Source organism: Cydia amplana, chromosome 3 (assembly GCF_948474715.1).
Source record: "Cydia amplana chromosome 3, ilCydAmpl1.1, whole genome shotgun sequence".
NCBI lineage: Eukaryota > Metazoa > Arthropoda > Insecta > Lepidoptera > Tortricidae > Cydia > Cydia amplana.
In genome coordinates this window covers 117,067-178,014 of record NC_086071.1, presented here as the reverse complement: position 1 = coordinate 178,014, position 60,948 = coordinate 117,067, and the positions used below count along the sequence as shown (strand labels likewise).

General features: G+C 37.8%; 5 protein-coding genes across 6 annotated transcripts; 2 read left to right on the top strand and 3 right to left on the bottom strand.

Annotated features, from left to right (window-relative positions):
* Positions 1 to 290: 290 nt before the first annotated feature.
* On the bottom strand, positions 291 to 18,715 carry LOC134662626 (uncharacterized). The gene is made up of 11 exons (XM_063518898.1): positions 18,476 to 18,715; positions 18,329 to 18,361; positions 18,135 to 18,200; positions 17,544 to 17,941; positions 16,270 to 16,449; positions 15,248 to 15,374; positions 14,500 to 14,586; positions 9,747 to 9,810; positions 2,253 to 2,303; positions 959 to 1,111; positions 291 to 559 (listed from the first exon to the last, which is right to left on the bottom strand). Exons 1-11 carry the CDS (start codon positions 18,551 to 18,553, stop codon positions 291 to 293), a joined length of 1,506 nt encoding a protein of 501 aa, XP_063374968.1. The 5' UTR covers positions 18,554 to 18,715.
* Positions 18,716 to 19,638: 923 nt separating this feature from the next.
* LOC134662332 (nuclear pore complex protein Nup50) lies at positions 19,639 to 22,002 on the top strand. 2 transcript variants are annotated; one of them, XM_063518520.1, is made up of 3 exons: positions 19,639 to 19,908; positions 20,451 to 20,667; positions 20,911 to 22,002. In XM_063518520.1, the coding sequence occupies exons 1-3, from the start codon at positions 19,741 to 19,743 to the stop codon at positions 21,954 to 21,956; spliced, it is 1,431 nt and encodes a 476-aa protein (XP_063374590.1). In that variant the 5' UTR covers positions 19,639 to 19,740; the 3' UTR covers positions 21,957 to 22,002. The 2 variants fall into 2 exon arrangements, with proteins under 2 accessions (XP_063374590.1, XP_063374589.1); XM_063518519.1 differs by having other exon boundaries at positions 19,641 to 19,908; positions 20,451 to 22,002.
* A 3,630-nt stretch (positions 22,003 to 25,632) lies between these two features.
* LOC134662321 (protein lin-9 homolog) lies at positions 25,633 to 27,821 on the bottom strand. The gene is made up of 2 exons (XM_063518507.1): positions 27,693 to 27,821; positions 25,633 to 27,345 (listed from the first exon to the last, which is right to left on the bottom strand). Exons 1-2 carry the CDS (start codon positions 27,709 to 27,711, stop codon positions 25,652 to 25,654), a joined length of 1,713 nt encoding a protein of 570 aa, XP_063374577.1. The 5' UTR covers positions 27,712 to 27,821; the 3' UTR covers positions 25,633 to 25,651.
* A 3,227-nt stretch (positions 27,822 to 31,048) lies between these two features.
* Positions 31,049 to 32,155, top strand: LOC134662867 (uncharacterized). The gene is made up of 3 exons (XM_063519175.1): positions 31,049 to 31,210; positions 31,635 to 31,811; positions 31,893 to 32,155. The coding sequence occupies exons 1-3, from the start codon at positions 31,147 to 31,149 to the stop codon at positions 32,090 to 32,092; spliced, it is 441 nt and encodes a 146-aa protein (XP_063375245.1). The 5' UTR covers positions 31,049 to 31,146; the 3' UTR covers positions 32,093 to 32,155.
* Positions 32,156 to 44,958: 12,803 nt separating this feature from the next.
* Positions 44,959 to 48,827, bottom strand: LOC134662320 (uncharacterized). The gene is made up of 5 exons (XM_063518506.1): positions 48,798 to 48,827; positions 46,996 to 47,176; positions 46,515 to 46,664; positions 45,960 to 46,094; positions 44,959 to 45,164 (listed from the first exon to the last, which is right to left on the bottom strand). The coding sequence occupies exons 1-5, from the start codon at positions 48,825 to 48,827 to the stop codon at positions 44,959 to 44,961; spliced, it is 702 nt and encodes a 233-aa protein (XP_063374576.1).
* Positions 48,828 to 60,948: the final 12,121 nt, after the last annotated feature.

The window sequence follows — 60,948 nt, the reverse complement described above, 5'->3', positions numbered from 1 at the left end:
ACATTGTCTACATCTAGCATCGAGTAGCGGAACTATCAGTACTGCTACTTGACAATAAATGTAGCACCGGCCGGAAAGTCTTATCTCAACAGCGCGTAAGACTTTCCGGTCGGTGCTACATCTATTGTCAAGTAGCAGTACTGATAATTCCGCTACTCGATGCTAGATGCTAATAGCCTTTTTGGTACTAAAATTGATGTATGGAGTGAGCACTCTATGTATTTTTTTCTCTATGACCCGGTTTAATTTATTGCCCGTATCGGACTCACACACTGTATAATCTCACCGGTTCATTCCTCGTTGCTTTTGCCGACCTCGCTGCCCGAGTCGCTGACGGAGGCGGAGCGGACGACGGAGGTGTCCTTGAAGTGGCCGATGAAGTCGAGCAGCTTGTGCAGGTGCCTCTGCGTGTTGATCTGGTCGGCGAGCAGCTGCCGCTTGTCCGCGTGGTGGTGGTCGAGGCTCCGCTTGAGCGCGGCGGCGCGGGCCTCCAGCTTGCGCAGCTGCACGCACAGCTGGATGTTTCTCTCTTGCAGACGCTTGCGTTCGGCCAGTTTGTCTGGAATGTGTAATGATATGTTACTAATACACCCTAATACTATAAGAAGAAGAAGAAATACATTTATTTAGCATCAGGTACAAGTAACGCAGACAACTTAGATGCTAAACGGGATCCCCACTCGGCATAATGCCACGGCGAGCCATTACGCTGATTTTCAGTGGGTACCTGACTTAAAACTAATCTACGTCTAAACTGAGACTAAACGAGTGGCAACACACAATTCAGACACAGATTACAAAATACATACCATAAAAGAGGGAAACTACAACCAAGAATAAACTTAACTTAAACAGTAGTTCAGCATTTTAGCATGCTTAACGTTGCAGACCGTTGTTGGCTTGCGGTGGTACTCACCTCACCTCGGTACAGCAGGTGGTGGCGGTGGGGGGTACTCACCTCGGTACAGCAGGTGGGGGGGGTGGGGGTGGGGGGCGGCGGCGGGGTCGGGCAGGGCGGCGCCGCACGCGCAGCGCCCCGCCGCGCCGCAGCCCGTGTGCCGCCACGCGCCGCACGCCGGCGCCGCGCACCGCACCAGCAGCGACGGCACGTCTGCGCCAAACAAATCACGTGAACCGACGTTTGCAAACTGTCATTTCATTTCATTACATTTTTTTAACCGACTTCCAAATCTCAAAGAAGGAGGTTATCAATTCGATTGTACATTTTTTTTTATATTCAGTCACAATTTACATTGTATATGAATATAAATTATAATTAAAATGAAAAATTTAAATTAAAAATAAATAAAAAATAAAAATAAAAATGTCGAAACATAGCATAAAAGTTCAACGGGACGCCGAGCTGCAAAATAGCATCGCCGAGTGCTAGTATATTGGCTATGTGACGCGCCGACGCCCGACGTGATGAAAATATGAAGTAATATGAACTTTTATGGGATCGGGGTGACTTTTTCACACTATAATTTGCTAGCTCCTGCGGCCTGACCAGCTATCATGGTCGCATTTTTATCACCTGTCATGCTATGTGTCACTTTCGCACTTACATATTTGTTAGAACGTGACAGCCATGGTGACAAATGATAAAGAGCCGGCCATCTTAGACCTCCTGGACGCGCAATCGTTTGAGCGCAATGTAGGAATTAATTGATTTGCCGCGCGACGCTTGCATCCAATCTGCAGCCTAGGGGCTATTCATAAATTACGTCATTTCAAATGGGGGGGAGGGGGTCTAGACATCGGATGATGGCAGCATGACGTAGGTGGAAACGAGGTCGATTCGAAGCATGATTTTAGGGGGGGGTCAAAAATTGCCAAAAATAGATGACGTAATTTATGAACCGCCCCCTAACGGGTCGTCCTCCAACGGACACCCGTTTGAGTTGAATATGTTGATAGTATCGTAGTGTTGTCATAGAGAAAAAAATACATAGAGTGCTCACTCCATACATCAGTTCAGACTATTAATTTCAGTGTCTACATCTAGCATCGAGTAGCGGAACTATCAGTACTGCTACTTGACAATAGATGTAGCACCGACCGGAAACTCTTATCTCAACAGCATAAGACTTTCCGGTCGGTGGCGACATCTATTGTCAAGTAGCAGTACTGATAGTTCCGCTACTCGATGCTAGATGCTAATAGTCTTTTTGGTACTAAAACTGATGTATGGAGTGAGCACTCTATGTATTTTTTTCTCTATGGTGTTGTTGTATGTATGTAGCGGCACTGACCGTTCCTGCCGCACGCGGCGCAGACCTTGCCGCCGTCGCCCTCGCCGTCGCCTGCAACACGCGCGTCACACAGAACATTGCGGAAGGCTTACCGCGAACCACGTTCGACGTGTCGCCTCCCTGTCACACTTACGTACGAATTTACAAGTGCGACAGAGAGGCAACACGTCGATCGTGGTTCGCGGTAGGCGCTCTGACGCCGCGCCACCGCCCCGGGCACGCCATCCTCAGACGGCGAGGACCCGAACGAGGCTCGCTCTAATTACATCCTTACATACTAGCTCTAAATCTAATAATCTAAAGCTTAAATTTAAATTTTAACTTAATTTAAAATTGTACTTTCAATTATTTTTTTTATTTTGTATTTAACTTTGGTTTCATATACCATTTGGAAAATAACCGAATACTTATGTAGTTCGTAGAAATTTTTTCCCTAAAATTTTTAATCAGGATACATATATACAGGGTGGATTTTCTTTTTGGGTCAGTGAGGGCAGCTACCAGATCCCGTGCTGCTACGAGAAAACGGTCTAAGAAGACCTTCCCTCGATTTCAAATTAATGAAGATTGGCTTTTACAGATTTTGGAAAAAACATACAGGGTGCGAGAAAAAGGTCATTTTTGACAAACTTTTTTTTTGATGCCAATCGATCCCATTCCTATTAAGGATCAAAAGCTTGTATGGAACCAAAAAAAAATTTCCGGCTAGAAAAGCCACAAATCGAGGAAAACTTTTCCCATACAATTTGTATGAAAATGAAAACTTTTATTTTTCACATGCTATTTTTGTATGCCAATCGATTCCATTCCTATCCAGTATCAATAGTTTCTTTGGGGTCAACTTACGGTAATGTACTAAAAAGCCACAAATTAAAGAAAACTTTTTCCATACATTTACTATGGAGAACATGTGAAATTTAATTCACATTTTTCTATCTGGCCAATCAGTCCTGTTACATTTAAGGACCATAATACTGTATGAAGACATTGCTGTAGGACTGATGGGCGAGATAGAAAATTGAGAATAACATTTCACATTTTCCCCATAGTAAATGTATGGAAAAAGTTTTTATTAATTTGTGGCTTTTTAGTACATTACCGTAAGTTGACCCCTAGGAAACTATTGATACTGGATAGGAATGGAATCGATTGGCATACAAAAACAGCATGTGAAAAATAAAAGTTTTCATTTTCATACAAATTGTATGGGAAAAGTTTTCCTCGATTGGTGGCTTTTCTTAGTTTCTTCTTTGTCAAGGTGCGAGAAAAATGTCATTTTTGACAAAGTTTTCTTTTTTATGCTAATCGATCCCATTCCTATTGAGGATCAAAAGCTTGTATGGAACCAAAAAAATTTCCGGCTAGAAAAGCCACAAATCAAGAAAAACTTTTCCCATACAATTTGTATGAAAATGAAAACTTTCATTTTTCACATGCAATTTTTGTATGCCAATCGATTCCATTCCTACCCAGTATCAATAGTTTCCTAGGGGTCAACTTACGGTAACGTACTAAAAAGCCACAAATTAATAAAAACTTTTTCCACACATTTACTATGGAGAAAACATGAATTTTTTTTCTCAATTTTCTATCTGCCCAGTCAGTCCTGTTACATTTAAGGACCATAATACTGCATGAAGACATTGCCGGGCGAGGCTTTGAAATCGAGGGAGTCTTCTAAGACCGTTTTCTCGTAGCAGCACGGGATCTGGTAGCTGCCTCACTGACCCAAAAAGAAAATCCACCCTGTATATACTAAGGACCGGTTGCACCTCCCACAATTAACAGACTGATCGACATCACGCGGCAGACGACTATGAATATTTCCAGGGACGGTTTGGTGCAAGTGTTGCACCTGACTCTGGCTGAACTCCCGACAAACAATAGGGGTGATGATGAATTATATAACAAAATCTAGTAAAATAGATAGCAAATGAGCAATTTATCACAATGTGGATATCAAAAAAATATATGGAAATAATATAAAAATACAGCACCTGAAAGTTTTAAAATGTTAGTTTTTTTTAACTTCCAAAAACGAAGTAAGGATAAGCATTCGATTCCTAACGTTTTATCCAAAAAAGATATTGTAGAGTCTGTGCGGAAAGAGAAGAGTCGTGCTCGTGGATTGTATTGGGTCCCATACATTTCACAACTCTTTCCGCACAGACTCTAGCAACTATATTATATACATAAACGCAATACTTCAAGATAACCAAGATGAGTGAGTATCGTTTTGTTAGGGGCGTTTCGCGAGTGAAGTACGACTGTCGATGTCGGACTTTAACTATCATTTTTGACGTTTGTATTGCTTTAATGCAATGGGTCCCTATTAGAAGTATTAGAACAAATTAAATTATTTTCTGAAATTATTTTAATTTATTTTTTATTTCAAGTAGAAACATTACTAGATATATAAATTATAAACTTAAATAAATGTCATATACTAAGAAAGTGACCAAGGCCTCCAGTGACCCAGGCTGGAATCGAACCAGCGTCCTCTGCTATCGCGGCAGGTGCCTGTGCCATTCGGCCCATATAGATATTTGATCCTAAAAGCAAACCTGATTGATTGATACCATAAATGAAAATTTATCATGTAGCCTATTATCAGAATCAAATACTACTACTATACTAACGAAATGACGCTCTCATTTCAAAACGACATTATGAAATAACATGAAATTTGATACGAACATTCAAGTAACATATTATTATTATTTGTATATGTCGAAGCTGGTAGCTCTACGAACTCCATACAAATTTTCAACCCCTTTTTCACCACCTTAGGATTTGCCTTACGGGATTAATTCTCAAAAACGCTAAAATTTGTTTTCGTCTATTTTATTAAAATACCTTTTTACACAGTTTCAAGTTCCTTAGTGAGGGTGTTAAGTGAAATGACCTTTTTTTGCTTGATTAAAGCATGAAACTTGGCACAGTTGTTCGTTATATCAAAATAAGCCGATTAAGATCGGTAGCCCGAGGGAGCCCCCGCTTAAGCCCGAGAAGGGGGGGGGTCAAGTAGCGCCCCGCCCGGCTTCATTCTAAAAATTCTAACAGGCCCCGTTTAGCTAATAGGTCATATTTGGTATCAATTTCGGATAAATAAATAACGTAGAATTCATTTCTGGTATAAAAAATTGCAATTTGTTGAAAAAAATAATAAAAAAACACAAAAAATCTAATTTTTCAAGTGTAATTTTTGTTTTTTATTTATTGTCAAAATTAAACTGCTTGGTTTTTCTACATACAAAAAATATGACAATAAAGCCTATTTAATGCAGATTTTAAAAACATAACTTTTACTAACCTTTATTAAAAGGAAATTGCATAAAAAAAACTTATATCGTCTCGCGCCGGTGAATATCTTTTTACCGACATCGGCATCGATATAGACAACATCCGAAGTGCACACTTTGGAGACCGATTAAATGTATTGTTTATTGTTGTAGATTCTATTATAAAGATAGAAAAGCGTACAATTTTTCTTAATGTGTCGTTCAGTGAAAAAGGGACCTTAAAAAAATTATCACAGCCAGCCTCGTGTTTGTATAGAAGCATACTCGTATTTAGTTAGTGCCAACCACTCCATGGACTCCATGGTCCCTGTTCTCAATTAATAAGAAGCAAACTGTAAGTATTCTTTAATATACTTGCTTATTACATTATACCACACTTTAATTTTGCGTCTTGTGTATTAATACAGTTCCTTCCCCCGACACATGAATGGGTACATTTCGTCATTCACGTATATATGTCAGTTTCAACCATATTCTGGCCACAGCAGGGTTGTCAGAACAGTTTGGAAACAGTCGTCTGCTCCTTGCTTTCATTCCCAAGAAGATGGACTGAGCAAGTTTAAAGAGGAACTAAAGTCTGACCCCAAACATATAATCCTATCCTGATAAGGCTGCTTCTATTTCAGTAGTCGATTCATGTAAATAATTATTTCGGGCATTTTTTCATTATTTAGCAACGGCTTTATCTGTAAGTATCACTTTACTTTGCTTTACAAGGTTATTTCACCTATCATCATATAAAGGTATAATAAAGTTTTGGCGAATGCTATTTATTTACTGCTATTGCTCCATCCTGTAGGAGCTTGAATCCTTGTATCGGCCAGGCTAAAAAGGGTCCATGCTTAGATCTCACTTTTATACACCTTATATTAAATGGGGAACCCGGGTTCAAATTCTAGAAGGCATTTATTTGTCTGTTTATCGTGAATACTTGTTCCTGAATTACCTATGGATGTTTTGAGTGTATGTATCAAATATATATGATATATATCATGTAGTACCCACATCACAAGTCTTATTGAGCTTACAGTATTACAAGGTCGATCGAGAGAATGCTTGGAATACGACTCCTGGTTTTTCAGGGCCCGATAGAAATAAATTAGAGTTTAATTTACCATGACGGTAAGCTTCACTTATAACCACTGATCTTTTACTGAAACTCATTTCTTTACCACTAGGTAAATCATTTTGAGACACTGTGTTGACAAAACTTCGAAGAGTTAAAAGTCCTTATTTATGCCATCGCGAAATTGTGTAGAGAAACATGTCACAAGTAATGTTCCTCGTGAGATTCCGAATACTCCAAGAACCATGAAAAGTCCGATTCATTTAATATGATGGCCCTAGTTGCAGATGCTGTAAAACAGTCATTGCAAGGTATTGATACGCACAGTAGACACGAACGTAGTCATAGCAGCTAGACTAGATTCATGCGTACGAATATTTCCCCAACTACAGGAATTGTGGGCTCACGTTGACACAGTGGAAAACACAATTATATCACATGACACACCATTGCATCCAGGTCAGGGAATTATATTTTAAGCTAATAAAATTATCTATTCTATAAGCTAAGTAAACTATCTTTTATTTACCCTAAAAGAGCGGAAGTCTTACCCCTGTTTCGAGCATTCAGTGGAAAGGGGAGAAAAAGTGAATTCGAAGCATGGAATCTGTTCAGAGTTCCAACAAACCACTACAAGGATTCAAGCTCTTACAAGATGGAGCAATAGCAGTGGCTAAAAGCATTCCCCTAAAATACTAAAATGTTATTATATGATCGGTAATAAGTGCAATATTGAAGAAGGCAAGTTATACCGGAATATTGAAATGAAGAGTTGTATAATGTTATACCTGTTCTATGAGATTAAGTCACTGCTAAATTATTTTATTATTAAATTCCATAATGTATACCTACTTCTAACAAAAGGGAGCCATATAAATGCCCTATTACGCGCAGTGTACCAAGGGGTTGATGTTTAGGTTCAGACGTTAGTTCGTCGTCAAACTTGCTCAGTCCGTCAGACTTCTTGGGAATGGAAGCAAGAAGCAGACGACGGGTTCCACACTGGTCTGACACCTGCTTTGGTCAGAATATGGTTGAAACTGACCAGAAGTAAATGCAAACCGGAATAAAAAACGCGATGCAACTACATGAATGATGAAATGTACGCATTTATGTGTCTGGGGAAGGAACTCTATTACGACACAAGACGCAAAATTAAAGTGTGGTAGGGTAATTCGCCAGTAACTGGCCACCCAAAACCAAAAATTCATTTTAGGCTAGCCAGTGGCCAGTTATTGAAAGCTGGCCAGTTTTTGGAACCTTATACTAAAATGAATTCTGTTTATAGGTGAATAGAATTCATTTTTAGTTTAGAGCGGCTAGTTATTAAAGCGGCCAGTTACTGGCAAATTATTCTATAATGTAATAAGTAAGTAGATTAAATAATACTTACAGTTTACTTCTTATTCATTGAGAACAGGGACCATGGAGTCCATGGAGTGGTTGAAATTAACTATGCTTCTATACAAAAGAGAGGCTCTATGATAAATTTTTCCAAGGTCCCTTTTTTCACTGAACGACACATTTTTTTTCTAATAAAATATTATGTACGGCTTTCTATCTTTAATATATGATCTACAATAATAAACAACACATTTAGTCGGTCTCCAGAGTGTGTACTTCGGATGTTGTCTATATCGATGCCTATGTCGGTAACAAGATATTCACCGGCGCGGGACGATATATGTTTTTTTAATGCAATTTCTTTTTCATAAAGGTAAGTAAAAGTTATGTTTTTAAAATCTACATTAAATAGTCTTTATCGTCATATTTTTTGTATGTAGAAAAACCAAGCAGTTTAATTTTGACAATAAATAAAAAACAAAAATTACACTTGAAAAATTAGATTTTTTGTGCTTTTTTATTATTTTTTTCAACAAATTGCAATTTTTTATACCAGAAATGAATTCTACGTTATTGATTTATCCGAAATTGATACCAAATATGACCTATTAGCTAAACGGGGCCTGTTAGAATTTTTAGAATGAAGCCGGGCGGGGCGCTACTTGACCCCCCCCCCTCTCGGGCTTAAGCGGTGGGTCCCTCGGGCTACCGATCTTAATCGGCTTATTTTGATATAAGGAACAACTGTGCCAAGTTTCATGCTTTAATCAAGCAAAAAAAGGTTCGACCTTTTTTTGTTACTTAAAACCTTAACTACCTAGCTCAAAATAAAACTTGAACACGATACAAACTTTCATCCAGGGATCGGAACCGGTTTTTTGCAAAAACTTAGAAGTAACCATATTTTTCGAATTATTTTATACTCGAAATGTAGGACTCAGTTGTGCTTTTAGGTTACGACTTCGTATTATTAGATTGCCTAATTAGAAATGAAGTAATTAGCAAAGAACGAAAAAATACCGTTTCCGTTCCCATACAAAAAATACCGGTATCCGATCCCTGCTTTCATCCTCTTTTTAACCGGGTCCCTTATAGGGGTTGAATTTCTCTAAATCGCTTCTTCTCTGGTACACTTTATAAAAAGCGGCCAAGTGCGAGTCGGACTCGCCCATGAAGGGTTCCGTATTTAGGCGATTTATGACGTATAAAAAAAAATTACTTACTAGATCTCGTTCAAACCAATTTTCGGTGGAAGTTTACATGGTAAGTACATCATATATTTTTTTTTAGTTTTATCATTCTCTTATTTTAGAAGTTACAGGGGGGGGGGGACACACATTTTACCACTTTGGAAGTGTCTCTCGCGTAAACTATTCAGTTTAGAAAAAAATGATATTAGAAACCTCAATATCATTTTTGAAGACCTATCCATAGATACCCCACACGTATGGGTTTGATGAAAAAAAATTTTTTGAGTTTCAGTTCGAAGTATAGGGAACCCCAAAAATTTATTATTTTTTTCTATTTTTGTGTGAAAATCTTAATGCGGTTCACAGAATACATCTACTTACCAAGTTTCAACAGTATAGTTCTTATAGTTTCGGAGAAAAGTGGCTGTGACATACGGACGGACAGACACAGACAGACATGACGAATCTATAAGGGTTCCGTTTTTTGCCATTTCGCTACGGAACCCTAAAAATGATAAGTTTCTATCGTTAGTATTTTCGGTTCTGCGTTGAGTCAGTCAGTCAGGACACGTGCATTATAATAAATAAGTACCTTTCGTTTCAGCTGAGGAAGCAGATGGCGATCCTTCGCGGGATTCCTTGCTTTGAGTCTGGAACTAGAATAATGATTTACCCATAACCATGTTTACTAAATGACGACAGTATATATGAATCTGTAAACAATTCAACCAAATACAAATACAAATACATTTATTTCATTTATTTTTACATCAATTCTTAGGTACGAGTAGGTATTGAGATATATAACAAGAGACGACATCTCGAACAAAATGTTTCCGCACCTCAGAGAAGTGTATGCATGCATGCGAAGCCGAAAATTGTTAATAAAGACGCCACGAGTATTTTTTGACTCAGTTAAACAACGTTGCATACAATACTTTTTCTATGACCAAACATTTACTTTGAAAACTAAATATGTAATTAATAGTAAATCAACAGTTCATTCCATTGCTTACCGGTGAAATGTTATTCCATCCCTTTTATTATATTTTCTTGTGCTATTGTTGCAACTTTTTAACACGCACGTAGGCATTTTTTAATTTTAATTTTTATTTTAAATTTTCTGTACATGTGTGGATCTTGTCAGTGGTCGGTGACGTACTAAAAGCAAAGAAGTGCATGCACTTCTCTGAGGTGCGGAAACATTTTGTTCGAGATGTCGTCTCTTGTTATATACCTCAATGCGTGTAGGTATAATATAAGGGTTAGGTAGGTAATTAGTCCATCTTAGGGCCCGGCCACATGTCAGCGGTGCGGCGCCGCCGCCGCCGCGCGGCGCGGCACCGCAGAAATCTGCGGCGCCGCAAACCGCTCTGCGGCGACGCCCGCCGCAAACCGCTCTGCGGCGACGCCCGCCGCAACGCAAAATTTTGCGGTGCCGCGCTGCGGCGCCGCAAAGCGGTGCGCGGCACCGCGCGCGGTGCCGCAAAGCGGTGAGTTTCGCCGCGCGCGGTGCCGCCGAGCGGCGTGCGGCGCCGCAGATTTCTGCGGTGCCGCGCCGGTATTTTCTTTTGAAATGATTTGCATCTTCATTCATTATACGAAGATATGGGTTCACCCAAAATTTTCTTTCCAATTGTTTTTTTATTTCTGCGCCTTCTTAATAGCGCTGGCAGTACACCGAGAAATTCAGTAAAATGCTGCAAATGATGTTAAAGGTATGAAAATCGGTACGATTGATATTTAGGACATTTGAAACAATTTGACCCGAAGCACCGTTAAATAAAAAAAAACGAGATGAGTTATCTTTTTTTTGTATGGAATTTAAAAAAAACTGTTTTGAAACCTATCGTGTGTGGTATTAAACGAAAGGGCTTTCGGAGCCGATTCCAAAAATATCATATCATTACATTTCAGTCATTTTTAGGGTTCCGTAGCCAAATGGCAAAAAACGGAACCCGTATAGATTCGTCATGTCTGTCTGTCTGTCTGTCTGTCTGTCCGTCTGTCTGTCCGTCCGTATGTCACAGCCACTTTTCTCCGAAACTATAAGAACTATACTGTTGAAACTTGGTAAGTAGATGTATTCTGTGAACCGCATTAAGATTTTCACACAAAAATAGAAAAAAAAACAATAAATTTTTGGGGTTCCCCATACTTCGAACTGAAACTCAAAATTTTTTTTTCATCAAACCCATACGTGTGGGGTGTCTATGGATAGGTCTTCAAAAATGATATTGAGGTTTCTAATATCATTTTTTTCTAAACTGAATAGTTTGCGCGAGAGACACTTCCAAAGTGGTAAAATGTGTGTCCCCCCCCCCCCCCCCTAACTTCTAAAATAAGAGAATGATAAAACTAAAAAAAATATATGATGTACATTACCATGTAAACTTCCACCGAAAATTGGTTTGAACGAGATCTAGCAAGTAGTTTTTTTTAATACGTCATAAATCGCCTAAATACGGAACCCTTCATGGGCGAGTCCGACTCGCACTTGGCCGCTTTTTTTTAATTATAATAAAAATAATTTTCAAAACATACCAAGTTTGGGCTTCTTCAGATACAATACCGTTCAATATTTTTATGTAAAATATACCTCAAATTATACCTAATATCCTGATATCTAACCCTAAGAAAGCAATTTTGAAAATAATTACATGAAGTATTTTTTTTTAATTTTTCAATTTTACAAAGTGTGATCTATGAATCTCTCAATTAAATATTTAAATAGAAAGCATAGTTTTTCCAGAAAGTCGCTTATATCTCGGAATCTATAAGTCGTAGTAAAAATTATCTATGTAAGAATTAACTGAAGAAACTCACCTTTAAACCCACCTTTCACCTTTAAACAACACCAAAAGTATACAGCTAAGATACGCGACCCGGCCACCGCGCCCCGCGCCCCACGGCCGTATGGTCAGCGACACCTTCTAGCTAGTAAGTCTAGTAACTCATGAGGCCCTGGTACTTGCTCTTAGTTAAATTACTATTTTGGATAGTTTTTTTTCTCGATTTTGGCCACAGTAGCCTATGGAGACTAACAAGCAACGCTGTGCGGTGTTCGTAGTCTATGGATCTTGCTATATTACGGGTGTCACATGCGCGTTCTGACTTCTGAAGGAATTTTATTGTTTCTACTATAGAACCTAATGAATATTTTGTAAATTGGCAGCAATGCACTTAGTACTAGATCTGAGTACTCATCTGTCAGAGATGACAATTAAAATTAGGTTGGCAACAATGTATTTCATACAATATTTTTTAAGTGGTGATTACACGAAGTATCGTAAAAGTACCAAAAAGATACTGCGTGTATGCACAAATACTTTTTTGGGGAATAGACTAAAGACTTGTCTTGACAACTATAACATAGGGGTTTAAAGGTATGTGTACGACCTTTTAGATGACAAATAAAGGTACGGGAGTAGAAAAAATTAAAACAAATATACTAAATGTAAATATTTTCAAAATTGCTTTATTAGAATTAGATATTTATTTATTTATTTAATCTTTATTGCACAAATGAAAATACAAACGTACAAAAGGCGGACTTAATGCTAAAATGCATTCTCTACCAGTCAACCTTCGGGCAAATCAGATGACTTGTAGGCGGTGCAATATCATGTTATAATTACAAAACAAAGTAGGTACCTACTTTTACACAACTATAGGTGAACCAGGATCTATTGAGGGTGCGCCATGTTGCGGAATTTCACTGGAACTAATTTTTTCATACTACACTGAATTGTCACCCTATACATGAGAATAACAGCGCCCTCTTGACAATTATCATATATTACTGGTCAGGCTATAAACAAATACAATGAATATAAATAATAAATAGATATGGATATGAGGATATTAGGTATAATTTGAGGTATATTTAACAAAAAAAAATTAACGGTATTGTATCTGGAGAAACACAAACTTGGTATGTTTTGAAAAATATTTTTATTATAATTAAAAAAAAATGACTCAAATGTAATGACGTGATATATTTTTGGAATCAGCTCAGAAAGCCCTTTCGTTTAATACTACACACGATAGGTTTCTAAACAATTTTTTTTAAATTTCATACAAAAAATAGATGACGTCATAACTCCTCTGGTTTTTTTTTATTTGTTGGTGCTTTGGGTCAAATTGTTTCAAATGTCCTAAAGACCAATCGTACCGATTTTCATACCTTTAACACCATTTGCAGCGTTTTTTGGCGAACCGCTATCGCTATAACAACAGCAAGAGCAGAACACGTGTGAAGGGATCCATGTCTGATTAAACAACTGGTAGTCGAATTTTATTCTTTACTATGCAGCGTGGCATCGCACGCGGCGCCGCACGCCGCTTGGCGGCACCGCGCGCGGCGAAACTCACCGCTTTGCGGCACCGCGCGCGGCGCCGCGCACCGCTTTGCGGCACCGCAGCGCGGCACCGCAAAATTTTGCGTTGCGGCGGGCGTCGCCGCAGAGCGGTTTGCGGTGCCGCAGATTTCTGCGGTGCCGCGCCGCGCGGCGGCGGCGGCGCCGCACCGCGGACATGTGGCCGGGCCCTACGGTATATGGAGTAAGTAGGTAAGTATTTATCTAAACATTGTGCAACATGCAACAAATTGTGTAAGTAATGAAAAAGGTGCGGGTACAGCTTGCTGAATTTAAACCCGCCCTTGGTCAGCTAATTGGAATTGTATTAAGATTAAATAATATTTAAATTATGAAATTCACATAAAAACAAAAACATTAGTATGTAACAATAGTTTCCTTGCGGGGTACTTAATACAGGAACATGCTATAGCATATATTTCGTGTGGTTAGTATTTACCTAAAAGTTAACTTTATGAACGCATCTCTCACGGGGCTGGTCACGTGTAATATTCTTAAACTTTTTTTGATTATTCATGTACAACTTTTAAAGTCTAGATTTGATAATCATAGATAGATTAAGCAGTTTAGCTCATGTTGAAGCTAGTGAAGCCGTATTTATGACTTTTTAATTTAGTTTACCGACATGTAATAATAACATTGAAATAATACTTCCTTATCATAAATATTATAGTATGCATTTTTACACACTAACACACACACACACACGCACACGCGCACACATACACACACAGTGTAACTCTCTGTACAATTTGTACCTACCAATATATAGATTAAGAAACTAGTATAAGTAACGAAACTGGGTCCTGTAACACAGGGTTTCCTAGATCAGGACACAGGGACGTGATTTACTGTATGTCTAAATTTATACAATAAACTTTTTTCATTTTTTCATTTTCATTTTTCATGTTAAATAAATTAACTCGGAACTACACATACATACGTAATGTTAATGCCCATATTTACCTGCTGTTTTCGCAGTTTTGCCGAGCGTGTTTGAGGAGGGTCGTTGTGCGATTGCAAATATGGGAATTGATTGTGTTTCTTGCGTTTCTGTAATAAAAATGGTTAATTATAGTCGCACAGTCATGTGCCATTATAAGAATTTCAGTCGGAAGTTTCACCACAAAAGAATTACCTATGTCGTTATTCATGGGTGTTCATAAACGTCTGTCAAATCTAACAAACCCATTCTGCCAGGTAGTGTAAACGGGACACATAAAGCATTTCAGAGTATAGTACGGCTCTTCTGAGGTGAACTTTTCGCTTCGAGCCTTAATCTTTCAAACAAAGGCCATTGTTTCTATTATCGCAAAACCGCTATCTCCAGCGTTAGCACGTGCTAGTACAACATTCATATTGAAAAACAACCGGTATCGTCATAGTATTAAGGTTCAAATTTAATGTCACTGATATTCTAGATATTACGTTTTGGTAGTGTAGGACGATAAACCGCCCCGAAGCGATACGGCGCTCATATTATTTTGATACTTAGGGCCACTTGCACCCATCGCTAACACCGGGTCAACCGGTTAAACCTGCAGTTACCATGTTTACCATTACAATTTGACACTGGGTTAACGGTTTAACCGCTTAACCCCGGGCACACCTCGGGTTAGCGAGATGGTGCAAGCCGTGCTTAGTGTGGTGTTAAAAATGAAACGTGGTTATTATATGAAACGTGGTTATTATATTATACCTAGGATATACTCACAGGCAACATGTCGTAGTTTCCGTATAAAAAATCATCTCTGTTGGTGCTGGTCGTGGACCTTTTCCGGCGCTCGCTTCTCTTCTTCTCAAGTGTCTCCCTCTGGGCTGGAGTCACCAAACCAATTAGTCTGTAAAATAACAGCGGTCGAGTTATAACGGCCGTTTCACCACGGTGACAGGCGCGACAATTGTAAAACATCACTGTTGCTGACGTCACAGGCGTCCATGGGCTACGGTTACCGCTTACCATCGGGCGGGCCGTATTCCTGTTTGCCACCATCAGTGTATTATTTAAAAAAAACTTTATTATATGGGAAAAAAACGGACATTTCTCTTAGTTTCTGACAATTGTCACAAGATTTAAAAGAATTGTCGGAATTCTTGACAGGAAATGAGTTCTGTGTCGGAATTATGTGACAATTGTCGTGTTTCTTGTGACAATTGTCAGAAACTTGGTAAGAGAAATATTTGTTTTTTTCCGATATAATTTTTTTTTTTAATAGTACACTGATGGTGGCAAACAAGAATACGGCCCACCCGATGGTAAGCGGTAACCGTAGCCCATGGATGCCAGTGACGTCAGCAACAGTGATGTTTTACAATTGTCGCGCCTGTCACCGTGGTGAAATTGAGGCTTGTAGACAGGAAGAAGGAAGCTACGTAAGTATGTAACGTAACGCCATCTACAATCGGTTACGGTTGACAGTGGCAGTGTTTTGTTGACAAGAACTGAAAACTTTAAAAAATAATGTTATGCAAAATATGTTTTATAGGTATAAAAAAAATCATACGGACAGCAACACTTGTAACTGTACATCGGTGGACCTTATTACAAAAGGCATATAAGGTCCAACAGTACAGTTAACAGTGTGGGCGAGAGTACGAAGGGGTATATCGATGGAATCGTGTAAACCTATTTTCTATAATGATACAGCCAGAGGGGAAAATGGGTACTGTTCAGTGTGTATGAATGGAGAAAAGGTTGTCGCTCTTCCTCGTAACAAATCTCTGGTAATGTGTAACCTCAGGAAAAGCTCCTGCGACACGGGCTCGCCGGGCCGAGGCAGCGGCGGCGGCGACGGCGACGGCGACGGCGGTGACGGTGGTGACGGTGGTGATGGTGGTGACCCCCGCGGTGACGGCGGTGACCCCGACCCGGGCGCCGAGTGCCAGCCGCGAGCCGAGTGCGAGTTGCTGCCGCTGCTAAACGTTATAGTTTTTTTTATTTCTTAATGAAACCTCAAACTTAATTTCCGGTAATAAATTAATCAGTACAAAATAAAAAACGTTATTAAGGGATTTTATGTCCAAGTGAAAGTCTAATATATAAATAGTAAAAGAGGTTCCAATTTTTGTTTACGTTTGGGTTACACTTTTTGTTACACTTGCAATATTTGTCTTTAGGTATGTAATTATATAAGTTATCTTACAAAATTTGCAAAACTTCCTGAACATCCGCTTGAACTGAAATTTGGCACACTTATACATGAGGCCAGGGACAAAGACAATGCAAGATTATGATGGCATCGAGATGATCTGATGATAGTGACCAAATATGGCCATAGGAACTCAAGTCATAAAACAAATAAGCTGCATTAGAATTGCCTCAACAAGTGAATGTTCACAGATAGTGTGACGTCACTAAATATCATAATGGTCAATGAGGGGAAGACCGACATATAACATGTTTTGTTGGGAAGACCGTCACAGGGCTAGAACTGTCGTATTGGTACATGTACTTGGCTTAGACACAGTCAGAAAGGAAGATCATTGTTCCTTCTGCTCTACTCTCTCTCTCTCTCTCTCTCTTTAGCCCTTTTCTACCCTTCGGGTGTAGGCCTCCTTCATTCTTCTCCATTCGTCACGGTTCTGTGCAACCTGGAGCCATCTCATCCCCGCAGCCCTTTTGATGTCGTCTTCCCAACGCATATTGGGTCTACTTGGAGGACGTTCTTCCCCCCATGGTCGCCACTCGAGTATTCTTTTACTCCACGAGTCGGTCTTTCGTGCCATATGACCAGCCCATTCCCACTTCAAACTGGCTACGCGTTTTACAACATCCGTGACCTTGCTCTGCTGTCTCAGCCACTCATTCGTTTTACGGTCTCTCAATGTGCTGCTCTACTGATCTTCTGTAAGTGGAGCGTGTGTACAAATGCAAGAGTCAGAAGCGACGAGAGAGCTGGTACTGTGACCGCCTTACCTGATAGATGCTCTTCTCCGCATTGACCCTCTCCGCACAAGTCACAAGAATAGTGTACTCATTTATTTCACAATGAGATTATAGTAATACTTACATAAATGCCTCCTTGACTTTATTTAGTGCATTAACAAAGTTATTTCTACTGTCATGCACCTTAGGTATCTGCTGAAAATTTCTCAAATATTCATCTTTCTCTTCTGCATCACTATGATTTGAGTTCCCTTTCTCATTTGTGGATTTAATTTCAGTCTCAGAATCTGATATGTTCTCTTTCACATCATTATAGTTTTCTGACTTAATATGAATCTCATTAAGTACTGAAGGTTTGAGTAAAGACACAGTCCTATGTCTGCTGCGATACTGGAGCTGGTGGTCCCTGAGTTGCTGGGCTACGTAGCGATTATCATTTTCAATATTTGTCTGTTTGTTACGAGCTTTCAAACGCTGCTGATAAAGTTCCAATTCTCTCCTCAATCTGTCTACCACTAGTTTCTGAAATAGATTTAAGCTTTATTTATAATAAAATAGGAAAAACTTGATTAGGCACTTTAAATATTGTCTGAGTGGCAACAACTAATGATAGTTACACTGTAAAAAGTTAACTTAGTCTAAAAAGTGGGAGGGGCAAACCTCATTATAGCTTGATCAAAGAGCTAACCATACAGTTCATTATAAAATAACTTACTTGAGCTTGACCAATGGCAATAATTTCATTTTCAGCTTCTTTGACTTTTGATTTCAGATGTAAGTTCTGAAACAAAATTATCACATGGATTTTATTAAACTAGGTACACAAATTGTTACTTTTAGGAAATTAAAAAGTAATCATGATTTCGACATGTTACCGCACGTAGTGCACAATATGTTTTGAGTTCTTACATTTTCATCTTCCCGAAGACGCGTGACCCAAACCTGTAAGAGTTACAATTACATGCTTAATGTGCCTGCTTTTGCCATTCACTTTAAGTAAAGAATTATATATTTTTAAGTTTGCAACAAGTGATAACAATCGACGACTTGGCTTACCTGATGTACGCGTATCGCATTTTTCAAGTCAGACTGAGTTTTGCGAATATCTTCCTTTATCTCATTAGACACTTCCATAGCAGTTTTCGTCGTTTCTATAATTTAAATAATCGTCACTTTTATTTTTTAACAACTTATCACTAGTGCGGCTTTAATATGTGCTACATAATATATATTTTCAACATTTATTTTTAGACAATAAACGGTTTTCATAAGAAATTATGTAAATAACTTTAAAACTAATCAAAACTCACTGTAACCAACTGCAGATAATTTTGTTTTGACTTACTCTCACTTAATACAAAATCATTTAAGTAAAAGAAAGGCCTGAAAATAATAATATAAATGCTTCGACTTCGACTACCTAATATTTTCCTCGCTATTGTCCCCCTCCTTCCTCACTTTACCTACTCTCAACTCGAAACCATGAATTTATTTACCACAGCCCATAAAATCTTCAACACAGTTTTGATTGAAAAAAACGCCGACAAAATCGTGAAACTACGTATTGGCCTCTTTTTCATTATTCTTAATTCTGAAAGAGGTGGATAATGCGAGTCGATGCCGTTTTCTCATTTTAGCAAATGAAATGATCAACAAATGTAATTCTATGGTATAGTCCTTCGTGGACCGCTCCAAGCAAGCTCCAAGTGCGGTGCGGTAGTGTGTTATGGCTAAAAGCACGTACGGCGGACTGTCTAGACACACGATCGAAGAGGCCTCGGACCGGACCAAGGTTACGGTCCAGTATATCCACGGTATATCCGTCTGAAAGCAACTTTATAGTCGATTTATAGTCGATTTAGACTCTCGCGCGAGCCACGAGACGAACCGCGAGCCGCGCCACGAGACGCGAGTCCACCGCTTACAAGCCGAACGCGAGTGTAAGCGGTGGCTCGCGTCTCGTGGCGCGGCTCGCGGCTCGTCTCGTGCCTCGCGCGAGAGTCTAATCTGCCTATTAGGATTCTATCTCCTATGCTTGGCGCGCTGCGCTACTTCCGATGCAAATTGACATTATCTTAACAGTTGTTTGACACTTTTGACACTCACTAGTCAAGAGTCTTTCACTCATGCGGTTCCAATGCAGTAAAGGACCTAGGAAAATCTCTAAAACCTAATTTTAAGTGTGATACATCACACAAGGTTGCTGCTACTTGCTAGTAGTTCATGATAAGATATTTCTGTAACGTTGCGTGGTTAGTGATTAAGTCGTATTCAAGTTACCCGTCAGGTATTTTGTACAGCGCGTTTATCTTAGTAGAAAGATGTCAGCAAAGCGTCAGGCCACCACAGAGCTAAATCATGATAATTGGGACCAAGATGACCCTGACGAACATGAAGAAATGGGCACGTTCAAACCTGCTTCTAAAGAAGCTATTGAGAAACGTGTGATCAGGACGGCTAAGAGACGAACTCAAAATTCTTCTGAGGGGGTAAGTACATCTAATACCTTTAAACGAGCAATTCTTGTTTATTTATTTATTTATATATATATATTTCGGGGATCTCGAAAACGGCTCTAACGATTTCGATGAAATTTGCTATACGGGAGTTTTTGGGGGCGAAAAATCGATCTAGCTAGGTCTTATCTCTGGGAAAACGCGCATTTTCGAGTTTTTATATGTTTTCCGAGCGAAGCTCGGTCACCCAGATATTTTACATTAAGTGAAATAATTAACGTTTTATTTCATTTCATTTAACTGGCATTTCTTCAGTAGGTAAACTTAGGAAATGTATGTTATCTTAGGAAATGGAACAATTGGCATCATTCCTATTGGCTCTACCTACAGGTTAATAAATATAAAAGTGTATCCTGCTCTGAAATGTGCAATTTCTTTGTTGCCAAATTTCCCCTTTGTGAATAATTACATGACATTCACATCACAATTACTTAACATATATATCACATTTTAGTACAACATAAAACATTAGAAATACTGGATTAATATTCAATTTCAATTTTATTGTGTTCTAGGCAAAACAAGGTGTCTTCAGTGGTTTTGGAGGCTTCAGCAAAGCACAACCATCATCATTTGACTTTTTGGCTAACTTGACTAATGGCAGCAAACCTGTGAATGGATCAACTTTGAGTAAAACAGACACCGCTGTTTCATCCAGCGGCTCGAACAGCAGCCTAGCAACTAGCAGTCCCAGCGGGGGCCTGTTCACCCTCCCAGTGTCATCATCTTCTAGTAAAACTCTTTTCAATCCCACTTCACAGTCATCATCATTGTTCGGGGGCTCAGTGCCTACTTCATCATCCAGCTTGTTTACTGCTTCAAAGGCAGATTCAACGGTTGGAAATTTCTCTTTCAAACAACAGTCCACCAAATCGAGTGACACAACTAAAACTGAATCTACTTCTGTAGTATCATCCACCATGTTTGGTATACCACCCAACAATACAGAAGCTAAAAAGTCTTTATTTTCAACAGCACCTATATCATCACCATTCAAGGCCCAGACAGTGTCTAGCCTAAATACAATTACACCAAACTCCAGCATTACATTAAAAATGGAGACCAAAAGTTCAGAAGATAAATCAGAAGAGAGTGACAAAAAAATGAGATATTACACAAAACTCAAAGGATTGAACGAATCAGTATCTGATTGGATTAAACAGCATGTAGAGAAAACACCTTTGTGTATATTGTCACCAATATTTAAAGACTATGAGAAACATCTAAAAGAAATACAATCAGAATATCAGGGTCCTGATTCTAATGATGCAACAAAGAAACATTCCGAGACCAACACCATTATAATAGAATCTAAAGCAGAACAGACTAATATCAAGTCTTCACCTTTTACTGGCTCTAGTTCTCTATTCTCAAGTTCAAATCTGAAGACAAACTCAACGTCCCCATTTTCGACACAAAGCAGTCCGAATTCATTTGGTGAAAAGGGATTTAATAGTGTTAGTAGTGCTTCAAGCCCCCCAAAAACACAAGGATTTTCTTTTGGCATTAACAGCTCCCCCCAGAGCTCAACTTTAATGACAAACTCTCCTGAGTCAACACCATTTTCATTTGGGGTCGGAAAGCCATTTAGCATCAATAACTTCAATGCACCTAAATCTACAGAAGAAGAGAAAAATGAGGATGCCGATGATGAACCACCTAAAGTGGAATACACACCTGTTGTAGAAAAAGACAGTGTCTATGAGAAAAAATGTAAAATATTTGTAAAAAAAGATGGCAACTTTGCTGACAGGGGTGTTGGTACACTATATATTAAAAAGATTGAAGAAAGTGGAAAGTATCAATTGCTGGTTCGTGCTAACACTAATTTGGGCAATGTGATGCTAAATCTAATCTTAGCTTCAGCTATACCTACTCAGAGAATGGGCAAGAATAATGTCATGATGGTTTGCATACCGACACCTGATGCCAAACCACCTCCAACTTCAATACTTATAAGAGTCAAATCTTCAGAAGAAGCCGATGAACTGTTGGAAACTCTTAATAAATACAAGATGTAGCCCATTATACACAGTTATAGTTTCAACACATTAAACTCCCCACTCCTTTCTTTGCATACTAATTAAGAGTACTTCCTAATAGATCTATTTGTAGAAGAAAGAACAGTCTAAATCATGTTCTGCTCAACAACAACGCTTCCAACCTGTCGGCTGCGATTACGATGCATTGATGTCTCATTGGCATACCTCGCAACCGAGCTAGCAAATCTGTAGCAGTTGTACGTCAGGGTTATCACTACTACGCATAAACTAAAGTACAAAAAATATATTTTCTTTGTTTTCAAACACACCAATATTATCAAGCAATAAAAATTCCATGTTAATATTTGAAATAAATGCGAAAAAAAAAACGTGATTTTATAAACAAAATAACAGATACATTGAGACGCATCTAATATTGACATTGACCTGTTAATTTATATTATTTGACAGTAAATTGAACCGGGTTATATCGGAAGAGGGTCAACAAGGTTCTCGATCAATTTTATTAATCTCACATACAATAAAGTTAAAGCAAAATGTTTCATCATAATCGCCAACCCTGACACAAAACTGTCATATGCTACGGTTTTGCTAGCTCCGTTGCGGGGTATGCATTGGCATGTTGGGCCGATATATTTCTAAAGTCTGTAGAGGCCTGAAGGCTTCTACAAACGTTGCAACAAATGGCATGCAATATGAATTGAATCGATCGACCAATTTTCCGTTTCAAGAAATATCAGAACATTGTTAACAAAACTTGAAATGTATAAAAAGTACTCATAGAGGTTGAACATTGCTTTTGTGTAATGTAGGTAAGTATATCATAGTTCCTTATAAAAAAAACAGGAAGTATTGCTAATTAGTTCGTGTGGAGTGGGATGAGTTCTCTTGGATTTTAACTATTTGAAACGGTAAATAAAATGTTATTATGTATTAAGTATTTGAAGTATTTCAAATGTCATTGAATGATCATCAAAAACTTTGTTTTTCTTTTCTATGATTTACCTAACCTCTATCTCAACAAAACTTCCGTGAGACACAGATATCAATACACCTTCTAAAACAAAGTCCCCCGCCGCGTCTGTCTGTTTGTGTGTATGTATGTTCGCCATAAACTCAAAAACTACTGAACGGATTTTCATGCGGTTTTCACCTATCAATAGAGTAATTCTTCAGTATTTAGGAAGGTTTAGTTAGGTGTATAATTTGTTAAGGTTTTGTGTAGGTAACCCGTGCGAAACCGGGGCGCTATTAACTATATATTAAAACGGGTCCCATAGTTCTTAATTCACTGACATAAGAGCTATGGGATATATTTTTGAGTATGATGCGTGCACCCATATTTTTACACTTGACTCAAGTAGTACCAGGCGTTGCAGGATTGTCATCATTATTACTTTGTAATAAAGTTGAATGCTGATAGGTGGAGACCTCTGTCTATTGGTCACCACCAGGGATGTTGCGGATGCCGATTTTTTGACATCCGCGGATGCGGATGCGGATGCGGATTTTTAAAGGCTCACATCCGCGGATGCGGATGCGGATGCGGATGTCAAGATTAGGTACTTAGAAAACGTCAAATATTACATTTTTAGTATTTTTTTATTTAAAAAAAAGAAACGTTTAGTATTTGAACAAGAATATAGGTGCGTTATATTTAATAAACAGTAACTTGGCCGACTTTTCTGGATCTAGACCAGTGTTTTTCAAAGTGTGGGTCGCGACCCCCAGGGGGGTCGCGGCACTTGTCCAAGGGGGTCGCGAAGTTCAGCTTTGATTTGAGAGAAACTTATGGAAAGCAATTTCATTTTTTAAACTTAAAAATAATCCAATCCTTTAAAATTTAATGTTATAGGTCGTTAATGTACATATTAATAAAACAAATCATTACCTATCTGGTAAACTGTATTTTAAAAGTGAAGGTTTAACTGTATTCAGTGTGAAGAATGAGCTTGTTTCATTCTGACTCTTAATTTGTCAAACCGCGGTTTCTGCCGCGACACGCAGACGATTAAATCATTTTCCGAATTCAATCTATTTATTCCTTTTTTTGGTTTTGATATCGATCATTGATGAAAACGTAAGCTCGCATAAATATGAAGTAGCAAATGGGATCAAAACTTTAAGGGCTTTTTTGCCAAACACTGACCAGTGGTTCCTTTGTTATAGGTACTAGATAGAAAAACGTAGAAACGGGGTTTGGGGGTCGCGAAAAATTTTAGTGGTCATAAAGGGCCGTGACACCATAAAGTTTGAAAAACACTGATCTAGACGATTTCGTTATAGGTAATTACGAAATGACCTAGCACTTACGCCGCCGCTAAGACGTTCCTGTACCGACTTGTTCGACATCCGCATCCGCATAAGCTCCGCATCGATTTTATGCGGATGCGGATGCGGATGTTGAAAATAATGCGGAAGTTCCGCGGTTGCGGATGCGGATGCGGATGTTCGCAACATCCCTGGTCACCACCATAGCAAGTTTGTGGCAGGTGAAATTAGAATTTTATGGCTCCTCTACACGATGGGCCAACGCCGGCCACTCCAAGGGACGCAGCCATGCCACAGATTATATAATAGGCCATGCGGTAGAATGAGATAGCAATATCACTTGCTCCCTCTAACGCATAAATGCGTCCCTTGGAGTGGCCGGCGTTGGCCCATCGTGTAGAGGAGCCATTAAAATATATATCGGTATACGGAGTCAGTATTACTGACAGAGGTCACATTTGTTGATCCTTAGATATCCTTAGCCACCAATAAGTAATGGTAGATGAATGGTAGCACTGGTTATCGTTAGGATCTCATAAATTGTATTACTTGAGGCTGAGTAGCAGTAAAAATGCAACGAAATGTAGTCAATTGCTTTTTATTATATTTTATATACATTTTCTTTTATAAGAAATTTATAGCGCATAAACATAGAGAATCAAGGCATAAAATTATAAAGAAATCACAAATTTAAAAATAGAATATTATTGAATGACACCAAAATAAGGCCATGGCAGAGTTCTGTTACCTATCAACTTATCAGCAATGATCAACATTGGCATACAATATTTTATTAATTTTACATGAGCTACTCTTATTCCATAAAATATAAAATTCTGCACATAAATTAACTATTGAAGTTCATTTCGTAAACAGCATGTCAAAATCTTGGAGAGTTAGTTGACATAAAAACAGTGTTAACATATTGTTTTTTCGATTATTACCTAATGCCATAAGGTCGGAGGTAGCTTTCAAGACAGCAACTTAAGTATCTTTAGTCTAAGTTAACTGCACCAATTTGAAAAGAACAAAGTGAGTGTCATTATAAACATCATATTCTCATAGAATATTGACATTAATGATGACATAGCTACACTCTGCCACTGCAAATGCCATGCAGAGTTAGCTTGGTCTGACTCTAAATGACATAAGATAACTTCCAAGACAGTGACTTTTTTTAAATGAAAATAAGCACAACAAAATGTGACATTTCAAAAAGTACCACATTATTGCTTACCATAAAGATGAAATTTCCTTGTATCTTTATACAAATAACCTGTCAGAGCATCCTTATGGCAAGTGACAACGTGGTACCTTTTGCTTGAGAACGTCACAAATACAGAAATACTTTGTTCAGTTTTCAGTTACAATTTTTTACATACAAGAGTAGGTATTTGAAATTGCTGATTTCAAAAGGATTTTAAGCAAATGGTGGAATGTAATTACCCAATAACATAACTGTTAGATGTCATTTGCCCTAATCCCATCTGAATCCTTTGCATGTGTATTTCCACATTGTTTTGAAATTGCCTTTGATGTTGTGGCTCCAGTTTCATTTTTATCTGGTCCATGGTTCCTTGCAGCACACACAGTTCATAAGCGTTTTGGTCAGAATCTGATAAACTTTTGACTTGCAACATCAAAGCAGTGAGGTCAGTTACAAGGTCAATCAATGTGGCATCCTTCACTGATCCATTATGGTTTTTCTCTACTAATATTGCTGCCTCCTCCCTGCATTTCTCCCGCAAATGTGAGGGTGCCAACATTGCAGCTAGGCTCGGCCCTGGAGCAATCTGGTGGCAATATGTTTGCACTTCATTTATATATTCTTGCAAATCCATGTTCATTCTTTCTAAATCAATAACAACTGCAGCATATTTCCTTTCAAAATCTTCAGGCATTTTTTGCCCAAATGATTTTCTCTTCTCTGCTTCACAGTTATATTCCCTTAGTCTGTTAATTTTTACTTTTTTGGCCTGCAAAACTTTAGTCAACTTGACAATTAGTTCGAGGAGAGGGAACGGGTAGCTCCCAATAGTGTCCAACTGTTTTGTTATATCTGAGCATCCAATCATAGGATCTCCTTGTGTGTTGTTATTTTGCACTGAAGGATTGTACAGATTGATTATTTCTTGCATGACATATCTCGGTCTAAACTTCTGTGTTATACTGGACAGACATATTGTGTCAGGTGGCTCATTGGACAAAACTTCATAGTCTGGAACAGAATGAGTGCCCAGCTTTGGTCTCTCAAATGTTATCCTGTATGTGTTGTTAGAGGTGTCCACGGCATCTATGCATCCAGTAAAAAGTCCATCCTGAGGTTTGCGCAGCCGCGCTGTTACTTTAGTTCCCACCACTAATTGCATAGGAATTTCATTTGGCAAATCTTTGATACATATATCAGCACTTTTCCTCTGTTGAATATATCGTATCAATTTCCTCTTCCTTTCTAATTCCTTACGTTCTTCAGCAAAAAATGCTTGGGAACATCTACGAGGCTTGCCCATCATTCTTCTGATTTTAGCCCACTGAACCTGAGTGAGCTTATGATTGGCCAACTGAGGAAATGATTCTTTGAGACAGATCATGAAATCATTCTCACCATCAAACAAAGCTTTGTCAATGTTGCTGTAAAAGTATTCAAAACATACCCACTTGTGGGCTTTCGGGAGTTTAAGAAGGTTTCTCAGCCTCATGCCGATCCGTTGTCCCGATTTGCGGTCTGGTGACTGACTGTTCACAGTCTCTATTTTATCATCATACTTGTCATGGTTCCTTTGCACTTTTGAGGGGGATTTCTGTTTTTTAGCACTTGATTGTTTGTTAGGTGTTTTAGACAATATCTTTGGAATTCGCTTTGGTGACTGCCTGGGAGGAGAGGTATTCACAAAATCGTCAACAAAGATAAATCTATTTTTCTTTCTGATGCGCGCAGGCATTCCTCTTGCATTGAGTTTTTGCACTGGTTCGCTGGGTACCGGTTTTGGCGGTAACTTTGTTCCCACCCTGTGAAGGCCGAGTGCTGCAGGCCCAAACGCTGGCGGCACGTCGTCCTCATCCGGCAAGTCCAAATCCATCGGCTCATCCTTGACTTTGACTTGCGACCTCGACAGATTATTAGCATCTTGCGTCCCTAAACGAAACCAACACAACAAATTAGTAAAACGATAACGACACTTAAAAGTAGCCGCCGTAAAGCCAGGGTTTTGACGTAATTATGCTCGCGAAGCAAGTGTCTGAAGTAATTTCCGTCATATAATTCCAAATTTCAACAATTAAAAATTGACAATTCGCCAACAAAATTTGAATTTTTTCAAATTTTGAACAGCTTAGGACGCAGTATTCGAAAATATGAGACACAATCACAAAGACTTCGATAGTGCAGTATTCTACAAGAGTAAACGAATATTGTATTATTTTTAATAAACATTAGGCGTTTAAATAAAAAGGTAAACACGCTAAAAATACAAATAAACTTACTTTCCGATTTATCCGCCATATTGATATAAAGTAATTTTGATTTGAAGATGAATGAAAGCGCCAAGTGTTGATTATGGTATCACTGTTCGAGCTCTTCAATGTTGACACATTTTGAGCGTATTTTACTTGAAATATTATTATTGTTGATAGTTAATTTTATCCTAGTGAATTAAATTTTTTTTTTTAGTGAAACCTTTTCTCACAAGTTATCAAAAAAGAGATTACATTACGATTCTAATTTTTTTGCAATGTGTTACTTTTGTAATAAAATTACTTAATTAACAGTGTACCAACCGAATACACAGTACCATTACCAACACAGAGGGCCTACCGCGAACCACGTTCGACGTGTTAACTCCCTGTCACACTTACGTACGAATTTAGACATAGACATAGAAAAACTTTATTTAACATCACATTAATGGTACATTTGAACATACTTAGATTTACAAGTGCGACAGAGAGGCAACACGTCGAACGTGGTTCGCGGTAGGCGCTCAGGGCTATAACCGCGAAAATCGAATTTCGCAAATTGCGGGCTTTTTTCTCTGTCACTCTAATTACGCCTGCATTGGAGTAAAAGAGAAAGATCCCCGCAATTTGCGAATTTCTATTTTGGCGGTAGCCCCTCAGTACATTCGTTGTTTGACGCGTCGGACCTTAGAGGATATAATCAAACGGAGTAGCCAGGCGTTCCCCTCTGTTGAAATTCTATTTTTACGTTACGCATACATTTGACGTGCCCTTCCCCCGCAAAAATCAGCAGACTATTTTGAACAGAAAATTAGAGACAAGGCGTCTCTGTTTGGTTACATCCTCTAAGCGTCGGACACAGTTAAAGCCTATATACACGGTAGGCAACGAGCCATCTGACTGTCCTATATATAATTGGTCAAACCAATGTGTCAGTAAATAAGAACAGAAAAAACTATACTCATCCTTTTCTTTTGGGTGCTAGTACTAGTGTTAAACAAAGATAGTATGATTCTCTATATCAATGTTTGAAATGAGACAGTCCTTTGACAAACTATAGTCTATAATAAATTATGTAATGGAATCTTGCAAGTTAAATTTGATCCACTTCCCGCTTTCCGATTGAGCTGAAATTTTGCATACACAAGTCGGGTGACAATGCAATATTATGGCACCATGGAGCTGATCTGATGGTGGAGACAGGAGGTGGCCATAGGAACTCTGTGATGAAACAACGCAACCTAATTGTGTTAGGGGTTTTTAGAATTGTCTCGATGAGTATTAATTATTGTCTGTCGTAAATAAAGTACAGTCAGCGACAAAAGCGTGTACCAAAAATGATATTTTTGCCAAAAACTTATATAGATGGTCAAGCAGATCTTGTCAGTAGAAAAAGGCGGCAAATTTGAAAAATGTAGGTGCGAAGGGATATCGTCCCATAGAAAATTTGAATTTCGCGCCTTTTTTTACTGACAAGGTTGACCAGCTTTATGTTATCTGTGCTACAACTTAAGCGGAGTCCAGAGTGGACGCTAGATGAGATTGGCGCCAATTATTTTCCTGATCAAATCGGTCCATTTGCCCAGCGCGTCTGGACACGGCTTAAACTGCTACATGTCAATATGTCATGTCATTGTCAAACAGGGGTGCCAACTTAGGGGTTTTACCACTAAATTTAGGGGAAAAAAAGCAGCTAGTGGTTTTTTTAGGGATTTTTCTAAAAGTGTTCACGATGTGAGAAGCTACATACTATACTGGAAACGAAACGTTCTCGATATCATAGTGTATCCCACTCTGTGTTGCTTGAACTCGCAAGTGCGACTGAGAAGGAAATATACGGCTGAACGTTCCGATTTACGCTACACAGTGAATTGTAACGTGATTGCATGATCTTTCGTCGCTTTAAAGGTGGTTCAGACCATCCTTTTGGTCAGGCCCCCCTTGTCGGGTCGGGCAGTGTTAGGTCGGCCACATACATACGGAATGTTTACTCGATTTCCTTGCGAAATGATCATGATGATGATGATGATGTGTGTACGGAACTTCGCTATACACATTCATACAGCTGTCTGGTTTGCTTTGCACATGCCATTTCATACGGAAGACGAATAGAAAGTCCGTATGTTCCGGCCTAATAATAAAAAGCAAGTACGGTACGGCGGATCAGGGAGATGCAAGGAGGGTCAAGGCAGGGTATACGTGCGGTAGTCTGTTACGGCTAGAAGCTTGATAATTGGGCCCCACCAAAAGTGTCGTGTGAATAAGCTATTATCGCTCTATTTTGGCTCTGTGGCGTCGTGGTTGTTGATTGTTGGATTTGTTGGCAAACTTGAGTACGACGGGTGTGCACACGTTAAAGTAGTAACAGTAACAGTGGTGCGGTGCGACGCACGTATCGATAGTGTGTAAGCTTCCATCGCACATAATTACTATTAATAGTGGTGCGATGGGCATGCACGTCGCACCAACTGACACGTAATAATACTGGTGCGCTCCGCACCAATTTCCCTAGTGTGTAGGCTGCATCGCACCGATTGACAGCTGTCATTTTCAAATTATGATAGTGGAATATGTCAATGCCAAACTGGACGGCAATGTAGCCAGTTGATGAAATAGCAAAAATGCGGAACCTGTGCTTTAAGGACGTAGATTCCCACAGATTTTCAGGCATAACAGTGGATTATGACGGCAAATTTGAAAAATGTGGCGCGAAGGGATATCGTCCCATAGAATATTTGAATTTCGCGCCTTTTTTACTGACAAGATTTGCTTGACCAGCTATATTACCTCAGGCCCTTCATCTACCTCTAAAAAAGCAGACCCACAATAATTTAAATTAAATCTTAAGGGATTCCATGGCAAAAATTCGTTGAAAAACACGGAAATATTGGACACTTGGCAACACTGGCGCACGTGTGCGGCATAGGGTTTGCACGACGGATCCGAAATGTATGGGGAGCTCCGCGGATCCGGATCCAGATCCGGATAATTTCATACATTTCGGATCCGGATTGCAAACCCTAGTGCGGCAGTATGTAAACTAGGAACGCACCGTTTTGACGGTTCGGTGCGATAGTGTGGAAGCCCATGCCAGTACGAGCTATTCCTAGAACCGCTCTTAGGTCGCGATGCGGTGCGAATTTTTTATTATTTTATTTATAAATGTCGAACCGGTTGAAAATGATTTAATGTACGAAATTCTGGAAAATGTATCAATAAAGAATTAATTAAACGCATAATTTCTTTTATTTTCTATTTAGTGGGTTTTCCAAAACATTAGTACAGTTTTAGGGGTTTTTGAGTTGAGGACTAGGGGTTAAAAAAATTTAGAGTTGGCAACCCTGTTGTCAAAGTTTAGTTTTTCGTACACTATGGTGCAGTGTGCAAATCAAGTGCAAAAGTTTTGAATTAAGTCATAGATCCGAATTTAATAATCACAATTAAACGTTTTCGTTTAAAGAAACTTGTGTAAACCAAGGAAATGAATTACAGACAATTTTTATTCTGTTTTTTAATATGCCTGGCTTTGCTTAAGGAAGTTAAATGTAAGTTCTCTTGTCGTTTTGTGTGAGGATATGTTTTCAAGGTAAAGTGAGAGTGGAAGTTTTACCTGCGCCGAAGCGCTGGATTTAGCAATAGCTCATATGCGCGTATTGTATCATTAGCAGCCTAATTATTTGACTAAGAGGGTATGAAACCACTTTATATGGTGACTTAGACAATAATTTCGTGTTTGAAAACCGGATTTCTTAATTACACTAATAATGTTTTATATAATGGTCGACTAAAGTGAAAACTCATAATTTTGTAAACAACGTAGCAGCTCCGTAATATTGTACTCGTTTTGTTTTTGTCATCTTAGTGTATTTTATTTGATAAACATAAATAGTTAATGTTGCTTTATGTAGGTAAGTACTGAAAATAAGGAGGAGATTATTACATTTTTAAAAATAATGTTGTATATTTCAGGCTTACACAAAAGATGTGTCAAATGTCGGTCAAGAGGAGAGTTAGGCAGCTGTGGAGACCCGGTTGTAGTGAACGCAACAGATCCGTACTCACAACTTGGCATACATGTCGTGGCCTGCCCCTCGGGCTGGTGCGGGAAAATGATAGAAGGCAATGAAGGAGCATTTCGGACAGATGGTACACTTACATAATTACTGACTATTTTTTTAACCATATTAATGACAAGAGTACTCAGAATAATTTGATATAATTTTTTAGATTACGGGTCAGCGACAGAGAGGATGTGCCTCCAGCGGCCTCCGAGCGACTACGAGGAGCGCTGCGCGTACACCTTGTGGAACTACAAGAAGGTCTACATGTGCTTCTGTAACGGTGACCTGTGCAACTCTGCTTTTAGAACAAACATATCCTATTGTAGTATTATCATTGCTGTTTTTGTGACTATATTTAGTATGTAGTGAAATTTTGTGTCTGCCTCAGACAAGTTGTTCTAGTTGGTTAGTTGTCAATCAGCCGCTAAAGTAAGGATGCTAAGCATGAAGAATTTCGTTTATTGACCCGCTATTTTCTTACTCTATCACGCGCATAATTATGCTGCTATATAATTATATAGCTGTCTCACCGATGGTGCCAGTGGTCAGTTCTGGCCTCAAATGTCTAATTCCTTAAATGTCCATTTTCCTCGAATGTCTAATTTCCCGAATGTCCATTTGCTCAAAGGTCCAATTCCCGGAATGTCCATTTGCTCAAAGGTCCAATTCCCGGAATGTCCATTTGCTCAAAGGTCCAATTCCCGGAATGTACATCTGCTCGAAGGTCTAATTCCTTAAATGTCCATTTTCTTCGAATGTCTAATTCCCGAATGTCCGTTTATCGAATGTCCAATTCCCTGAATGTCCATATCACCATGGAAATAGATCTACGGCTACAACAACGGGTACTGGGTTTCACGGAGTCGGATCGGACGTAGTGCGAAACTGCTCTAACGGTACCGTTTCAAAAATATACCTAGTATTGAATTTTATTCATTTGTGTACCATTACCAACGGATACCTTTTTAGTTGATACCTTTATTTTACTTACTTCACGGTCTTATGCGTTCATGGAAATGTACATTTACCACTCATTTAACTTACTTTTTATCTTACTGATCATTAGAATAGCGATAAGAATTGCATGTCGGCCTATGCGCACGACTAAACGAAATTACCGTGCACTTGGTTTCGTTGAAATATAACTTATTGTCTACACTCCATAAACTCCATTGGACAACCTTGTCAATGTCCCCCTGCAATTTAAGACAATCTGAGATATCCTTAACAACGCGGACCAGTTTTAAGTCGTCAGCAAATAGGAGGCAGGTAGAATCCCTCACTGCATCAGGAAGATCATTGATCATTAGTATAAATCCCAACGGCCCCAAATTACTGCCTTGACTTACACCTGATCTTACGTAGTACGGCTGAGATTTGCTGCCAGAGCAATCCACATACTGTTGCCTGTCGCGCATGTAGCTGGCAAAGAACTCAAGAGTATGTGGCGTGCAGCCGGCAATCGCAAACTTCGTCAACAAGATATCGTTGTCTACCGTGTCGAATGCCTTACGGAAATCGAAGTATGCTACGTCTACCTGGTGACCTGCGTCTACTGCCGGAACTATTAGGGTCATTAGATGCAAAAGATTTCCTGTAGTGCTGCGCGCTGCTCGAAACCCATATTGAGCCTCGGAAAGTTGAGAACTCACCTGCGAATAAAGGGTCTTGTGTAATGCAGACTCAAAGACCTTGGCCGGTGCATTCAGTACCGCTACCGGCCGGTAGTTACTGGTGTCGAGCCCACCCCCTCCCTTCGGCACCGGTACCACCCTAGTCACTTTCCACTTTTCAGGAAATGTCTGGGTTCAAATGCAAACATTAAATATATGGCACAATGGGTCGGCTAGGTCGAACGACAATTCTTCAGGAGGAATGGTGGTATTCCATCTAGGCCCGTTGAACGCTTGGCCGGAAGGCGCGCCAGTGCCTGGCGCACATCTCCCACCTCTAGATGCTCGATGTGTACCCGTGCACTGTTCGGCCCACCAGCCGCATCCGCCGCAATACAGTCTAGCTTGGCCGGCACCTGATTGAAGACGGAATAAAAAAACATAGAAAATTCGTCGGCACATTCCTGATCCGAAAGAGTCCGACCCTCCTTTACTAGCTTATAAGCAGAGCCTTTGATATTAGACATTCGGGTAATTGGACGTACGAGGAGGAGGCATTCAAGGAATTAGACATACGGGGATTGGACGTTCAGGTAATTAGACATACAGGGATCGGACGTTCAGGTAATTAGACATACGGGGATTGGTCGTTCAGGTAATTAGACATACAGGGATCGGACGTTCAGGTAATTAGACATACGGGGATTGGTCGTTCAAGGAATTGGACGCACGGGGACTGGACATATGGAAAATTGGACATTCGAGGCCAGAACCGTCTGCCACTGTACGAGCGGGACAGCAATATAATTATGCGCGTACGATAGAAGGGCGTGTCAGTGTACGAATTTCTTCATGTTGGGCTGATTTATTTGGTGCTTAGCCCATCACTTGTTTACATTCCTTGTTCTTGTATTTGGCGTTTTTGCCATTTATTACCATATAGGTATTATCCGTCCAATGTGTTATGTTATGACATTATTATAATTAGTTGTGATTATAAGGCTTCTGCCTTAAACGTGAATTTTTAAACCATCTTCTAAGTCCCCATATTGCAGGATTCTGTTTTGCTGGGTTATTCCCACTAGTTACCAGCAAGTTGTTACCAGTGGTACTAGTAGCAGTGGTAGTAGTAGTGGTGCTACTGGGAATTTTTTTCCCACCTTTTACCACTGGTATCTACTGGGAAAAATTATTCCCATGTCTTTGATAGATTTTTTTTTATATACTTACATAATTGTAATAAAGAAGAACTCGGGACATAATTTGAACTTTTGGACAGTTCTTCAATTCTTTCATGACTATAGGTAGTTTATTAAGTTACACGGTAATAAGTTTTCAGTTTTACCTAATGTGATCTTACATAAGTACCTCTTACGTAGGTCTTACGTAGGTACCTAATCAATAGGTGTGTGTGTTAGAATTTAAGTGAAAAATATATACTCATTTTTTAGAAAAGTATTATTAGAAACAAAATGTACTTATGTATAATGACGATAGGTAAGTACGATACGCAAAACAGACCCTGCCCTGATAATTCCCGGCAGGAATTGGCAGCCATCTCATCATCATCATCATCATCAGCAGCAGCTTACGAAACTGAAAGGACTGAATTTGAATAAAAATCATTATTCTGTTACATTTTACATTATATTTAAAAATTTATAAATATTTTTACACTTTTTTTACAAATACATCATTTGTCTGTATAAATACTTGTTTTTTTTACTCGATACTGCTATGGAGGAATCACACTAATATCCAGAATCAGATGGAGTACCTACCTACGTACTTAATTGACAGCTCTTTTCACCACACTTGCTCGTAAAGGCTCTTTTTATTATAGGTCAAAATAACCCTGTTCAAAACGTATTGTCAAACCTTATACACGTGCAACCTGTGGAGTCACTACACCAAATAAAAAAGCGGCCAAGTGCGAGTCGGACTCGCCCATGAAGGGTTCCGTATTTAGGCGATTTATGACGTATAAAAAAAAACTACTTACTAGATCTCGTTCAAACCAATTTTCGGTGGAAGTTTACATGGTAATGTACATCATATATTTTTTTTTGTTTTTCATTCTCTTATTTTAGAAGTTACAGGGGGGGGGGACACACATTTTACCACTTTGGAAGTGTCTCTCGCGCAAACTATTCAGTTTAGAAAAAAATGATATTAGAAACCTCAATATCATTTTTGAAGACCTATCCATAGATACCCCACACGTATGGGTTTGATGAAAAAAAATTTTTTGAGTTTCAGTTCGAAGTATGGGGAACCCCAAAATTTATTGTTTTTTTTTCTATTTTTGTGTAAAAATCTTAATGCGGTTCACAGAATACATCTACTTACCAAGTTTCAACAGTATAGTTCTTATAGTTTCGGAGAAAAGTGGCTGTGACATACGGACGGACAGACAGACGGACAGACAGACAGACAGACAGACATGACGAATCTATAAGGGTTCCGTTTTTTGCCATTTGGCTACGGAACCCTAAAAAGCCTACAGTGCAATGCTCTGCGCGTCCAATACAATAACGCCTTCAGGGGGTTGTTGGGGCTGCCCTGGCGCTGCAGCGCGTCAGGAATGTTCGCCGCGTCATAGAGAAAAAAATACATAGAGTGCTCACTCCATACATCAGTTCAGACTATTAATTTCAGTGTCTACATCTAGCATCGAGTAGCGGAACTATCAGTACTGCTACTTGACAATAGATGTAGCACCGACCGGAAAGTCTTATCTCAACGGCATAAGACTTTCCGGTCGGTGGCTACATCTATTGTCAAGTAGCAGTACTGGCCGCGTAGCCAACGTGTCAATCGCTTACGCTCCGTAGCGATCGAAACGCAACTGTCACTATCGCACTAATATGGAAGAGTGATAGAGAGACACAAAGAGTTTCGTTGTCGAAGCGATAGCGATTGTAACTTTGGCTAGGCCGGCTGATAGTTCCGCTACTCGATGCTAGATGCTAATAGTCTTTTTGGTACTAAAACTGATGTATGGAGTGAGCACTCTATGTATTTTTTTCTCTATGGCCGCGTGGAGAACCGACGGTTTCCAAGCCGTGCTGCGCAAGCGGGTGGCGTCCCTGGGCGAGTGCGTGCGGGCCAGTGCCAACACTCCAGCGGGCTCAGCACGGTTCCATTTTTAGGGTTCCGTAGCCAAATGGCAAAAAACGGAACCCTTATAGATTCGTCATGTCTGTCTGTCTGTCTGTCTGTCCGTCTGTCTGTCCGTCTGTCTGTCCGTCCGTATGTCACAGCCACTTTTCTCCGAAACTATAAGAACTATACTGTTGAAACTTGGTAAGTAGATGTATTCTGTGAACCGCATTAAGATTTTCACACAAAAATAGAAAAAAAACGATAAATTTTTGGGGTTCCCCATACTTCGAACTGAAACTCAAATTTTTTTTTTCATCAAACCCATACGTGTGGGGTACAGGGACCGGAACCGGTTACCTTAACCGGGGTTTTTCATAGGGTTATTTTAGAAGTGGTTATAAAAACCCCTACCATAACGGTAACCGTCTGATAAGGTAACACTTTGATTCGGTAACCGTATCAGATCGAGTTAACCCCTGTTACCGGTAACCGAAATAAAAACCCCGTCTATGCTGTTACCTCATAATAAGGTTTTGAACCAGTTCAAACGATTGTAAACTTTACGCAGACTTAAATTCAACTTATTATTGAATAACCGTGGTTGGCATGGGCGGTCTATGAAGCCTCCAGCACAAACAAGTTTTTTTGCCGGTAACTTCGCTTATTGTCAATTCAAACAATATTGCACTTTGAGTCCTTAAGCTAAAATTGAAAACAAGTGAGCGATTACAGTATTATTTTTAGAGCGACAGCCGCGGCGCAGCGCGGCCATTCCTTTGTTTATCTTTATACCTGTGTGTTCCTATTGTTTTTGTCAATTCTAGTTTAGAAATTTTTAGAAAAGGGGTTGCAAGTAAACAACATCCTATCCTAGTAATATCTGCTATTATTTAGATATATTTTATGCTACTTAGATTATTATTTTTATTTTCGGGTTCACACTTGATATGTACCTACAGATTAAAGACTGATTTAAAGAAAAGTTTTCACCTAACTAGTAATTTTACTGGTACCTAGTTAGGTATAATTTATCTTAAGTGATTTAAAAAAAAAACACTTTGTGATAAAGATACATGCGCTAGCGGATTGTGGTAGATATTTTACCATTGTTAACAAATGACATATGTACTAGTTATTATGAGCTTATTTTATAATAAGCAATTAAAGTCTATTTTTTTATTCGGTAGACTAAAATGACATTTCATAGTATAAAATGAAATGACACATGATGTTTATACTACGAAATGTCATTTTAGTCTACCGAATAAAAAATAGACTTTAGTTTAAAATGTTTTCAGATGCGGTGAGTTGTATGAGCTAAGTCGTAATTTACCTTGTACCGCTTAATGCAGCGATCAGAAAATATATATCTATAGCAGTTATAAACTTATTTTAATACTACAAATCTTTCATTAATACCAGGGGGCTCAGCACGGTTCCATTTTTATCGACTATCACTATGCCCGTCACTTTCGCACTTACATACTTGTTAGAACGTGACAGGCATAAATAAAGGTGATAAACGATAAAAATGCGACCGTGCTACTAGGGCAGAATTCATTATACATATTCATTGGGTATCTATAACATTGGTAGGTGAAATAGTTTTGATTAAATTAAATAGATACATACATTACATACATACTTAGTAAGCAGTGTTGGGCATTCAAGAATAAAATCATTATTTAAATAAGAATTCCTAAGAATAAAATCATGTTGATTTTATTCCCGTCAAAATTATTCAAATAATTTTGATCGGAAATAATTCGTATGTGAAAAAATTGAATAAGAATCATCTCATTCTTAATCAAATAAATATAATCATGATTTTATATTCTAAATAATATTCCTGGATTAAACATGTAGTATGGGTGCCGTATAGGCGTTACGTATAGATAGAAGTAAATTAGACAAGAAACTATTATGTTTCTTGACTAATTTATACCTGATTTTATGCAATAAAATCTTACAAATTTAATTTACTGCCGCATAGTCTTGGTATTGGACGATACCCGTATTTATTTTAATGTGATAACTAAATCATCAGGTACAATTCAGCTGCTCTGAACGGATGGTGGATAGCGAAACTCTTCAATGGCTCACTGTGCCTAAATTAATGTAAAAAATAAAAAACCGGCCAAGTGCGAGTCTGACTCGCGCAGGAAGGGTTCCGCACCATTACGCAAAAACCAGCAAATAAATCACGTTTGTTGTATGGGAGCCCCACTTAGATATTTATTATATGCTGTTTTTAGTATTTGTTGTAATAGCAGCAACAGAAATTAATTATTTGTGAAAATTTCAACTGCCTAGCTATCACGGTTCATGAGATACAGCCTGGTGACAGACAGACGGATAGAGGAGTCTTAGTAATAGGGTCCCGTTTATACCCTTTGGGTACGGAACCCTAAAAAAGATGTTTTTAAAGGTAGGATAAGGAATGGCTTGATATGGTGTATTCCTATTTCTCCCCGCCGGGCACAGATGGGAATAGGCGCTTCAGTTAAATCATTCCCATATGTCCCCGCCTCATGTATCGCGGCGATCACGTTGGGCAGGAACAAATGGGGAAAATACTCATGATTTTTTTCTGTTTTCGAATTATGTTTATAATTCGTTTTTTTTTAGCATTAGAAAGAACTTGAAAGAAGGTAAGCGATTTTGACATGTCTTTTAATTGAAAAACACTTTTTAAAAACCATAACTATTACTTATGAAAGCAGAAGACTATAAAAGATCGTATTAGATTCATAATTGTTACATATTTACCGTAACTTATTTTTAAAATGTGCTTTTCAATTAAAAGAGACATCAAGATTGTTTTCTCCAATATGCTCGGAAATGTTCACCTTATTGTAGCAAAAATAGTACGGGAAGTTCTACGTTATTGTCAAACTCTAATTTAAAAAAATCAAACTATCGCTGTCCTGTTCTAGCGGACGGGAATGAAAAAAACACTACAGTAATGACTTATTACTGTAGTGTTTTTTACTTTTTAAAAATAAAAAACGCAAACAGCCAATTATTGTAGCCGCGAGCCGCGTCTACACGACCCGATCAGCTATCATTTCAAACTATAGGATAGAGTGAGATAGTAAGATAAACGACCTTACTTGTCTCGTTCTTACAAGACCGTTGTGCTCGTGTATGATCGTGCAAATACTGCTTAATAAAATCAAAGATTATTTTTATATTTTTTTAAGGATCTCATCCGTGTACATAAACAGAGACAGAGAGAATCATACTATCTTTGTCTTACACTAGTACTAGCACCCAAAAGAAAAGGATGGGTATAGTTTTCCTGGTTCTTACTGACTGACAAATTGGTTTGACCAACTATATTGCACAATTATATTGAATGGTACTGAATGGCAGAATAAGTTTGTGCCCTTAACTTAAAAAAAAATATTTTAGAGGGAAATTGTTTTTGACATTTTTGATGTGAAGGTTCGATTTGAGTGATGCTTGCTGCTTAAATAATTATTATTTTACCTTATTTCCTCGCATGTTTGGAGAAAAGCACTATATATGCCTCGGCAGGAATAGCAATTCGTGGATTCGTCTTCTTCGAACGAATCGAAACTCATCCACGAATTGCCCTTTCCCGGCCTCTGCAATAATGTACTATTACCTTATTTCTAATGCTAAAAAAAAACGAACTATAGTATGTGGTTTCAGTATCCGAGTTACTACCAAGACTTATGGTGTTCTTAAAAGCTCTTCTGATATTTAAAATTTGCATTTATTATTTAGACGGAAATTAACAGGTATATTTGACACAACGCTTGCCGCACGTGTTTAGCAAATGCTGACAAAGAATTCACCACGCCACGACTTAATCCTATTGTTATTGCCAATGAGTAATGAATGACGGTCTCAAGTGCAAACACGCCTGCAACTTTCTGCAAATCTATTTAATTATAGTGATAAGCGTAGGACTCTTTTCTTACCTGCAGTAATTTACTATCTCATTCACTTTCCGTAGGTGTGAAAGAGATAGCATACGTAAGACCTCAAGGCTGGTAGGAATAATAAACAAAATACATACTTAATACGCAAAGAAATATACATTGAACCATCATAATTATAATTTCGCAGTTTACTTTCTATGTAGCTTCATTATAAAATTATCATCACCGTTTCGAAGGCTTCAAAAAATTCAAATCAATCCGACCATTGAAAAGAGGGGTGAAATTCATTTTACTATCTATATACATTGTACTACATATAATATGACGTATAATATGACCAAATAAATGCCATTTAACCTTGTTACCACTAACTCATGTATCTACAATTACATCAATTAGTCATGACACGGCAGAGTACTGATAACAATACTGTAGTGTAGTACAATAATAAGGCTTTATTGTTGTCACTATGACTCTCACCGCATTCTGCTTAATCCTAAATATCCTAATACAATAGAAAATACCACGACCTTTAAACATTCGGTGCACTTGCGTTGTAGCGCGTGCCAGCGGAGCGCAGCGTTTCGATTTAAATACGCATGTTGCTTCGCCCGTGTAGGTATATTTATTATCTTCATGTTATTAGGTACTAGGAAGTGCAAATAATTGACTTCATACATGAAAGATATTTTGCAGATTTTGTTCAATAGTCACCTTCAACAACACGAGAGTAATCTAGAGCAGAGTTGGGCAAAAAATAACTTGAATAAGAATAAGAATAAAAACAGAAATTTCATTCTTATTCCAATCGATTTGAATAAGAATAATTCTTGCACTCGTTATTTTAGAATAAATAGAAAGTGAATAAATCATGACACTTTTATTTTAAATGAAAAAGACAAAACGGAATATTTATTCCAGATGTAGGATTATACTAAATAACGTTTTATTCAATTAGAATGTTATTCTGAATTAATTTAACTTTTGTAGTTACATACTACTACTTTTAATTTTGTAAGTTTCTAAAATAAATAAAACAAATAAAATAGATAAAATAAATGAAATAAATAAAAAAAAACAAATAAATTATATTATTGACATCTATTTTATTAGTATTGCATTTTAGTTTTTATATAATATTATAAGTATTAGTTTAATTTTTAAGTAGGTTTATTTTAATTTTAGTTTAGGTTTTAAATTTTTAATTTATAGATTTCATAGTTGTAATGTTTTTTTATTATTACCTTTTAAGTTAAATAAATGAACTTTATCCTAATAAAAAAATAAGATAAATAAAATAAACAAAATAAGTAAAATAAATAAAATAAACAAAATAAATAAAATAAACAAAATAAATAAAATAAACAAAATAAACAAAATAAATAAAATAAACAAAATAAACAAAATAAATAAAATAAACAAAATAAACAAAATAAATAAAATAAATAAAATAAATAAAATAAATAAAATAAATAAAATAAATAAAATAAATAAAATAAATAAAATAAATAAAATAAATAAAATAAATAAAATAAATAAAATAAATAAAATAAATAAAATAAATAAAATAAATAAAATAAATAAAATAAATAAAATAAATAAAATAAATAAAATAAATAAAATAAATAAAATAAATAAAATAAATAAAATAAATAAAATAAATAAAATAAATAAAATAAATAAAATAAATAAAATAAATAAAATAAATAAAATAAATAAAATAAATAAAATAAATAAAATAAATAAAATAAATAAAATAAATAAAATAAATAAAATAAATAAAATAAATAAAATAAATAAAATAAATAAAATAAATAAAATAAATAAAATAAATAAACTAAATAAACTAAATAAACTAAATAAAATAAATAAAATAAATAAAATAAATAAAATAAATAAAGTAAATAAAGTAAATAAAGTAAATAAAGTAAATAAAGTAAATAAAGTAAATAAAGTAAATAAAGTAAATAAAGTAAATAAAGTAAATAAAGTAAATAAAGTAAATAAAGTAAATAAAGTAAATAAGGTAAATAAGGTAAATAAGGTAAATAAGGTAAATAAGGTAAATAAGGTAAATAAGGTATATAAGGTATATAAGGTAAATAAAGTAAATAAAGTAAATAAAGTAAATAAAATAAATAAAGTAAATAAAGTAAATAAAGTAAATAAAGTAAATAAAGTAAATCAAATACATAAAATAAAAAATAAAAAAAAATAAACAAAATAAATAAAATAATCAAAATAATCAAAATAAATTATATAAATAAAATTAACAAAATTAATGACAAATAAAATAAATGAAATAAGTAAAATAAACAAAATAAAAAAATAGACAAAATAAGTAAAACAAACAAAAACATTAAAATAAACAAAAACATTAAAATATGCAAAATTAAAAAAAAATACAAAAATAACAAAATAAACTATTAGTTCTATTAATAAATTAACTTTTTCTTTTAGTAGGTATTTGACTGACGGCACATCACTAAATACGAATGTAGCAAACCAATAAGCAACCGATAATAAAGGTTACCATAACTGAATAAAAACCGGTTAAAAACCCCTAACAAAAACCCTAACGCGATGGGGTTTTGAGATTAACTCGGTTAAAGGTTAAGGTTACCGTTTCAATAAGCTTACCGTTACAATCAGGTAACAGTATGATAGGGTTACCGAATGATACGGTAACCGAATTGATTGGGTTACCGAATGGATAGGATTAAGCGTAAAGAGGGGTTTTCCGGTCCTTGGTGGGGTATCTATGGATAGGTCTTCAAAAATGATATTGAGGTTTCTAATATCATTTTTTTCTAAACTGAATAGTTTGCGCGAGAGACACTTCCAAAGTGGTAAAATGTGTGTCCCCCCCCCCTAACTTCTAAAATAAGAGAATGATAAAACTAAAAAAAATATATGATGTAGGTACATTACCATGTAAACTTCCACCGAAAATTGGTTTGAACGAGATCTAGCAAGTAGTTTTTTTTAATACGTCATAAATCGCCTAAATACGGAACCCTTCATGGGCGAGTCCGACTCGCACTTGGCCGCTTTTTATCGACTATCACTATGCCCGTCACTTTCGCACTTACATACTTGTTAGAACGTGACAGGCATGGTGATAAACGATAAAAATGCGACCGTGCTACTGGGGCTGAAGGTGATCGCTGAGAGGATGGACAGCCCTATCCTCGCTCACTAGATGTAATTATAATTATACTTTCTACTAACACACCTAATATAAGTTATTACTAACATTATATGGATGTAGTTATTTGTATCCGAAATAAATGATTTCATTTCATTTCATTACTCAAAAACTGACGTAAAGCACAATGTTGATGCGTATTTTTACATTGTGCTTGCTCGCATTGACCATCTAAAGTGGGGATGTTCAGGCCACATGCTATGTACGCTGCCCAATAGAAAAATGGAGCAAACAGATTACTCTATGGTACCCTAGAGGCTGTACTAGAAAGCAAGAACATCCAATGACAAGATGTTCGTCTGACTCTAGGGCCATATTGGTTGAGGGTTGCTGTGCAGACAGGGCCCAATGGAGACAGTTGGAGGAGGCCTATGCCTTACGGCACATCGGACTGAGAGATACATATATATTATAAAATATTCAATTGTAATTTATATTGTACGAAAAAAAAGGCTTTATTACTAATGTTTTACAGTTAAGTAGTATTTTCTTCGCGTTGGTGTGGTGAACATTTTTCTGTTTCGCAAAGTTTGTTTTAACCCTCGTGCTCTGAAATCTTCGCGACGCTCAGTATATATTCCACTTTTCGCTACGCTCGTGGTTCAATTTTGGAATGTTTCGCTTGGTCGGGTATTAACGGCACGATGAGTTAAATAACAACTTAGCCCTGTTTAAAAAAATAACTAGGTACTTACCTCTATAAACGTTTTAGTTTATTTTATGACACTGCTTTACTTTAAATACATTATTGTGACTGAGTATTTTTACATTTTTTACTTATACTATCCGTATAGGGATTATTAGATCTATCCGGTCGCCGGACACTTTCTGCCGAGAGGGACCGAGGTAGGTATAGTGTTATTTCCTTGTTGCTCTTAGCAGAAAGTGTCTGGTGAGTGGTGACCGGATAGATGTAATACGCCTTTGGCCGCTTGTATACGCCCGTTGTTTGCTTCGGTCAACGGACTGTGTTAGAGCGCTTTCACATTTTCCGATCCGATATGGGATGTAGGATCCTACATTCGCTTCCGCAGTAGGTACCTACACGGTATTGTAGGTCCGATAATGTAGATCCAACAGCTTGTAGGTAACCCTCTCCGATATCGGTATGTCGGATGGTGCCTATGAGAAAAACAGCTGCTAGAGAGTGCCCAATGCAACAAGTCCGCTTTTTTAATTAAGACCTTTTTTATTAATAAAGATTTCTTAGTTATGTAGGTATTAATAAATACAGAGAAACACATATTTTATTCTTTTACTAGTTTTACTTAGGTACTTCTAATACGATATGTGAAAACGCTCTCACCAGTCACACGGACAATCTACAGTGAAAACAACGAACGTACAAGCGGCCTTTACATAGTTTACATATTGTGTCGTTGTTCGTATCGTACGCTAGAGTCGGTTAAAGGGCCACGTGTGCCGTATGCTGGCGACGCGGTGCGGCTGCAGGTCGTTCCGTGTCCGGAGCTCCTGGTTGACGAGCAGGGACTCTATGTGCGGTATGTCGTGGAAGTAGTATACGCCGTGGTCCCGCGCCCGCGCCACCGCAGCTATCGCCTCGGAACCTTCCAGCAGGTATGGATCAACAATTTCCGGTTCTGTAATGTGAACATTTGAGGGTTTTAAACTTGGTTAAATTTCGATTTTGATAAAATACTACGCACACGTGCACCACAGAGGCACAGACCAACTCGATCAAAGAGTAATTAGTTCAAGGACAAACTTAACTCTGGGCGCTACCGTAAAAATGTGATATGGGAACGCGACCATTTATTTCAGTTGCGCTCACAATTATGAAACTTTTAAATGAAAGAAATAAGCTTTAGGGCTACCTAGGTACTAGCCCCTTACAATCGGTTCCGATCAAAGAAATTGAAGACTGAACCCTTTATTGTAGCCCAATTTATGTTTGCCCGTGCGACACGCACAAAATACGGAAATTCACTGTAGGTACCTACCTACCTATAATTATGGTCTGTTTCGCTAGCAATAGAACAATGGTGGCGATTCAAGTTGCACACTATTGTGGTCCTCACGAAAAGTCGTGAAAGGAAAATTAAACTGTCTAAAAGCAGATCAGTACTTAAGTTGTTTTAATTTTGATCACTGGGTTAAGTTACCTGTGGGCCTAGCCAAGATGCCATTGTTGGCGCCGTAGCGAACGACACGGCAATGTCTCACTATCACTCTTCCATAAGTGCATTAGCGTTTCGTTTGATAATGAACTAGATAATGTAGTTACGGAACACCAAAGATGGTGCAGGCAGAAGCACAAACGACAGGGTAGAGTGGAAGAAAAGAGGGGAGGCCTTTGCTTAGCAATGAGAATGGTACACTACTCGTAAATCAGGCTAAAACATTAGTCATCGATTTTGTACCAAGTCAGTTCCTACCGGCGTCAGTTCTGCGGCCGAAGCCGAAACGGGAGGCGCTGAGGGGCGGCAGGAAGAGACCCTCGGGCCAGAGCGACTCCGGGTCTGGAGAGTCCACTCTGTATGGCGACGGCGGGAGCACCGGGATGGAGGTTTCTGTAAAACAACCAAGCAACTTCTGTATATGTTAAGTAGGTGGACATTTTCAGATAAAGCTGATTTTCTACTCACAAAACCAACCTCAAAAAGAAAAAAAATGTCCGAAAGAAACTGTCAGTTTTGTGACGCTTTTTCACATACATTTTGTATGAACCGTCACTTTCATACAATCGAAAGTGACAATGATCGTTGACAATGATGACAATGATGGTTGATCGTTGGTTCGTTGGTGGTTGGTGTAGTGTGTAGTGATAATGGTCGTTCTAATGTCTGCCCTGGATATCAATCGCGAGGTACCCACCTATATAAGTACCTATTGAAAAGTGTCGATTTTTATTATCACTTGGATAACTTTACGTGGAATTCTTCGAAGTGTAAAACGTATTCGTATATGTAGACGCAAGTTTCAAACTGTACCTTGTAGGGCATCATAAGGCCACGACAGACTGTTGAATCCATCGCCGCGTGTTTCTTCGCTGTCGAAGGGTATGCGCGGCTTGACGCGCGGGTAGCCGCCGCCGCCGCCGCGTTGTTGCGCTTGACGTTGAGTTTGCCGCACTGGTGGTCCTGAGACAGAACAATAGTTAGTTATGTTCTGTATAATACAGTACAGTAGTGAGATATGTACAAGTCAAACGACCCGTTAACGGTTGTCCATATATAGGTAACCAAAATTGTCTGTCTGCAAAAATTTGCAGACAGACAATTTTGGTTACCTAATAGAACTAAGTATAAATAGTAAGGGTGTGAATGGCGATTTTTTATATTATACCTAATCGGTTTTTTAAAGTTAACGATGCGCAAATTGCGCAAAACCCACCCTTGAGTTGCAAGCAGACGGTGTGTTTACGCTCACATGAGACGCGAACTATCACACCATTCAAACTGTTTAACTTACGTCTCGAGTTCCTGAAGCCCTGGTACCCTCGCATTGGCAGCGGGTCCCCGACGCCGTGCCTGAAGCTGTGGACTGGCGTGTTGACGCTCACGTGGGACGCGAACTGTGTGCCGCACACATGCGCGACCAGGTGAAACAGGAATAACAGAACACTGGCTGTGTCAAACGGATGTTTGGATTTCTAAAAACAAAAAAAAACAACTTTATACTTGGGCGCTTGGGCGAGTCCGACCACGCTGTTTGCACCGCCAGCGACAGTGACTAACGTCGCCAAAACTCGGCGGGCTATTACCTACTTTACGTGTTTCGGTTAGGTTTTAGGTTAGGGCCACCCCACATCTAGCGTCTTTCGAGCGTCGGCGTCTCGTCGGCGTCTATAACTCTATGGCCCTGCTCGACGCAACGTCGACGCAACGTCGACGCAACTGCGCAGCGACATCATTTTCCATAGCGCTGACCGACGCCGACGCCCGAAAGACGCCAGATGTGGGGTGGCCCTTACAGTTTACGACTTTATTTTAAATATATGTATATCATCCTTTATGGAGGACTCACGCTAGAACGGACCGGGCCGAGGCTTTACGAGTAGGTACTTTTCTATAGGAAGCAACGAAGTGTCCAAAGTCCTCCGCCGCGTCTGTCTGTTTGTCTGTATATCTGTATGTACGCGATAAACTCAAAAACTAGGTACCTACCTACCTACTGAAATGAACGGATTTTCATGTGGTTTTCACCTGTCAATAGAGTGATTCTTTTGAGAAAGATTTAGGTGTACCTATACCTAATTTGTTAAGGTTGATGACTCACATTAGACCGGGCGTGTCCGGGCCGGAGCTTCGTTTTCTATGGAAAGCATCACGTGATCATCTGTCATAGAAAAGTAAGCGCCGGAAGCTCCGGCCTGGACACGGCCCGGTCTAACGTGAGTCATCCTCAAATTGGTTGAACCACCCGTGCGAAAAATGTAGGCACGAAGGGATATCGTTCTATAGAAAATTTGAATTTGGCGCCTTTTTTTACTGACAAGATTTAGTTGACCAAGTATATAAATATTATAAATCATGATTCTTAAGGAGCAGCCACATTCAATTTCTAATTGGTCTTAAGTAGTAGCTTAGGTACCTAGCTACTACAGTGACCCGATTATATAATGTCGATAAATAACTCCTTTGGAGAAAGTTTTTATAAAATGGCAATCTTTAAGTAATCCTCGTATTAACATTTCAAAGCAGCAAGTATGGGACGACGATTGTTACATAACTTTAAAAAAAGACAAGGGCGAGTCGGACACGCTCACCGAGGGTTCCGTTGGTACTTTTTAATATTTGTTGTTATAGCGGCAATAGAAATACATCATCTGTGAAAATTTCAACTGTCTCGCTATCACGGTTCATTGAGATACAGCCTGGTAACAGACAGACAGACAGTGGAGTCTTCAGTTTTTTTCTTTCGAGGTTTTTACCCTTTGGGTACGGAACCCTAATGAACTGTCATATCATGCTACGCGAGAGAGGTAGGTAGTGAAAGGTGACATCGATCAACGTAGTCAAGTGTCCAGTATCTAACTTCTTTAAAGAACCGAATGCTGAGTCATCATCACTTGCAGCTTTAGGTACACGAGGCCATGTCCACACGCGACACGATAAATAATCACAAGTAAGTAAGCACATGGGTTTGACCTTATGGATAGTAAGGATTAGTAGGTAGGGATATCTAGATCTAGTAGGGATATTTGTTCGCCATACTAACTAATAGCAGGTCGTAAAATGACAGGGGTAAATTGAATGTCAAAGTCCTATTACCAGCAAACTCCTACTGACAGGCATTTGCATGATGTCATTCTGAAACAGTATTCCGCGATGATAAATAAAATAAACTATTCCGCTACTAATTCAAGGTTTGATATTTATTTATGTGGCCTCTGACAGGGCCAGTTATGTGTTGATAGAACCTAAATTAATGGAGCAAGCATACAAAAGATTGCTGTATCCTGAACGCACGTTTAAGGTTTTGCCTTTACACGAATATAAACTTTGGACATACTTACGTAAGGTCGTGATTATTTAAAAGGAGTTTAAAGAAATACGCCTTTGCAAAAGTTATGATTTTTAAAGCTTGTTTAAAACACGCTCTACTTTTTATTGATGTGTGTTCAAATTTAATTATTTTTAATTAGGCATGCTCACCTGCCATGAGTTCCATTAGTTCAAATTCGTAAAATACCACGCTAACATATTAATTATGAAACTTCGCATGGATATTCAAGTAACATTATAACTATCTATATCTATGTCTTAGTACCTATAGTTTGTTGCTAAAAAATTAAAAATGGTAATACAAAGTAAATAAAGCGACTTGAAGTTTTGTATGTAAAACGTTTACTATTTTTTTGTGACTCTTAAAGTAGATTTTATTACTGCAGTTAGCTATAAATAATTAGATAATATTAGCAACAAAAATAAAATTATGGCTGAGCTTTGAGCCATTTACCAGCACTGGTGATCATAGGTAGCACACTATAGGCAGGTAAGTACCTATATACCCTCGAAAATCGTGAGCCCTTACCCAAGAATGGTCTACTTATCTATCAAATCCTACCGATACAAAACGTGCCCGTCGTGGCCCGAATAACGGAGCATAAATTAAGGTGCAGTGAGTTGAGGTCCTCCGGAACGCAGCTCGCTGAGAGTGAGCACTGAGCGGACGACCGTGAGTGCCCGCAGGAGCGCGGATGCTATTGTTATGTTATTAACAAAAAAGTTATGAACTAATTCAATTAAAAATAATAGAAACAGTTCTCATGTTAATTAATAACTTTGGTCAAAAATAGTTACAAATTCTTATTCATTTCATTTCTTTTATTGAATTTATTTCGTGCGTTTTATACCTAAATATGTTCGTATTTTTTTTCCATCTAGCGAAAGTTGTTTAAATCAGGTTTCGAATCGATGGAGTTATAACAGAAAGGCCTCAAGATTGCTACATTCAATATTTTTTGGCGCTACCGTTTCATCAAAAGTTATGCCGGCTGAACCCACTGCACCTTAAGTATACGTAGCTTCGACAATTAAGTAAATACACGGGTTCTAGATTAGTGTAGTGTCGGTCCGTGGATGCGGCGGTCCCACGCAGGCTTGCGACACAATGGTATGCAGGGGACCCGTCTCGCGGCTGACGAAAGTGCCCCATCATGGAAATGTAGGTATACCTACTTGAAATGCAAGGACTATTGTTGAACATATTTAATCGACGTAAAGTTTTGTTTCATATTACAAATCAGAAGGAGAGATGCTCACTGTACCTACTGCCGTACAATCCGTACGTATGTTATTGTTACAGCACAAACGCAAAAAAAATTGCCAAAAATAAAATAATAGGTAAAATTAAATTATTGACGACTAAATTTTTGCCTATGTTTCGACCTCCGCTCTTTCTCTAAAAAAACGTTAATCTCAGCTTGTTTGGTTACTTAATCGAATAAAACTAACTTTAAATATATTCTATTCGCATCTTCAAAGAATGCGCGGCCGGCGGCCCTTGGCCCTGTATATTTTTCTGAGGCGCGTTGATGTCGTTTGTTCTTTACAGTGAGTGAAACCAAATTAATCTTTTGTTGCAAATGCAAAATTATTAACTAATTCAGGATAGAAGTTTCTTAAAGTACTCAACATTAAGTAAAAAGTAATATATGCCATTATTATATTTAAAACTTTCGCGTTTTGAACACATATCCAAAAATTCGCGTTCGACCCGTCTATAAATGTGAGTAAATATATGCCATTATTATAATCATATTTTTAAGCCTGATTTTTAATTCGACCTAATCCTTGAAAGGGGCTATTGTAGAGCTCATTTGCAATAATTTAAGCCCTGACACCCAGAGGTCTGAATTAATTGATTCTCAAGTAATTTGTCTCTCGATAAAAAAAAAGTATTTGGGTATATTGTTTTCTTGTTTCGCATTTATTCTGCTTTAAGTATACCAATTCGGTATTTTGTCATCTACCGTGATTAAAGATTCGTGGATGGTGGTCACTTGACGCCAAACATTTGTTGTTGTTGACAGTCACCTGCAATAATATCTTTCTTAATAAGGTCTTTTATGACTTTAGCTAATATAGGATCGTCGTGTCAGATATTTTTGCGGCCTTCGTTGTGTAACATATTATAATATTATTGCAGGTGACTGTACCATATCTGTCGCTATTGGTATAATTATGATCATACTTATCTGCTGAATATGTTGTATTATTTTGCATAACGACCCGTGCCTGATGCCATTGTGTTCGTCAATTTGTGATGATAGATGTTTCCATTATAATGTCAAATTATGTTCAAATATATGTACTACTGTCCGTGAGATTGGACTCGTTTTATTAGCTTGGCACGAATGACGGTAAGAATTATAATTTCATTTTGTTTTGAGTATAACAAGAAGCATTTTATTTCGTGCTTCCATATGGCGATCCTAAAGGACGCACGGAATAAAATGCTTCTTGTTGTTATTTCAAGTCAAATCCTGAACTCTAATTACACCGCAAGCAAACTAGAACTTGGCACCCATATAGATCTCAATTCTTTTTCCGGCGAAGTCAACAACGACGGATATTCTTAATATTGAACTTGGCTGTCATTTCACATGTATGTTTTTGAAGCGATTCGCATTTCATAAGCTATACTATACCTACATAAATTTCACCATAACGTAACATAATGTAAAATTCGTCATATGTATTACCCAAATTAAGCTCGCTAGAAAAGCTTAGTATTTCGTCAATGTCGATCAATATGTCGTCACACGTTGAACAATGTCCTTGATGTATCCCGTGAGTCGGTTTCGTGACCGTGTCTGAACTGAAGTAACCGGAGTGCTAGCTCGTGACAAAGCCGAGCTTTCGGCTTTGTGTTGTGGGGCGCTGCTGAGACGGATCCAAGCCTATATAAAACACTATTTAGTAATCCTAAGCGATCGTAAAACGGCGGGCGAATTGGTAATTAGAAGCATTTGTTTCCAGTCACGCTTGAGCCAACGAAAAAGCACCTTTGACAGTTACAAAGTTACCTACTAATGGATTAGGGGATTAGTGCGTTACAATTCTACGCATTGCAATTAGGTTAGGTATATGCCTATAGGCACTTGATAATATAATGTATTGCTTGTTTTTTTTTTTCGCTTTTCGTTTCGTATCCGTATACTTTATAGTCAGGGTTACGTTTCATTATTGTGATGATACCCTGTCTCACCTTGGTGTAATGTGCTCGTATGGCACCATTTGTAAGCAGGGGAGTTAACGGCGGTCGTTAGAGAACCATTTGTTGGTCTCATGTTCTCAGCTTGGCTGTTCTAAGGTCAGGGTTGCGTTTCGACATGTACTCTCGCGCACTTCTATTATTGAAACGCGTGTTTAAAACAAGAACACGCATAATACAAATTATTTTAAAAATTAGGAGGTGATCTCAATTGCTGCCCACGACTACCTACTGAACAAATTTTGACCGGAATTGGTTAAAACTGTACTTAATATGGACGTGACCAAAATTAAAGAACAACATTCAGTTTCTGCACGTTTCAGAAGGTAACGAAAACCAAATTACATACTTCAGAAAAATAAATTTTGCGTAGCGTAGACGTTGTGTCTATAGCTAAATGTTATTAAGTATTGTGCATTTTGTTAAGTATGTTTAAAGCGTGGCAAGCAACGTCAATTACACTGATTACACTATTTACACTGATAATTACCTTCAAGGTAATAATATTTAAATTGTAGGTATGTAAAATAGGAAGTCTAAAGACTTCACAATTTTTAAAAGTCGCTCAACAAATGTATATTTTTGAATATAAGTATGTATAGAGTCTGTGCGGAAAGAGAAGAGTCGTGGAATGTATGGGGCCCAATACATTCCACGACTCTTCTCTTTCCGAACAGACTATATCAGTTATAAACAGAGATCGGACAGATGGGCGTCATTATTCGCAGTAATGTGGACAAGACTCCGAAATTGATTAAATAATTAATCATTTAATTATTTTAATTAATTTTTTACTTGAGATTTAATTTTGTTCCCTCGTCAATAAATAGCACTTAAATATATTATTGATATGAAAAAATGAGTACCTACAGAAAATTTGGAAAACACACTGATTAATTTCTTTAATAAATTTACATTATAAGAAATCTTTGTGTTTTTTATTGATTAGGAATCAAAATTAAACCTCAGGTAAGAAATTAATTAAATGATTAATTATTTAATCAATTTTGGAGTCATGTCCACATTATTGCGAGCAATGTCGCAAATTTGTCCGATCTCTGGTTATAAACAAAGCCATCCGTTGTCGTTGCTCTTGAGCTTATATGTATCTATTAACCAAAATCAGACATTTATTAGTAAAAGCAATATTATTTTACAAGTCAGATAATCGGTAGGTGTATAATTATATATTTATAATAATGCTGTAGGTATGTATGTACATCAAATAATATGTATGTCCCACACAAGCTACAGATAAGTTCTCGCCTCGGGTGATGGCTGTGACGCGCAATGAATAAGACAACCTACGCTTCAAGCGATTAGGTTTAGTCTCAGTTAACTGCGCTACAAAAGCTTAAGATCGCTAATGATTTAAGAACACCTAACTTAGCTCAATGTGGAGCAACATAAAGTTAAAGTGTCGACATTCAAGTGTAGAACTTCAGACAGTGGATGAGACAAATAACGAGTGTCTGACACTTTGTACAATGGCATTCGAACAGTATCATCACAGCTGTTTACCAAGTGCAATAGAGTCAAACACGGGAACATTGGTTTCATCCACGTTTCATCGCTAAGTCGCACCGCACATTGCTATTGACTGCCCTTACAGCTCACGACTTTTGTCAACCTCAATTCTCGTTGAATATAGCAGTAGATTTGAAACACAGAAAAATGTTGCAAAGTGGAAATATTTACATATATTACATACAATATCTGGGAGACCGAGCTTTGCCCGGAAAACGTAAAAAAGCTGGAAAACGCGCGTTTCCCCATAGGTGAGACCTGGGTAGATCGATTTTTCGCCCCCGAAAACTCCCATACCTATAGCAAATTTCATCGAAATCGTTAGAGCCGTTCCGAGATTCCCGAAATATATATATATTATAAGTAAATATACAAGAATTGCTCGTTTAAAGGTATAAATAAGATAAATAGATTAGATTCATTGAGTTATTATGCCAGTTATGTGGGCCAGCTCCAACCCCATCCTGGCAACTGTAGCGGGAGCGGGCCGATACGACGGCTCACCTATAATGCGGTATTTTGAGTGTGTCATCAATGTCATCATAACCGCTAGGTACCTACTGGGTGATAGATTGATATTACTGTCTGTTTTTGTTTGTCGCTTTCTGTTTTTGTTCCACTAACACTTTTTTTTAAATATCAATTGTTACTAATCATTATGGGCCATTGTTGTCTTTTAAATAAATAAATTGAAATTGAATTGAAATTATTACTATAGAGAAGCCATACCAAACAATGATATTATTGTCGCAAGTCGCAATCGCAACCTGTACCGCGCGACCAAAACATCGTAAGCGCCGTAAAATTCATGGCGCTTTCAACAATTGAGCCGGATATTAAACTTGATCCGAGTATCGCTAACGGTAGAAACGGTACGGTAACGGTTGAAAGAGTTCAATAAGTACCAACTTGAAAAACCGGACAAGTGCGAGTCGGACTCATCCACCGAGAGTTCCGTGCAGGGACCGGTCCGGTATCCAACAGACATTACTTGTTAAATGGTCATTGTAGAAATACATGCTCAATGTCACGAAACAGGCCAGATTATATCAAACAATAACACAACTTCATGACTGTATAAACCAGCTTATTTGGCAGTTCATCAAAATTCTTGATAAGTAGTACCTATTTAGTAACCGCATGGGATTCCTCGTCTTGGGCACATTTTGCAACTCGAGCAAGGGTAAAGCAACGATAACAAGTGATAGGTACCCGGCCGTGTAGGTAATGATCTAATGATTTCTCTGCGTGCAGTTTTAGAACATTACCTTAGTAGGTAAATAATTTATGGTAAACGTTACCTAGATGACTGGTTATATTTATTCACTTAATTGTGTTGTGGATTATGAAACACTAGCCACCGTCCGCGATATCGTCCACGTTAGCAAAAAATAGTACCTATACAAATCTCGGGCAGTAAGCAAACAAGGCTCAGATTCCCAACTCATGTCGATTTAAAATTTATCGCCACTGGTTGCGAATTTCCTATTTTTCGCACTTGTATCGTAATGTACTATTGTAACACAAGGCCTCTAATAAACATATCCAATATACATTTGACTATACTATCTTCAGTCCCTTGGAAAGTTTGCAGACCATTCACTATTTCTATTAGGTACCTATCACTTATCAGTTCAGTAATGCAAGTAGAGCGGAGACTGCAAGTTATTTGATATCACCGCTGACGATTTTCTAAGGTAGCTGCCTCCGAGAATAGTAATAATAATATTTATACAGGGTGGCCAAATAAGAGGTATACACTTTATTTTTGAAATTTTATTCTATAAAACATAAAAAATATTAAGTATTCCTTGTTAAATATAATATGTAGGGTCAGCAATTACACATGGAAAATAATGTCAGACAAATGTCCACCTCTAGCAGCATGGCAGATGCGAACCCTTTTCATCGCGTTTTTCATCACTTTTTCACACATTTCTGACGTTATCTCAGCGACAGTGTTTCGAATATTTTGTTTTAATTGCTGAAGGTCCGTTGGCCTATTAGCATAGACACGTCCCTTTAGATAGCCCCACAGAAAAAAGTCAGGAGCTGTTAAATCAGGCGATCTTGGGGGCCAGTCAATGTCACCGTTTCTCGAAATTAATCGACCGGGAAACGTTATTTTTAATGTTTCTATTGTTTTTAATGATTAAAACACGTTGTTCCGTCGTAAAACGCTCCATAATAAATTTGCCGTATCTACACAAACTAATTTTCATGCAATAACTGTCATATTTACCGCCAAAATAAAATGGCGGCAAAAAAAAGTTGTATACCTCTAAGTTGGATCTATTTACCTATAGTACATGCTTTACTTAGTTTGGGGCTTTGGGTCTGTGTAAGATTGTCCCCAAATATTCTAGAAAGTTCTAGTTTTAGGTAAAACAAAAGTTATTGCAAAATTAATTAACATCATTCGTGTTTCCTCAACAAGATTTCAGTGTTCCTATCAGATATCAAATCGTAAGTAAGTAGTCGGATAATCGGAACATTTAATTAGATCAGTACCTAATACACTGCCCTATAAGTAGGTAATATTTAGTTCGGTAATTCGGTACACATGATAGCCGACACACTATACCTACTAACACGAGGTATGAAGTGTGCGTGTATGTACACCGGGCACGATTCTACATCCGATAGAAATAGGAACACTGATATCTTGTTGGGAAACCCGAAGACTGATGTTAATTAATTTTGCATTTAATAACTGTTGTGTATCGAACATCATGACTTTCCATGAGTTAAATAGGTAAATATTGAAACTATTGATAATTATGAGTTTTAAAAGGGGGCAAAGTTGTTGTTTAACCTCTCGTGCTAATATTGATACCAAAGCTAGCTGCACTCGTTGTTCGAAAAGTAATCTGGAGCGTTGCGAGGGTTTCAGACCACGACGACGGTTAAACAAACTTTGCTACCGAGTGAAACAATTTGTCCACTACACCAACGCGAGGAATAAACTACTTACTAAACTGTAAATACATTTCAAATTCAAATGAAAATAAGTGAACGATTTGAAGAATAAAGAGAGCTCGTGAAGAGCTGGTGTAGTGTAGGACTAGGTAGGTACGTTGTGTACAATATTTATTTTTGAGATATATTAACGCCATTTACTTTTATAAACTGAAACACGACTTAGTACAACTTAAAATGAAAATGCCCATATTGATTAATAGGTACTTAACTAATAGAATCTAAGATGAATCCCCCTGGTGGTTGGTGGTGGTATATGTAAGTACCTAAGTAAAGTACCTATAGGTATCTATCACTGAGGTTAGGACTAGTTAGCTGTGAGTACGTGGTGACAAGAAATTTATTGGTGCGATATCGATATATTGCAGTTTCTTAGAATGTTTTACTATGTATAACAAATTTAAAAACCTACCTTTACTACCTCCTGCAAGAACAGACAATGAAATAAATCGGGACTGAGGCGGCACAAATGTTGCCCTTGCGCAATTAATCGGATCGTATCTGTCAAAACAGAATTCATTGTGCATCTCTGACGCGGATCACGATCTATTCAATTGGCGATCAAGTTGACGGCCTAATTTACTTACGATATAAAAATAAAAATAAGTATTTATCAAAAATTAAATTTTTGATACAAGCTTTTATGGCTGACTGTACCTACTTTTCTTTCCACGGGCAACTAATACTTATCGAGACAATTCTAAAAACCCCTAACACAATTAGGTTGCGTTGTTTCCATCATCAGATCAGCTCGATGGCACCATATTATTGCATTTGTCACCCAACTTACCAATAAGTAAGTAAGTATGCCAATTTTCAGCTTCATCGAAAACCGGGAAGTGGGTCAAATTTAACTTGCATGATTTGACCCTTACAAACATAGTTACATACATAGGTCCAATGCAAGTTAATACAAAGCTTGTAACAACGTTAAAAACCGGCCAAGTGCGAGTCGTACTCGCGCACGGAGGGTTCCGCATCATCAACAAAAAATAGATCAAAACAAGCAAAAAAACGGTCACCCATCCAGGTACTGACCCCGCCCGACGTTGCTTAACTTCGGTCAAAAATCACGTTTGTTGTATGGGAGCCCCACTTAAATCTTTATTTTATTCTGTTTTTAGTATTTGTTGTTATAGCGGCAACAGAAATACATCATCTGTGAAAATTTCAACTGTCTAGCTATTACGGTTCGTGAGATACAGCCTGGTGACGGACGGACGGACGGACGGACGGACAGCGGAGTCTTAGTAATAGGGTCCCGTTTTTACCCTTTGTGTACGGAACCCTAAAAAACGATTTTTTTTTAAATTCTAGTCTCGTTTTATTTATGGCCTCAAACAATGTTTCTATAACGAAGATAGATGTCATTAACTATAAAGCAAGTTGTAATCTAAATAGGATGACGCAAGATTGCGCGTGACTAAAGTATAAAAATTCCGTTCTGTCTGTATTCCAAACCGTTCTAGGCCTAGTGATTAGTTCATCTGGATAGATAGAAACATGCGACCCAGCGACAGAGACAGATTTGAATTTACGAATTGATGTCAATTTCATCTCATCATTAGTCATCATTCGCCCGGACTCCACTCGTTCCTACATCTCTACATCATCATCATCATCTACAATTCTACATCTATGCCTAATTATTACGACTATTCCGAGCGACGTACTAAAACAGTCATTATAAAATTTTATATCTATGTATACTTATAGGCTGACCACAGAACATATTATATTATTATTAATTGTTATATAAAGGTAACGTTTTTCTACGTTTGCGTAAACAGTAAAAAACATGACAAATTAGAATATTTTTTTTGAATCGACGATTGAATCACCAGACCAGGATCTAAAAAAACGAAAAAGAGTATGTCGAAGTCATGCTCAGTATAGGGGTACCTACTTATGTATAATTTATTGAGACATTAATTATAGTACAGTCAAGGTATTAAATATCGACACGTTTAAAGTGTCAAAATTAGGACATACCTTACCTACGTACCAAATTTGTATTCGTTATGTATGACTATATATATTACGTGTGTACGGTACGGTATATTTACTGTACATCCCCACTTTGCCTACTAGTAGGGTGTCCCATAAATGGCACGTCACAGATGACCATGGTGTATGGTATAGGATTGGTAGGCCAGCCCAAAACGCACCGCACGCGCACCAGCTCAACATGAGTCCAGTAAAAGATGCAGTTATGGCCAATTTAAGTTTTTAATGATTTTTTTTACATTGTTATTTAATGTCAATATTCACTTAGACAGCTTTCGAATTAGATTTTTTATGTGTACGGCGTGATGAATAAGTACTTAATTCAGATGACAAGACAAGTCTTATTTTATCAATAAATAATGTAAAATTCGTAATTTAATTTTTCCGCAATATGCTTGACCTAAAAGACAAAATTCAAGCATTTTTCTCACTTCAGTGTCACTGTGACACCGTGCTATTAACTATGGGACATCCTTTAACATTAGTACATACAAAGGAGCACTCAGGAAATACCGCCGGCCACTCCGGCCAGACAGACGGACGGCTAGTGCGAAATTATAAGTGGTATAGTTGACACTAGCTTGTTCCCTACCGAATCTTATGTTTATCCAATAACTATACTGTATATAATAAATGGTATATACTTAACTACAATTTTATGGTCACTGTTTAGAGTGTTTAGGTACCTAATCATTAAACAGCTGTATTTAGGGTTCCGTAGCCAAATGGAAAAAAACGGAACCCTTATGGATTCGTCATGTCTGTCTGTCTGTCCGTTCGTATGTCACAGCCACTTTTTTCCGAAACTATAAGAACTATACTGTTGAAATGAAATTGGTAAGTAGGTGTATTCTGTGAACCGCATTAAGATTTTCACACAAAACTAAAAAAAAAAAAACAAAACATTTTGGGGGTTCCCCATAGGTACTTATTAGAACTGAAACCCAATTTTTTTTTGTCATCAAACCCATACGTGTGGGGTATATATGGATAGGTCTTCAAAAATGATATTGAGGTTTCTAATATCTTTTTTTCTAAACTAAATAGTTTGCGCCGAGAGACACTTCCAAAGTGGTATAGGTGAACCAGGATCTATTGAGGGTGCGCCATGTTGCGGAATTTCACTGGAACTAATTTTTTCATACTACACTGAATTGTCACCCTATACATGAGAATAACAGCGCCCTCTTGACAATTATCATATATTACTGGTCAGGCTATAAAATGTGTGTGCCCCCCCCCTGTAACTTCTAAAATAAGAGAATGATAAAACTAAAAAAAACATATGATGTACATTACCATGCAAACTTCCACCGAAAATTGGTTTGAACGAGATCTAGTAAGTAATTTTTTTAATACGTCATAAATCCCCTAAATACGGAACCCTTCATGGGCGAGTCCGACTCGCACTTGGCCGCTTTTTTATCTATTTATTTACTACGCAACTCTGAAAAGCTTCAGGCGGGTGAGTGCACGGCACAGTCTTCACTATATTTTTTTACACCTAACGATTTTTTGTTGCTATTGACCGGTAGTACGATCCACGTCATGATTGCCTCAGATCGATCCTCTGTCAATCATACTTACCTATTACATTAAAACATACTAAGTACATAGTCAACTAATTAAAACGTTTTCTTGTACAACATAAATTCCACTGTGTGTTCATCAAAAAGCGGCCAAGTGCAAGTCGGACTCGCCCATGAAGGGTTCCGTATTGAGGGGATTCATGACGTATTAAAAAAAAAACTACTTACTTACTAGATATCGTGCAAATAATTTTCGCTGGAAGTTTGCATGGTAATGTACATCATATATATTTTTTTTAGTTTTATCATTGTCTTGTTTTAGAAGTTACAGGGGGACACACACACATTTTACCACTTTGGAAGTGTCTCTCGCGCAAACTATTAAGTTTAGAAAAAAATTATATGTATTAGAAACCTCAATATCATTTTTGAAGACCTATCCATAGATACCCCATGCACACGTATGGGTTTAATGAAAAAAAAAATTTTTTTGAGTTTCAGTTCAACTTCTAAGTATGGGGAACCCCCAAAATTTATTGTTTTTTTTTTCTAGTTTGTGTGAAAATCTTAATGCGGTTCACAGAATACATCTACTTACTAAGTTTCAACAGTATAGTTCTTATATGTAGTTTCGGAAAAAAGTGGCTGTGACATACGGACG

Coding starts and splice junctions, on each gene's coding strand:
- LOC134662626 (XM_063518898.1), bottom strand. CDS start 18,553: ATGGAAGTGTCTAATGAGATAAAGGAAGATATTCGCAAAACTCAGTCT. Junction 18,362..18,475: donor ATGCGATACGCGTACATCAG/GTAAGCCAAGTC, acceptor TAACTCTTACAG/GTTTGGGTCACGCGTCTTCG. Junction 2,304..9,746: donor TTCCTCAGCTGAAACGAAAG/GTACTTATTTAT, acceptor CGCGTGTTGCAG/GCGACGGCGAGGGCGACGGC.
- LOC134662332 (XM_063518519.1), top strand. CDS start 19,741: ATGTCAGCAAAGCGTCAGGCCACCACAGAGCTAAATCATGATAATTGG. Junction 19,909..20,450: donor CTCAAAATTCTTCTGAGGGG/GTAAGTACATCT, acceptor ATTGTGTTCTAG/GCAAAACAAGGTGTCTTCAG.
- LOC134662867 (XM_063519175.1), top strand. CDS start 31,147: ATGAATTACAGACAATTTTTATTCTGTTTTTTAATATGCCTGGCTTTG. Junction 31,211..31,634: donor TTTGCTTAAGGAAGTTAAAT/GTAAGTTCTCTT, acceptor TGTATATTTCAG/GCTTACACAAAAGATGTGTC. Junction 31,812..31,892: donor AGGAGCATTTCGGACAGATG/GTACACTTACAT, acceptor ATAATTTTTTAG/ATTACGGGTCAGCGACAGAG.
- LOC134662320 (XM_063518506.1), bottom strand. CDS start 48,827: ATGCAAATGCCTGTCAGTAGGAGTTTGCTG. Junction 47,177..48,797: donor CTGTCAGTAGGAGTTTGCTG/GTAATAGGACTT, acceptor TTTTGTTTTTAG/AAATCCAAACATCCGTTTGA. Junction 46,665..46,995: donor GGGCTTCAGGAACTCGAGAC/GTAAGTTAAACA, acceptor GTTCTGTCTCAG/GACCACCAGTGCGGCAAACT.